This window comes from Triticum aestivum, chromosome 5A, assembly GCF_018294505.1.
Source record: "Triticum aestivum cultivar Chinese Spring chromosome 5A, IWGSC CS RefSeq v2.1, whole genome shotgun sequence".
NCBI classification, from domain to species: domain Eukaryota; kingdom Viridiplantae; phylum Streptophyta; class Magnoliopsida; order Poales; family Poaceae; genus Triticum; species Triticum aestivum.
Genome location: NC_057806.1, coordinates 672,609,946 through 672,682,034, shown reverse-complemented (window position 1 = coordinate 672,682,034; position 72,089 = coordinate 672,609,946). Strand labels below are relative to the sequence as shown.

The 72,089-nt window shown below is 44.9% G+C and overlaps 1 pseudogene; it reads left to right on the top strand.

Moving 5' to 3' along the window:
- Positions 1 to 54,008: 54,008 nt before the first annotated feature.
- On the top strand, positions 54,009 to 58,351 carry LOC123108333 (uncharacterized acetyltransferase At3g50280-like; annotated as a pseudogene).
- Positions 58,352 to 72,089: the final 13,738 nt, after the last annotated feature.

The window sequence follows — 72,089 nt, the reverse complement described above, 5'->3', positions numbered from 1 at the left end:
CAAGGGTATGTAGATGCACTCCCCTTCCCTCGTTGCTAGATTACTCCATAGATTGATCTTGGTGATGCGTAGAAAATTTTAAATTTCTGCTACGATCCCCAACAGTGGCATCATGAGCTAGGTCTATGCGTAGTTTCTATGCACGAGTAGAACACAAGTTGTTGTGGGCGTCGATTTTGTCAATTTACTTGCCGTTACTAGTCTTATCTTGATTCGGCGGCATCGTGGGATGAAGCGGCCCGGACCGACCTTACACGTACTCTTACGTGAGACTGGTTCCACCGACTGACATGCACTAGTTGCATAAGGTGGCTAGCGGGTGTCTGTCTCTCCCACTTTAGTCGGATCGGATTCGATGAAAAGGGTCCTTATGAAGGGTAAATAGAAATTGGCATATCACGTTGTGGTTTTGGCGTAGGTAAGAAACGTTCTTGCTAGAAACCTATAGCAGCCACGTAAAAACTTGCAACAACAATTAGAGGACGTCTAACTTGTTTTTGCAGCATATGCCTTGTGATGTGATATGGCCAAAAGGATGTGATGAATGATATATGTGATGTATGAGATTGATCATGTTCTTGTAATAGGAATCACGACTTGCATGTCGATGAGTATGACAACCGGCAGGAGCCATAGGAGTTGTCTTAATTTATTTATGACCTGCGTGTCAACATAAACGTCATGTAATTACTTTACTTTATTGCTAAAGCGTTAGCCATAGTAGTAGAAGTAATAGATGACGAGACAACTTCAAGAAGACACGATGATGGAGATCATGATGATGGAGATCATGGTGTCATGCCGGTGACAACGATGATCATGGAGCCCCGAAGATGGAGATCAAAAGGAGCAAAATGATATTGGCCATATCATGTCACTATTTGATTGCATGTGATGTTTATCATGTTTTACATCTTATTTGCTTAGAACGACGGTAGCTTAAATAAGATGATCCCTCACTAAAATTTCAAGAAAAGTGTTCCCCCTAACTGTGCACCGTTGCGAAGGTTCGTTGTTTCGAAGCACCACGTGATGATCGGGTGTGATAGATTCTAACGTTCGAATACAACGGGTGTTGACGAGCCTAGCATGTACAGACATGGCCTCGGACACATGCAAACACTTAGGTTGACTTGACGAGCCTAGCATGTACAGACATGGCCTCGGAACACGGAAGACCGAAAGGTCGAGCATGAGTCGTATAGAAGATACGATCAACATGAAGATGTTCACCGATGTTGACTAGTCCGTCTCACGTGATGATCGGACACGGCCTAGTTGACTCGGATCATGTTTCACTTAGATGACTAGAGGGATGTCTATCTGAGTGGGAGTTCATTAAATAATTTGATTAGATGAACTTAATTATCATGAACATAGTCTAAATTGTCTTTGCAAATATGTTGTAGATAAATAGCTCACGTTGTAGCTCCCTGTTTCAATACGTTCCTAGAGAAAGACCAAGTTGAAAGATATTGTAAGCAATGATGCGGACTGGGTCCGTAGTCCGAGGAGTGTCCTCACTGCTACACAGAAGGCTTACGTCTTTGATGCACCGCTCGATGTGCAAACCCCTACAACGTCGTCTGTGGATGTTGTGAACACCTGACAGACACATCCTGATGACTACTTGATAGTTTAGTGCACCATACTTTACGGCTTAGAATCGGGATTCCAATGACGTTTTGAACGCCATAAGACATATGAGATGTTCCAAGAGCTGAAATTGGGATTTCAGGCTCATGCCCGTGTTGAGAGGTATGAGACCTCTGACAAGTTCTTTTGCCAACAAGATGGAGGAGAATAGCTCAGCTAGTGAGCATGTGCTCAGAATGTCTGGGTGCTACAATCACTTAAATCAAGTGGGAGTTAAACTTCCAGATAAGATAGTGATTGATAGAGTTCTCTAGCCACTATCACTAAGCTACTAGATCTTCGTGATGAACTATGACATGCAAGGGATGGAGTTGATCCCGGAGCTGTTCGCGGTGCTTAAGACCGCAAAAGGTAGAAATCAAGAAGGAGCATCAAGTGTTGATGGTTTAACAAGACCACTGGTTTCAAGAAGGGCAAGGGCTAGAAGGGAAACTTCATGGATGGCAAACCAGTTGCCGCTCCAGTGAAGGAACCCAAGGTTGAACCCAAACCCGAGACTAAGTGCTTCTATTGTAAGGGGAACGGTCACTGGTAGCGGAATTACCCCAAATGCATGGTAGATAAGAAGGCTGGCAACTTCAACAAAGTATATACGTGTTATTAATGTGTACCTCACTAGTACTCCTGGTAGCACCTGGGTATTGGATACCGGTTCAGTTGCTATTATTGGTGACTTGAAGCAAAAGCTACGGACTAAACGGAGACTGGCTAAGGGCGAGGTGACGATGTGTGTTGGAAGTGTTTCCAAAGTTGATGAGATCACCATCGCACGCTCCATCTGCCTTCGGGATTAGTATTGAACCTAGATAAATGTTATCAGGTGTCTACGTTGAGCATGAATATGATTAGATCATGTTCATTGCAATACGGTTATTCATTTAAGTTAGAGAATAATGGTTATTCTGTTTACATGAATAATACCTTTCATGGTCATGCACCCTATGTGAATGGTTCATTGAATCTCGGTCGTGGTAATACACATGTTCACGCCAAAAGATGTAGAGTTAATAATGATAGTACCACTTTCTTGTGGCACTGCCGCTTAGGTCATATTGGCGTAAGATGCATGAAGAAACTCCATGTCGATGGATGTTTGGAGTCACTTGATTTTGAATCGCTTGACACATGCGAGCCATGCCTCATGGGCAGGATGACTAAGACCCCGTTTTCAGGTACAATGAAACGGGCAAGTGACTTGTTGGAAATCATACATGCTGATGCGTGTGATCCAATGAGAATTGAAGCGTGCGGTGGATATCGCTATTTTCTCATCTTCACTGACGATTTGAGTAGATATAGGTATATTTACTTAATGAAGCACAAGTCTGAAACGTTTGAAAAGTTCAAGCGATTTCAGAGTGAAGTTAAGAACCATCATAACAAGAAGATCAAATTCCTACGATCTGATCGATGAGAATTTCTGAGTTATGAGTTTGGCAATCACTTAAGACATTGTGGAATTGTTTCACAGTTGAAGCCACCTGGAACACCACAGGTAATGGTGTGTCCGGACGTCGTAATCGAACCTTATGAGATATGGTGCGATCTATGATGTCTCTTACCGATCTACCGTTTTCATTTTGAGGTTATGCATTAGAGACAGCTGCATTCACTTTAGATAGGACACCATCTAAGTCCGTTGAGACGACGTCGTATGAACATTGGTTTGGCAAGAAACCAAAGTTGTCGTTTCTTAATGTTTGGGGCTGCGATGTTTAAGGCTTCATCCAGAGAAGCTCGAACCCAAAAGCGGACAAACACATCTTCATAGGATACCCAAAGTGACAGTTGGGTATACCTTCTATCTCAGATCCGAGGGCAAATTGTTTGTCGCTAAGAACGGGTCCTTTCTCGAGAAGGAGTTTCTCTCGAAAGAATTGAGTGGGAGGAAGATAGAACTTGATGAGGTTGTCGAACCTTTACTTCAACCAGAGAGTGATGCAACACAGAAAGATGTTTTCTGTGGCGCCTACGTCTGTTGAATAGGAAGTTAATGATAGTGATCATGAAGCTTCAGATCAAGTTGCTATCGAACCTCGTAGGTCGACAAGGATATGTACTACTCCTGAGTGGTACGGTAATCCTGTCTTAGATATCATGTTGTTAGACAACAATGAACCTACGAGCTATGGAGAAGCGATGGTGGGCCCGTATTCCGACAAATGGTTAGAAGCCATGAAATCCGAGATAGGATCCATGTATCAGAACAAAGTATGGACTTTGGTGGACTTGCCCGATGATCGGCAAGCCATTGAGATAAATGGATCTTTAAGAAGAAGACGGACGTGGGCGGTAATGTTACCGTCTATGAAGCTCGACTTGTGGGAAAGAGTCTTTTCACAAGTTCAAGGAGTTGACTACGATGAGAATTTCTCACCCGTAGCGATGCTTAAGTCCGTCGGAATCATGTTAGCATTAGCTGTATTTTTCGATTATGAAATCTGACAGATGGATGTCAAAACAAGTTTTCTTACCAGTTTTCGTAAGAAAAAGTTGTATGTGATACAATAAAAGGTTTTGTCGATCCTAAGGATGCTAAAAGGTATGCTGGCTCCAGCAATCCTTCTATGGACTAGAGCAAGCATCTCGGAGTCGGAATATATGCTTTGATGGAGTGATCAAAGCTTTTAGGTTTATACAATGTTTGCTAGAAACTTGTATTTACAAGAAAGTGAGTGGGAGCACTACAACATTTCTGATAAGTATATGTGGATGACATATTGTTGATTCGAAATAATGTAGAATTTCTGGAAAGCATAAACGGTTGTTTGAAGAGTGATTTTCCAAGGAAGACCTGGATAAAGCTGCTTACATATTGGGCATCAAGATCTATAGAGATAGATCAAAACACCTGATGATACTTTCAAAGAACGCACACCTTGACATGTTTTTGAAGGAGTTCATAATAGATCAGTCAAAGAAGGGGTTCTTACCTGAGTTGTAAGGTGTGAAGTTGAGTAAGACTCAAAGCTTGACCACGGCAGAAGAAAGAGGAAGGACGAAGGTCGTCCCCTATGCTTTTGTCATAGGCTCTATACGGTATGCCATGCTGAAGTACCGCACCTGATGTGTGCCTTGCCACATGTCTGGCAAGAGGGTACAAAGGTGATCTAGGAGAGGATCACCAGATAGCGGTCGAAATTATCCTTAGAGGAATAAGGAAATGTTTCTCGGTTATGGAGATGATAAAGAGTTCGACGTAAAGAGTTACGTCGATGCAAGCTTAACACCTATCCGGATAGCTCTGAGTAGAGATACCGGATACGTATAATGGAGCAACAATTTGGAATAGCTCCAAGTGGAACGTGGTAGCAGCATCTACGATATGACATAAAGTTTTGCGAAATACATAGGGATCTGAATATGGCAAGACCCGTTGACTACAACCTCTCTCACAAGCATAACATGATCAAACCCAGAACTCTTTGAGTGTTTATCACATAGTGATGTGAACTAGATCATTGAGTCTAGTAGACTCTTGGATGTTGGTCACATGGCGATGTGACCTGTGAGTGTTAATCACATGGCGATGTGAACTAGATTATTGACTCTAGTGCAAGTGGGAGACTGTTGGAAATATGCCCTAGAGGCAATAATAAATTGGTTATTATTATATTTCCTTGTTCATGATAATCGTTTATTATCCATGCTAGAATTGTATTGATAGGAAACTCAGATACATGTGTGGATACATAGACAACACCATGTCCCTAGTAAGCCTCTAGTTGACTAGCTCGTTGATCAATAGATGGTTACGGTTTCCTGACCATGGACATTGGATGTCGTTGATAACGGGATCACATCATTAGGAGAATGATGTGATGGACAAGACCCAATCCTAAGCCTAGCACAAGATCGTGTAGTTCGTATGCTAAAGCTTTTCTAATGTCAAGTATCATTTCCTTAGACCATGAGATTGTGCAACTCCCGGATACCGTAGGAGTGCTTTGGGTGTGCCAAACGTCACAACGTAACTGGGTGGCTATAAAGGTACACTACGGGTATCTCCGAAAGTGTCTGTTGGGTTGGCACGAATCGAGACTGGGATTTGTCACTCCGTGTAACGGAGAGGTATCTCTGGGCCCACTCGGTAGGACATCATCATAATGTGCACAATGTGACCAAGGAGTTGATCACGGGATGATGTGTTACGGAACGAGTAAAGAGACTTGCCGGTAACGAGATTGAACAAGGTATCGGGATACCGACGATCGAATCTCGGGCAAGTATCGTACCGATAGACAAAGGGAATTGTATATATACGTGATTGATTGAATCCTTGACATCGTGGTTCATCCGACGAGATCATCGTGGAGCATGTGGGAACCAACATGGGTATCCAGATCCCGCTGTTGGTTATTGACCGGAGAGTTGTCTCGGCCATGTCTGCATGACTCCCGAACCCGTAGGGTCTACACACTTAAGGTTCGATGACGCTAGGGTTATAGGGAAAGTATGTACGCGGTTACCGAATGTTGTTCGGAGTCCCGGATGAGATCCCGGACATCACGAGGAGTTCCGGAATGGTCCGGAGGTAAAGATTGATATATAGGAAGTATGGTTTTGGCCACCGGAAGTGTTCCGGGCATCACCGGTAGTGTACCGGGACCACCGGAGGGGTCCGGGGGTCCACCAGGTGGGGCCACCAGCCCCGGAGGCCTACATGGGCCAATAGTGGGAAGGGACCAGCCCCTAGGTGGGCTGGGGCGCCTCCCACCAAGGCCCAAGGCGCCTCCAAGAGGGGAAGGGGCAAACCCTAGGGCAGATGGGCCCTAAGGCCCACCCCAGGTGCGCCTCCCCCTCTCCCCCTTGTGGCCGCCACCCTAGATGGGATCTAGGGCTGCCGCACCCCTTGGGGTGGAAACCCTAGGTGGGGGCGCAGCCCTCCCTCTCCCCCTATATATAGTGGAGGCAAAGGGGCAGCCCAACACACGAAGTTCTTCTCCTGTTGGCGCAGCCCTACCCCTCTCCCTCCTCGTCTCTCGTAGTGCTTGGCGAAGCCCTGCTGGAGTCCCGCGCTCCTCCACCACCACCACGCCGTCGTGCTGCTGCTGGACAGAGTCTTCCCCAACCTCTCCTTCTCCCCTTGCTGGATCAAGGCGTAGGAGACGTCACCGGGCTGCACGTGTGTTGAACGCGGAGGCGCCGTTGTTCGGTGCTTAGATCGGAATCAACCGCGATCTGAATCGCTACGAGTACGACTCCTTCATCCGCGTTCTTGCAACGCTTCCGCTTAGCGATCTACAAGGGTATGTAGATGCACTCCCCTTCCCTCCGTTGCTAGATTACTCCATAGATTGATCTTGGTGATGCGTAGAAAATTTTAAATTTCTGCTACGATCCCCAACAATCGGAACCAACCCGAAGAAGCAACATCGAAAGAAGCACACAACATAGTAAACAACCAACACACGAACATGGTATGATATGCGGGATGCGGTATATGGTGCATATGCATGATTTGGAAAGGAATGACTGAACCTGGCCTCAACTTGGAAATCCAAGAGTTCCACTTGAAAGGGGAGTTGATTTCGGTTGAAATCGATATAAAGATCACTGGAATCGGAAGCACAGTTTGGAAATGGCAAGCAAAACAAATATGGCACCAGTCTGCGATTAACAGCAAGTAGCCATCTAAATGCATCAAGATAAATATGCTACAACACTCAAACATGGCAACAAAATACATGGTAGGGATCCAATCATGATGCTTTACAAAAGATGAACACTGAGCTATGGCTAATTCATCCATTAACAGGATCAAACAAGCATGGCAAAAGAGCAAATGATAACAGGTTTTAGACTTAGTGAAATTAACACAAGTCTGGAATTTATCAGCAGGAAGCAATCTTTAGAGCATGAAAACTACATGCTACAGGAACATATCATGGAAATGCAAGGAATGACATGAAGCTACTCTAAGCACATAACAAAAGTCCCTTAGTGACCATGAGCCAAAAGGGATCAGAAAATACAATTGCAAGCATGTGAACATAGCAAAAACATAAACAGATTCAGACTTAGTGAAAAACTGGAGCATGCAAAACAGTTAACGAGTAGGCATGTTTACGAGCTCGATGCACTCACTACAGAGCATGGCATGACAATCTAAGCATACACCCATCAAGAAGACATGGCATAGAAGCTAGACATGGCAAGAAAAACAACATAGCATGCACGGATAAATAGCAACAACGTCGGCAAAATCGATAAACATGTTAACAATCTGCCAGGAACATTTTATAGCAAAAGTAGAGCTCGATTGACTCAAGCTAGGCTGCTCCATAATTGCAAACAAAGACATGGATGGATAGAGCACCACAATATTAACAAAAAATCCTTACTAATCATCCTCAAAAGAGGCACGGATCACTAGGAAACAACATGAACATATGGCATAAAAACAAAAGCAGGACAAGGACTTAGTGAAATTCCAAGTCCCTGAAATCAGCATCTGCGATTACGCTACTTTGCATGCTTGTGCTAGTCACCACAAAGATCACAAAAATGCATGGCATACACCCCTGTAAATATGGCATGGCATTCTACAAAACACATGTAGAGCTCAGTATCATAGCATGCACACATTAATCATGGCAAAAATGACAAAAGGCCATTTGCTGAAACAGATCTGACATAATCATCACATAGCCCTCTTCCAACAGCATTTCGGGCATCAAGATGAGCTCAAATGAAAATGATGCAATGAGATGAAATGATGTACTCGTCGAGACGAACATTTTGATATGCTATGCGCATGAAACGGAGCAGTATGCAACAAGTTATGGACATGACAAGATGCACACATGATAGTGGAAACTTCGGGGACTTAGTCAAAATTCCACGTCTGCGGGTGAGCGCAACATAGTAACAATCGCCCACGGCGATGGATAAGGGAAATGGCGGGGCCTCACCTGATTGGGCTCGGCCCAGGATGAAGGAGAGGTAGGCCGAGGCTGAGGTCGGCCGGACGGGACTCGCGCGATGCGGTGGGCCGAGGCTGACGTGGAGGCCCACGCGCGGAGGGCAGCGAGCAGGCCGCTGGGTGGCTTCGTCCCGATCTCTCGATCGAGACAGGGGCCTGGCGGCGGCGTACGGCGGCGATGTACGGCACCGGCGGCGATCGCCGGAGTTTGCGAGGAGCGGGGACGAGGCTAGATGAGGTCGGGGCGGAGTGGATCTGGTCCGCGGCGGCGAGATCCGGGCGGGGAGTCGCCGGATCTGGGGCAACGACGCGCCGGACGGAGCCTGCGGCGACACTGCACAAAGGGCGGCCATGGCGGGGCGGCGGCGTCGCGGTTTCCCGGTGAGGAACCACGGCGGAGGATGAACGGCAGCTTGGGCGCGAGGCTGCGGGTGCGGGCAGGCGCCTGCGGGCGGCGGCAGCAGCGACCGGGCCTGCGCGGGCCCGCGATGGGCTCGGCGGGCCGCGCGATGGAGGGGGAGTGGCAGCAACAAGTGGCGCGAGGGGAGTGGTCGAGTGAGGCAGCGGAGCTGACGTGGCCTCTCCTGATTGGACGGAGTGAGGTGGCGACGGGATTTCGTCCGGCGGGCGCGGACATGTCCGGCGGTGGAGTGGGAAGTTTAGCTAGGGTTTCATCTGCGCAGAAATTTCGGAGGAGAGCACATATTTATAGATAGAGGGATCTAGGAGGCTCCAAATTGAGCACGGTTTTCGTCCACGCGATCGTGATCGAACGACTGAGAGGATGGAGGAGGTTTAGGTCGGTTTTTGGGGCACTTTGGAGGGGTGTTGGGCTGCAACACACACGAGGCCTTTTCGGTCCCTCGATTAACCGTTGGAGTATCAAAAGAAGTCCAAATGGCACGAAACCTGACAGGCGGTCTACCGGTAGTAAACCGAGGCCGCATGACAAGTCTCGGTCCAATCCAAAAACGTTTAATGCCTGCACACGAAAGAGGTAGAAAGGGACGCCGGGTGACATAGGAGCGCCGGATTGCAAAATGGACAACAGGGAAAATGCTCGGATGCATGAGACGAACATGTATGCAAATGAAATGCCCATGATGACATGATATGAGATGCAAGACACGCAAGCAATGACAAGGCAACAACAACGAATAACTGGACGACACCTGGCACATCGGTCTCGGGGCGTTACAACACTCCATCACTACGAGAGGATCTCGTCCCGAGATCAAGAATGGCACCGGAGGGACAACGGAAGAGAAAAAGAGAAGAGGTAAAACTAAGTTGCTCCTTTGACAAATGAGTGAAACCAAAGAACCTTGCAAAGGTTAAGCCATTCCGAGAAAAGAATACGACGGAGATGAACGAAGTTGAAAACACTCCGTTTGAAAAGAGGAACAAGGAAGAACAACTTCGGGCATCACTCCGATTGAAAAGAAAAGGAATTGAATAAGAACTTGATAAGATGAGAAGATACTTGATGAAATCACAACACACTGCCTCCAGAACTATTGAATGAATGTAACAAGGGGTAAGAAAAATCTCAGACAGCACTCCGGTTGAAAAGAGATGCAAGGCTTGATAAGGCGAAAAGAACTTGATCAGAATGGCGCCACACTCCGGTTAAATGGAATATGCGAGGAAAAGAATATAAACTTGGCAAAATGAGTTGATGGGACGAAGACAACAACATCACAATGCCTCCGGAAGAAAGAAATAGAAGATAGATAATTGGAGGGGAAGGAATTGAGAAGAAAATGACAACTTCTGCCACAATTGAACTTGAAAAGGCATCCTTAGGAGAAGGGTCAAACGTAGTTGTTGAAAAACCCACAACGAAAAGAGTAAGCTTGTTGTGGGCTTATGGAAAACATCTCGAAAAAACTTGAGGTGAAAACCGCCACTAACGAAAACAATAGATTGGATTGATATGAACAAGAAGACGAGGAACTTGTTCACCGGAAGGATAAAAGAAGAACTTGGGTCCTTTAAGAGCACCATAAATAGTAACAATCCTTAGGGAAGGTTTTAGGTGAAATATAACCCAAGATAACTCCAACGAAGAGGTTGATGGATTTAAAATATCTCATTCTTAACAACATGTGAATCATGGAACATGAACTCAAATTATCAAGAATGACATAATACCACCTCAAATGATGAGATATGAAAGAATAGCACTCCGGATTGCAAGATGAAGAAACTTGAGCTCCTTTGAAAAGAATGTTGATGAACACTTCGAGAAGGAATTAAATCCTTGATGAACCACCATGTAGAACCTTCATGAAGAACTCCGTTAAACAAAAGAATGATCAAACGGAAGGAAAAAGAAGTTGAAAACACAAGGTGAAATCTTGTAATGATTTAGATGTATCTCCGTGATGATAAAATTGCGAGAGCTTGGAACTCCGGAAAAGAAAGATGAGATATTGAAACCAAGAATTTTGATGAACCTCTGGAATACGGAATTAAACACTTGGATGGAACAAGAATAAGGATTACATTATGCTTATCCTTCATCAATTAAATTGATGATAATCAACGGAATTGGCATACTACTTATTCTCGTAGAAAGGATTAAGATAGATATGGCACAAACTTGAGAAGATCTTCAACGAACCACCGATAGGATTGAAACAACGAATAAATTGATAAAGAAGAGAAGTCTTGAACGAACCACCGTAAGAATTGAAAATGAACGAAGTAAAGAAAAGAATCATCGGGAAGAATTAGCAAATGAATGAAGATGCTTGAGAGAATTTATATATGAGAGAACGAAGAGATCATGCACTAATTAGAGGATATTTGATCGATGCACCGGTAAAATTAGGAGGATGAGAGCTGAAAGCTAGAATGAATAATCCCGAAATGATGGTCTTTGGAGAATCAAACTGAAAATACTCTGAATTACTCTGAATGGGTGAAAAGAATTCTCATAATCAAAACACTTATGAGAGGATGGCAAACAAGCTAGAGCTATGAATCTTCAAGAGAATGGACCAAGATTTAGAGGAAACACTTCTTCGGTCTTCAAATGCAGAGAATGACGACGAGAAACACCACCAAATTGTTGAGATACTCCGGGATGAAAATTAGAAAGGTTGAACCAATGATGAAAAGAAAAGAAATATCTTGGAGAAAAGCATTTGACTGATGATGAATCATTCTTACGTCAAACTTGGAAGAGAATTTGAGAATAACTCCGGGAAAATAAGAAGAGTCAGGTAAGATCCTGGGAAAAGACCTATGGGTTAGGGCCCACTCAAAATAAAAAATCGTTGAAAATGATTTAAAATAGAGGTTGCATCGGTTGAATTAAATGGCTTGAATGAGATAACATCCTCAAAAGAGCTTGAACGAAAGCAGAGTGTAAGCACGAATCTTCGGGATATCTTGAGCACTCCGGAACAATTGAATAGCAAGCGGGGAATGATTAAGAATTGCACCGGCATGAGAAAGCATTGAAATACAGAAAAGAATGTGATCAACACCGAAAACTTGAATTGAAACCACCGGAGAAGAAAAAGAATGGGAAAAGATGTACTTGAGGTTCCGTTAGGATCTTCATGAAAACCACCGGGTAAGAGCATTGACGGAAAAGAATGGAGCGACTTCATAATCATAAGATAGATACTTGATAAATAAAACTTAGTCCTTGAAGAAAAAGGGTGGGTGGGCGGGAAAAACAAAGGCAACTTGGAGACAGATGAAACAAACACCGTTGAGAAGAACTGATAGTTGATCTTGCGGATGTTGAAATGATCGGATCCACTTGAAGAGAGACACGCCGGTTGAAAAGGTTTGACATGACAATCTCGATTATCAAGAAGGATAAGTATTCGCATAGGAGTATGAGAACACCGCTTAAAAAAAGTATGGAATCAACTCTTGACATTGAAGCAACTCGAATACCACAACTCAAAACAAAACCAAGGATTGGCTTGCAGAATATGCCGGAACAAACATATGATAGAGATTTTGTCTGAAGTTTTTGTGGTGGGGCCTACACGGGCTCGATCGTACAACACCATCATGTACAAGGTAGTGCACATGACATACGAAGCATCCCCGAGTCGGCATAGCCAAGGACTCTTTAAGACACAACGAGACCACTATAAAACCAACCGTGGATAGGCGGACCACTAGACGTCGAACCCCAATTTCATATCATATATCCGTCGGAAAGATACCCTAAGAGCTACTTGAATTCCCACTTATAAACTCCCGAAATTTTCCGGTTATGCAATCAGGTGTTGGGGATACAGGGGAAGCATAATATCTCACCCAAAACTAGCAAATCCTACATCCAGCTGTATCCATCCTTCAACACATAACCAAGAAACATTCGGAAATCGTTTACCTCAACCTTCGAAAAGCATCCGTTATACGAGTTATGGCAATACTCCCGAACTCCCACCCCAGTACTGGGTGGCGTCGAGGTTATCTCATCAACAACTGCATAAAAGAGATTTTCGATGTCGGCGAAACTCAGGTATTCCAGAACTACAACGATGAAATTGTGACGACAACACCTCGGAGCTCAACTCCCCGGGACACTGCCACAACCCCTAAATGTCAGCAGGCACCAAGAACAATGTTCTCGTCACAAAACCATCGGAACGATTCCAAGATACCCACGTGATCCTAATTGTTTAGTGAAATTTGAGAAGAGAAGAGTCAAAACTCTACGTCAAGATGCCTCACCAGAGCGACGAACGGACTGAGGAGTAAAAAGAAGTCCTACTCTCCGATATATATAATCCTAAAAGACTCAAAATATTTTTCTAGACTCAACAACACCAGCGATTCGATCAAGCAGGGGGCTCCTAAGTCGGGGAAGGCTCTGATACCAACTTGTAACGCCCTCGATGCGGCTATATATCCCACGTGTCGAAGCACGACTTAGAGGCATAACCGCATTGAAAGCAATGTCGCAAGTGAGGTAATCTTCACACAACCCATGTAATACATAAGAGAAAGAGATACATAGTTGGCTTACAATCGCCACTTCACACAATTACATGAATAAAGCATTACATCAACCAGATACAATCAAGGTCCGACTACGGAACCAAAATAAAAGAAGACTACCCCAAATGCTACACAAATCCCCGATCTACCCCAACTGGGCTCCACTACTGATCAACTGGAACGAAACAACACAAAGAACGAGATCTTCATCGAGCTCCTCCTTGAGCTTGGTTGCGTCCCCTGTATGGTATCATCGGCACCTGCAAACTGGTTTTGGAAGTATCTGTGAGTCACGAGGACTCAGAAATCTCACACCCTCGCGATCAAGACTATTTAAGCTTATAGGTAGGGAAAAGGTATGAGGTGGAGCTGCAGCAAGCACTAGCATATATGGTGGCTAACATACGCAAATGAGAGCGAGAAGAGAAGGCAAAGCACATTCAAGAAACTATGATCAAGAAGTGATCCTAGAACAACCTACGTCAAGCATAACTCCAACACCGTGTTCACTTCCCGGACTCCGCCGGAAAGAGCCCATCACGGTTACACACGCGGTTGATGTGTTTTAATTAAGATCAACTTCAAGTTTTCTACAACCAGACATTAAAAAATTCCCATCTACCCATAACCGCGGGCACGGCTTTCGAAAGTTCAAATCCCCGCAGGGGTGTCCCAACTTAGCCCATCACAAGCTCTCACGGTCAACGAAGGATATTCCTTCTCCCAAGACAATCCGATCAGACTCGACATCCCGGTTACAAGACATCCTCGACAATGGTAAAACAAGTCCAGCAACACCGCCCGAATGTGCCGACAAATCCCGATAGGAGCTGCACATATCTCGTTCTCAGGGCACACTCAGATGAGACGTCCTACGAGTAAAATCAACCCTCAAGTTGCCCCGAGGTGGCCCCGCAGTCTACTCGGTCGGACCAACACTCAGAGGAGCATTGGCCCAGGGGGGTTTAAATAAAGATGACCCTTGAGTTTGCAGAACCCAAGGGAAAAAACGCTAGGTGGCGAATGGTAAAACCAATGTTGGGCATTGCTGGAGGAGTTTTATTCAAGGCGAACTGTCAAGGAGTTCCCATTATAACCCAACCGTGTAAGGAACGCAAAATCCAGGAACATAACACTGATATGACGGAAACTAGGGCGGCAAGAGTGGAACAAAACACCAGGCATAAGGCCGAGCCTTCCACCCTTTACCAAGTATATAGATGCATTAATTAAATAAGAGATATTGTGATATCCCAACAAAAATATCCATGTTCCAACATGGAACAAACTCCAATCTTCACCTGCAACTAACAACGCTATAAGAGGGGCTGAGCAAAGCACTAACATAGCCAAACAATGGTTTGCTAGGACAAGGTGGGTTAGAGGCTTGGCTTAACAATATGGGAGGCATGATAAGCAAGTGGTAGGTATCGCGACACAGGCATAGCAAAAGAGCGAGCAACTAGCAAGCAAAGATAGAAGTGATTTCGAGGGTATGGTCATCTTGCCTGAGATCCCGCAAGGAAGAAGAACGAGTCCATGAAGAAGGCAAACGGACGTAGTCGAACGGGTCCTCACAAACACGACATTATCGTAACCAACCCGAAGAAGCAACACCGGAAAGAAGCACACAACATACTAAACAACCAACACACGAACATGGTATGATATGCGGGATGCGGTATGTGGTGCATATGCATCATTTGGAAAGGAATGACTGAACCTGGCCTCAACTTGGAAATCCAAGAGTGCCACTGGAAAGGGGAGTTGATTTCAGTTGAAATTGATATAAAGATCACCGGAATCGGATGCACGGTTTGGAAATGGCAAGCAAAACAAATATGGCACCGGTCTGTGATTAACAGCAAATAGCCATCTAAATGCATCAAGATAAATATGCTACAACACTCAAACATGGCAACAAAATACATGGCAGGGAACCACTCATGATGCTTGACAAAAGATGAACACTGAGCTACGGCTAATTCATCCATTAACAAGATCAAACAAGCATGGCAAAAGAGCAAATTATAACAGGTTTCAGACCTAGTGAAATTAACACAAGTCTGGAATTTATCAGCAGGAAGCAAGCTTTAGAGCATGAAAACTACATGCTACATTAACACATCATGGCAAATCAAGGCATGACATGAAGCTACTCTAAGCACATAACAGAAGTCCCTTAGTGACCATGAGCCAAAAGGGACCAGAAAATACAATTGCAAGCATGTGAACATAGCAAAAACATAAACAGATTCAGACTTACTGAAAAACTGGAGCATGCAAAACAGTTAACGAGTAGGCATGTTTACGAGCTCGATGCACTCACTACAGAGCATGGCATGACAATCTAAGCATACACCCATCAAGAAGACATGGCATAGAAGCTAGACATGGCAAGAAAAACAACATAGCATGCACGGATAAATAGCAACAACCTCGACAAAATCGCTAAACATGTTAACAATCTGCTAGGAACATTTTATAGCAAAAGTAGAGCTCGATTGACTCAAGCTAGGGTGCTCCATAATTGCAAACAAAGACATGGATGGATAGAGCACCACAATATTAACAAAACATCCTTACTGATCATCCTCAAAAGAGGCACGGATCACTAGGAAACAACATGAACATATGGCATAAAAACAAAAACAGGACAAGGACTTAGTGAAATTCCAAGTCCCTGAAATCAGCATCAACGATTACGCTACTTTGCATGCTTGTGCTAGTCACCACAAAGATCACAAAAATGCATGGCATACACCCCTGTAAATATGGCATGGCATTCTACAAAACACATGTAGAGCTCAGTATCATAACATGCACACATTAATCATGGCAAAAATGACAAAAGGCCATTTGCTGAAACAGATCTGACATAATCATCACATAGCCCTCTTCCAACAGCATTTCGGGCATCAAGATGAGCTCAAATGAAAATGATGCAATGAGATGAAATGATGTACTCGTCGAGATGAACATTTTGATATGCTATGCGCATGAAACGGAGCAGTATGCAACAAGTTATGGACATGACAAGATGCACACATGATACTGGAAACTTCGGGGACTTGGTCAAAATTCCACGTCTGCGGGTGAGCGCAACATAGTAACAATCGCCCACGGCGATGGATAAGCGAAATGGCAGGGCCTCACCTGATTGGGCTCGGCCCAGGATGAAGGAGAGGTAGGCCGAGGCTGAGGTCGGCCGGACGGGACCGGCGCGGTGCGGTGGGCCGAGGCTGACGTGGAGGCCCACGCGCGGAGGGCAGCGAGCAGGCCGCTGGGTGGCTTCGTCCCGATCTCTCGATCGAGACAGGGGCCTGGCGGCGGCGTACGGCACCGGCGGCGATCGCCGGAGTTTGCGAGGAGCGGGGACGAGGCCAGATGAGGTCGGGGCGGAGTGGATCTGGTCCGCGGCGGCGAGATCCAGGCGCGGAGTCACCGGATCTGGGGCAACGGCGTGCCAGACGGAGCCTGCGGTGGCACTGCACAAAGGGCGGCCATGGCGGGGCGGCGGTGTCGCGGTTTCCCAGCGAGGAACCACGGTGGAGGACGAACAACGGCTTGGGCGCGAGGCTGCGGGTGCGGGCAGGCGCCTGCGGGCGGCGGCGGCGACCGGGCCTGCGCAGGCCCGCGATGGGCTCGGCGGGCCGCGCGATGGAGGGGGAGTGGCGGCGACAGGTGGCACGAGGGGAGTGGTCGAGCAAGGCGGTGGAGCTGACGTGGCCTCTCTTGATTGGACGGAGTGAGCTGGCGGCAGGATTTCGTCCGGCGGGCGCGGACATGTCCGGCGGCGGAGTGGGAAGTTTAGCTAGGGTTTCATCTGCGCGGAAATTTCGGAGGAGAGCACATATTTATAGATAGAGGGAGCTAGGAGGCTCCAAATTGAGCACGGTTTTCGGCCACGCGATCGTGATCGAACGACCGAGAGGATGGAGGAGGTTTAGGTGGGTTTTGGGCCACTTTGGAGGGGTGTTGGGCTGCAACACACACGAGGCCTTTTCGGTCCCTCGGTTAACCGTTGGAGTATCAAACGAAGTCCAAATGGCACGAAACTTGACAGGCGGTCTACGGGTAGTAAACCAAGGCCGCATGACAAGTCTCGGTCCGATCCGAAAATGTTTAATGCTCGCACACGAAAGTGGTAGAAAGGGACACCGGGTGACATAGGAGCGCCGGATTGCAAAACAGACAATGGGGAAAATGCTCGGATGCATGAGACGAGCATGTATGCAAATGAAATGCACATGATGACATGATATGATATGCAAGACACACAAGCAATGATAAGGCAACAACAACGAATAACTGGACGACACCTGGCACATCGGTCTCGGGGTGTTACACTTGACCTAGTGTTTTCATTTAGTGTGTTGAGCACCATCCTTCATATTAACCTATAAAAATCAAATATTCATGGCTAAGGTTAATTATGAGAATGGATGTACCATACAACCAAAGAGGTTCTTCCGTGGTCTCTCATGGTGTTGGTGGTTCTCCTAAACTCCTTTATGCTGGTTGAGGGGTGTGACCGATTGGGGTTTCTAGGCTTGAACAATTGGGGCCCTAGGAAACGTTTTTCGTTGTTCTATTCGAGCCTTCCTCTTCTTATAATTGGGCAACCAATATTTTCTGGATTAATCTATGTTATTCAAGGCACGAAGTGACGAAATACTGCATGCGGCAATGCCCATGGCCTTCTGGCCTATTTTGGAGGGGTAGCCCTTGGCGCATTTTCGCATGGGTTCAAGTTCTTGGGAAGAGCTTAGCATTATGATCGTTTAGTTTTATTGCTATTACTTTCTGCATGACTTATACATGTTCCTTTGACTATGAGATTGTGCAAGTCCCGAATACCGGAGGAACACCTTGTGTGCTATCAAACGTCACAACGTTGTTGGGTGATTGTAAAGATGCTCTATAGGTGTCTCCGATGGTGTTTGTTGAGTTGGCATAGATCGAGATTAGGATTTGTCACTCCGTGTATCGGAGAGGTATCTCTGGGCCCTCTCGGTAATGCACATCACTATAAGCCTTGCAAGCAATGTGACTAATGAGTTAGTTACAGGATGATGCATTACGGAACGAGTAAAGAGGCTTGCCGGTAACGAGATTGAACTAGGTATGAGGATACCGACGATCGAATCTCGGGAAAGTAACATACCGATGACAAAGGGAATAACGTATGTTGTTATGCGGTTTGACCGATAAAGATCTTCGTAGAATATGTAGGCACCAATATGCGCATCCAGGTTCCTCTATTGCACTAGTAGAAAACAGGGCTTTGGTCCAGGTCGGGTCATCCCATTAGTCTCGGTTCAGTCAAGAACCGGGACTAATGTGAGCATTTATCCCGGTTCGTGCGGCTAAGGCATTAGTCCCGGTTCACCTGGGCCCTTTAGTCCCGGTTCATGCCAACAACTGGGACTAAAGGGTGCGATGCCCATTAGTCCCGGTTGGTGGCACCAACCGGGACTAAAGGTTAGACCTTTAGTACCGGTTGGTGCCACCAACCGGTACTAATGGGTTTTGAGGCATTAGTACCGGTTCATGGCACGAACCGGTACTAAAGGTCCCATTTTCAACACCCCCCCCCCCCCGTGGACCGCCTTTTCAGTTTTAGAAAAAACAAAAGAAAATGATGGAAATGTCAAAAAAATAAAATAAAATAAGTTTCCCATGTGATATGTGGTCTACTTGTTGAGAAAATTTACAAATATTAATTTCGACTTTATTTGCAAAATCTCTCTGGAATTTGTAAAATGGGCATAACTTTTGCATACGAACTCGAATTAAAAAAAATTATATGAAAAATCATCTACTCGAAAACCGGGACTAAAGGGCCTTACCAACCGGGACAAAAGCCCCTTTTTCTACTAGTGTTGGTTATTGACCGAAGATGTGTCTCAGTCATGTCTACATAGTTCTCAAACCCGTAGGATTCTCATGCTTAACGTTCGATGACAATTTGTATTATGAGTTATGTGATTTGATGACCGAAGTTTGTTCGGAGTCCCGGATGAGATCATGGACATGACGAGGAGTCTCGAAATGGTCAAGAGGTAAAGATCGATATATTGGAAGGTTATATTCAGACACCGAACGGTTCAGAAATGATTCGGGTATTTTTCGGAGTACTGGGAGGTTACCGGAACCCCCCGGGGAAGTATTGGGACTTAGTGGGCTTTAGTGGTAAGGAGAGAAGGGCCACAAGGGGTGCCCCCCCATGGCAAGTCCGAATTGGACCAGGGAGGGGGCGACGCCCCCCTCTTTCCTTCTCCCTCTCCTCCTCCTTCCCTCTCCCCCCTCTTGGAAAAGGAAGGGGACTCCAACTAGGATTGGGAATCCTAGTTGGACTCCCCTATGGCGCCCCCCTTGGCTGGCCTTCTCCTCCCCCTCCTTTATATACGTGGGCAGGGGCAACCCAAAGCACAATAGACAATCTCTTAGCCGTGTGCGGTGCCCCCTCCACAGTTTAACACCTCGGTCATATCGCCGTAGTGCTTAGGCGAAGCCCTGCGTCGGTAACTTCATCATCACTATCACCACGCCGTCGTGCTAATGTAACTCTCCCTCATCCTCACTGGATCAAGAGATCGAGTGACGTCGTCGTGCTGAATGTGTGCTGCACACGGAGGTGTCGTATGTTCGGTACTTGGATAAGTTGGATCGTGAAGACGTTTGACTACATCAACCGCGTTACTAAACGCTTCCGCTTTTGGTCTAGAGGGTACGTGGACACTCTCTCCCATCTTGTTGCTATGCATCTCCTAGATAGATCTTGCGTGATCATAGGAATTTTTTTGAAAACCAATAGTGGTATCAGAGCCAGGTCTATGCGTAGATGTTATATGCACGAGTAGAACACAAAGAGTTATGGGCGATAATAGTCATACTGCTTACCACCAATGTCTTACTTTGATTTGACGGTATTGTTGGATGAAGCGGCCCGGACCAACATTACATGACCGCGTTCATGAGACTGATTCTACCGACGTGCTTCGCACACAGGTGGTTGTCGGGTGTCTGTTTCTCCAACTTTAGTTGAATCGAGTTTGACTACGTCCGGTCCTTGTTGAAAGTTAAAACATCACACTTGACAAAAAATCATTGTGATTTTGATGCGTAGGTAAGAACGGTTCTTGCTAGAAGCCCGTAGCAGCCACGTAAAACTTGCAACAACAAAGTAGAGGACGTCTAACTTGTTTTTGCAGGGCATGTTGTGATGTGATATGTCAAGACGTGATGAGATATAGATTGTTGTATGAGATGATCATGTTTTGTAGAAGTTATCGGCAACTGGCAGGAGCCTTATGGTTGTCGCTTTATTGTATGAAATGCAATCGCCATGTAATTGATTTACTTTATCACTAAGCGGTAGCGATAGTGGTAGAAGCAATAGTTGGCGAGACGACAACGATGCTATGATGGAGATCAAGGTGTCAAGCTGGTGACGATGGAGATCATGACGGTGCTTTAGAGATGGAGATCAAAGGCACAAGATGATGATGGCCATATCATGTCACATATTTTGATTGCATGTGATGTTTATCCTTTATGCATCTTATTTTGCTTAGTACGGCGGTAGCATTATAAGATGATCCCTCACTAAATTTCAAGGTACAAGTGTTCTTCCTGAGTATGCACCGTTGCTACAGTTCGTTGTGCCGAGACACCACGTGATGATCGGGTGTGATAAGCTCTACGTCCACATACAACGAGTGTAAGCTAGTTTTGCATGTGCAGAATACTCGGGTTAAACTTGTTGAGCCTAGCACATGTAGATATGGCCTCGGAACACTGAGACCGAAAGGTCGAACGTGAATCATATAGTAGATATGATCAACATAGTGATGTTCACCATTGAAAACTACTCCATCTCACATGATGATCAGACATGGTTTAGTTGATATGGATCACGTGATCATTTAGATGACTCGAGGGATGTTTATCTAAGTGGGAGTTCTTAAGTAATATGATTAATTGAACTTTAATTTATCATGAACTTAGTACCTTATAGTATTTTGAAGGAAATATGCCCTAGAGGCAATAATAAAGTTATTATTTATTTCCTTATTTCATGATAAATGTTTATTATTCATGCTAGAATTGTATTAACCGGAAACATAATACATGTGTGAATACATAGACAAACATAGTGTCACTAGTATGCCTCTACTTGAGTAGCTCGTTAATCAAAGATGGTTAAGTTTCCTAACCATAGACATGAGTTGTCATTTGATTAACGGGATCACATCATTAGGAGAATGATGTGATTGACTTGACCCATTCCGTTAGCTTAGCATTTGATCGTTTAGTATGTTGCTATTGCTTTCTTCATGACTTATACATGTTCCTATGACTATGAGATTATGCAACTACCGTTTACCGGAGGAACACTTTGTGTGCTACCAAACGTCACAACGTAACTGGGTGATTATAAAGGTGCTCTATAGGTGTCTCTGAAGGTACTTGTTGAGTTGGCGTATTTCGAGATTAGGATTTGTCACTCCGATTGTCGAAGAGGTATCTCTGGGCCCACTCGGTAATGCACATCACTATAAGCCTTGCAAGCATTGTAACTAATGAGTTAGTTACAGGATGATGTATTACGGAACAAGTAAAGAGACTTGCCAGTAATGAGATTGAACTAGGTATTGAGATACCGACGATCGAATCTCGGGCAAGTAACATACCGATGACAAAGGGAACAACGTATGTTGCTATGCGGTTCGACAGATAAAGATCTTCATAGAATATATAGGAGCCAATATGGGCATCCAGGTTCTGCTATTGGTTATTGACCAGAGAAGTGTCTCGGTCATGTCTACATAGTTCTCGAACCCGTAGGGTCCGCATGCTTAACGTTCATATTGACATAAAGTTCATATTGACATAAAAATGATAATACTTCAAGCATACTAACTAAGCAATTATGTCTTCTCAAAATAACATGGCCAAAGAAAGTTCATCCCTACAAAAATCATATGGTTTAGTCATGTTTCATTTTCGTCACACAAGAATGCTATCATCATGCACAACCCCGATGACAAGCCAAGCAATTGTTTCATACTTTAGTAATCTCTAACCTATAAACTTTCACGCAATATATGAGCGCGATCCATGGACATAGCACTATAGGTGGAATAGAATATATTGAGGCGGGTTATGTGGAGAATACAAAAAAGGAGAAAGTCCCACATCAACGAGGCTAATCAATGGGCTATGGAGATGCCCACCGATTGATGTTAATGCAAGGAGTAGGGATTTCCATGCAACGGATGCACTAGAGCTATAAATGTATGAAAGCTCAACAAAAGAAACTAGTGGGTGTGCATCCAACTTGCTTGCTCACGAAGACCTAGGGCACTTGAGGAGGCCCATTGTTGGAATATACAAGCCAAGTTCTATAATGAAAAATTCCCATTAGTATATGAAAGTGATAACATGAGAGACTCACTACTATGAAGATCATGGTGCTACTTTGAAGCACAAGTGTGGCAAAGGATAGTAACATTGTCCCTTCTCTCTTTTTCTCTCATTTTCATTTTTTGGGCCTTCTCTTTTTTATGGCCTTTTCCCTCTTTTTTTGGGCCTTCTCTTTTTTATGGCCTTTCTTTTTTTAATAATTCCTCACTTGGGACAATGCTCTAGAAAATGATGATCATCACACTTCTATTTATTTACAACTCAATGATTACAACTCGATACTAGAACAAAAGATGACTCTATATAAATGCCTCCGGCGGTGTACCGAGATATGCAATGACTTATGAGTGACATGTATGAAAGAATTATGAACGGTGGCTTTGCCACAAATACTATGTCAACTTCATGATCATGCTAAGCAATATGACAATGATGAATGTGTCATGATGAACGGAATGATGGAAAGTTGCATGGCAATATATCTCGGAATGGCTATGGAAATGCCATAATAGGTAGGTATGGTGGCTGTTTTGAGGAAGATATAAGGAGGTTTATGTGTGAAAGAGCGTATCATATCATGGGGTTTGGATGCACCGGAGAATTTTGCACCAACTCTCAATGTGAGAAAGGGCAATGCACGGTACCGAAGAGGCTAGCAAAGATGGAAGGGTGAGAGTGCGTATAATCCATGGACTCAACATTAGTCATAAAGAACTCACATACTTATTGCAAAAATCTACAAGTCATCAAAAACCTCGGTACTATGTGCATGCTCCTAGGGGGATAGATTGGTAGGAAAAGACCATCGCTCGTCCCCGACCGCCACTCATAAGGAAGACAATCAAATAACGCCTCATGTTTCAAATGTGTTGCATAACGTTTACCATACGTGCATGTTACGGGACTTGCAAACTTCAACACAAATATTTCTCAATTTCACAACTACTCAACTAGCACTACTTTGATATTATTACCTCCATGTCTCAAAACAATCATCAAGCATCAAACTTCTCTTAGTATTCGACACACCCATAAGAAAGTTTTATTATTAATCTTGCATACCAAGAATATTAGGATTTTAAGCAAATTACCATGCTATTTAAGACTCTCAAAATAATCTAAGTGACGCATGAGAGATCAATAGTTTCTATAAAACAAATCCACCACCGTGCTCTAAAAGATATAAGTGAAGCACTAGAGCAAAATTATATAACTCAAAAGATATAAGCGAAGCACATAGAGTATTCTAACAAATTCCAAATCATGTATGGCTCTCTCAAAAGGTGTGTAAAGCAAGGATGATTGTGGTAAACTAACAAGCAAAGACTCAAATCATACAAGACGCTCCAAGTAAAACACATATCATGTGGTAAATAAAAATATAGCTCCAAGTAAAGTTACCGATAGAAGTACACGAAAGAGGGGATGCCTTCCGGGGCATCCCCAAGCTTTGGCTTTTAGGTGTCCGTAGATTATCTTGGGGGTGCCATGGGAATCCCCAAGCTTAGGCTCTTTCCACTCCTTGTTCCATAACCCATCAAATCTTTACCCAAAACTTGAAAACTTCACAACACAAAACTTAAAGTAGAAAACTCGTGAGCTCCGTTAGCGAAAGAAAACAAAAGACCACTTCAAGGTACTGTAATGAACTCATTCTTTATTTATATGGGTGTTATACCTAATTTATTCCAACTTCTCTATGGTTCATAAACTATTTTACTAGCCATAGATTCATCAAAATAAGCAAACAACACACGCAAAACAGAATCTGTCAAAAACATAACAGTCTGTAGTAATCTGTAGCTAGAGCAAGATCTGGAACCCCAAAAATTCTAAAATAAATTTCTGGACGGGAGGAATTTATCTATTAATCATCTGCAAAAAGAATTAACTAAATAACACTCTCCAAATAAAAATGGCAGCAGTTCTCGTGAGCGCTAAAGTTTCTGTTTTTTACAGCAAGTTCAACAAGACTTTCCCCAAGTCTTCCCAACGGTTCTACTTGGCACAAACATTAATTAAACACAAAAAACACAACGAAAACAGAGGCTAAATAATTTATTTATTACTAAGCATGGTCAAAAAGCAAGGAATAAAAATAAAATTGGGTTGCCTCCCAACAAGCGCTATCGTTTAACGCCCCTAGCTAGGCATAACAAGAACGAATAGATCTAGGTATTGCCATCTTTGGTAGGCAATTCTTCAATGAGGCATCTACCATATTTAGGAGTTTCTTTATTTTTATTAATTATCAAGCTTTTAGGCACAAGATCGAAAAATTCATTTGTAACAAATGGTTCCTTAATGATAGCAAAAAGATTGGGATGAACACTTATGGATTTAAGATCCGCATTTTCCTTACTAGACGATTCACTCTTATTTTTAGGAACATACATAAGCTTGGCAACTTTAGTGGAGGAACTTGGAGTATTCTTCACGGAAGAAAACGCGGTTCCTAGATTGGTAATAATATTCTCAAGTTTATCAATCCTAATGGAATCGTGATTTATTTTCTCATTAACTATGGGTTCCTTTTCTTTAATATCTTTAAAAGTAACTCCTACTTTAGATCCATATTGAGAGATTCGGCTGTGGATCTTTTTATCCAAATTTTCAATTAACTCTACGGTAGCAACCTTATTTTCAATAATTTCAAGCCTTTGCATTACATGCTCCAAAGTTAATATAGTTCCATTAACCAAAAGAGGGGGGAGCTAAATAAATCTAACATAGCATTATAAGAATCAAAAGTATGGCTACCCAAAAAATTCCCTCCGGTAATAGTATCAAGAACATAACGGTGCCAAGGAGTAATGCCTACATAAAAATTGCGAAGGAGAATGGTAGTAGATTGCTTCCTAGCAGATTTATTTTGAGCATTGCAAATTCTATACCAAGCATCTTTTAGATTTTCACCCTCCCTTTGCTTAAAATTTAGAATTTCATTCTCGGGAGACAATGGAGAATATAGGGGACTAGCCATAACGACAAGCAAGCAAACTAACACACAAGAAAACAAAAAGCAAGCGAACAAAAAGAGCCAAATAGAGAGGGAGGATAGAGAGAGAGGGCGAATAAAACGACAAGGGTGAATTGGGGGGAGAGGAAAACGAGAGGCAAATGGCAAATAATGTAATGCGGGAGATAAGGGTATGTGATGGGTACTTGGTATGTTGACTTTTGCGTAGACCTCCCCGGCAACGGCGCCAGAAATCCTTCTTGCTACCTCTTTTAGCACTGCGTTGGTTTTCCCCAAAGAGGAAGGGATGATGCAGCAAAGTAGCGTAAGTATTTCCCTTAGTTTTTGAGAACCAAGGTATCAATCCAGTAGGAGGCTACACGCAAGTCCCTCATACCTGCACAAAACAAATAAATCCTCGCAACCAACGCAATAGGGGTTGTCAATCCCTATAGGGCCACTTACGAGAGTGAGATCTGATAGATATGATAAGATAATATTTTTGGTATTTTGATGATAAAGATGCAAAGTAAAATAAAGGCAAAGTAAATAACTAAGTAGTAGGAGATTGATATGATAAAGATAGACCTGAGGGCCATAGGTTTCACTAGTGGCTTCTCTTGAGAGCATAAGTATTCTATGGTGGGTGAACAAATTACTGTTGAGCAATTGATAGAATTGAGCATAGTTATGAGAATATCTAGGTATGATCATGTATATAGGCATCACGTCCGAGACAAGTAGACCGACTCCTACCTGCATCTACTACTATTACTCCACTCATCAACCGCTATCCATCATGCATCTAGAGTATTAAGTTAAAAACAGAGTAACGCCTTAAGCAAGATGACATGATGTAGAGGGATAGACTCGTGCAATATGAAGAAAACCCCATCTTGTTATCCTCGATGGCAACAATACAATACGTGCCTTGCTGCCCTTACTGTCACCGGGAAAGGACACTGCAAGATTGAACCCAAAGCTAAGCACTTCTCCCATTGCAAGAAAGATCAATCTAGTAGGCCAAACCAAACTGATAATTCGAAGAGACTTGCAAATATAACCAATCATACATAAAATAATTCAGAGAAGATTCAAATATTATTCATAGATAGACTTGATCATAAACCCACAATTCATCGATCTCAACAAACACACCGCAAAAAGAAGATTACATCGAATAGATGTCCACAAGAGAGGGGGAGAACATTGTATTGAGATCCAAAAAGAGAGAAGAAGCCATCTAGCTACTAACTATGGGCCCGTAGGTCTGAAGTAAACTACTCACACTTCATTGGAGAGGCTATGGTGTTGATGTAGAAGCCCTCCGTGATCGATGCCCCCTCCGGCGGAGCTCCAGAATAGGCCCCAAGATGGGATCTCGTGGATACAGAAAGTTACGACAGTGGAATTAGGGTTTTAGCTCCTCCTCTGATCGTTTGGAGGTACGTGGATATATATAGGAGGAAGAAGTAGGTCGATGGAGCAACAGGGGCCCCACGAGGGTGGAGGGCGCGCCTGGGGGGGGGGGGTAGGCGCGCCCCCTACCTCGTGGGCTCCTGTTAGCTGGCTTGACGTAGGGTCCAAGTCTCCTGAGTTGTATTCGGTGAGAAAATCACGTTTCCGAAGGTTTCATTCCGTTTGGACTCCGTTTGATCTTCCTTTTCTTCGAAACCCTAAAACAGGCAAAAAACAACAATTTTGGGCTGGGCTTCGGTTAATAGGTTAGTCCCAAAAATAATATAAAAGTGGATAATAAAGCCCAATAATGTCCAAAACAGTAGATAATATAGCATGGAGCAATCAAAAATTATAGATACGTTGGAGACGTATCACCAGGGTCCCTGGCGTCTGGGTCCAGACGCCACGAACCCTGGCGTCTGGCCCTGGAGTCCGAGAAGAACTCTTGCCTTTCGGGTGAAACCGACTTTGTGGAGGCTTTTACTCCAAGTTTCGACCCCAAGGCTCAACATATAAATAGAGGGGTAGGTCTAGCACCCAAGACACATCAAGAAACACCAAGCCGTGTGCCGGCAAACCCGTCCCCTCTAGTTTATCATCCGTCATAGTCTTCATAGTGCTTAGGCGAAGCCCTACGAAGATTGTTCTTCACCAACACCGTCACCACGCCATCGTGCTGCCGGAACTCATCTACTACTTCGCCCCTCTTGCTGGATCGAGAAGGCGAGGACGTCATTGAGCTAAACGTGTGCTGAACGCGGAGGTGCCGTACGTTTGATACTTGATCGGGATGGATCATGAAGGTGTACGACTACATCAACCGCGTTGATAAACGCTTCCGCTTACGGTCTACGAGGGTACGTAGACAACACTCTCCCCTCTTGTTGCTACGCATCACCATGATCCTGCGTGGGCGTAGGAATTTTTTTGAAATTACTACGTTCCCCAACATATTTGCATGTCTATGTTGTTGTAGATCAATGGCCCGTGCTACCGTTCCTTTGAATTTTAATGCGTTCCTAGAGAAGTTAAGTTGAAAGATGATGGTAGCAACTACACGGACTGGGTCCGTAACTTGAGGATTATCATCATTGCTGCACAGAAAGAATTACGTCCTGGAAGCACCACTAGGTGCAAGACCCGCTGTAGGAGCAACTCCAGACATTATGAATGTCTGGCGGAGCAAAGTTGATGACTACTCGATAATTCAGTGTGCCATGCTTTACGGCTTAGAATCGGGACTTCAAAGATGTATTCAACGTCATGGAGCATATGAGATGTTTCAGGAGTTAACATGGAGTATATGAGATGTTCCAGGAGTTGAAGTTAATATTTCAAGAAAATGCCCGAGTTGAGAGATATGAAGTCTCCAACAAGTTTTATAGCTGCAAAATGGAGGAGAATAGTTATGTCAGTGAACACATACTCAGAATGTCTGGGTACCACAACCACTTGACTCAGCTAGGAGTTAATCTTCCTGATGATAGTGTCATTGACAGAGTTCTTCAATCATTGCCACCAAGCTATAAAGGCTTCATGATGAACTATAATATGCAAGGGATGGAAAAGACAATTCCCGAGCTCTCCGTAATGCTAAAGGATGCGGAGGTAGAAATCAAGAAGGAGCATCAAGTGTTGATGGTTAACAAGACCACTAGTTTCAAGAAAAAAGGCAAAGGGAAGAAGAGGAACTTTGGGAAGAACAGCAAGCCAGTTCCTGCTCAAGGGAAGAAGCCCAAGTTTGGACCTAAGCCTGAGACTGAGTGCTTCTACTATAAAGGGACTGGTCACTGGAAACGGAACTGACCCAAGTATTTGTCAGATAAGAAGGATGGCAAAGTGAAAGGTATATTTGATATACATGTTATTGATGTGTACCTTACTAATGCTCGTAGTAGCGCTTGGGTATTTGATACTGGTTCTGTTGCTCATATTTGCAACTCGAAACAGGGGCTACGGATTAAATGAAGATTGGCTAAGGATGAGGTGATAATGCGCGTGGGAAATGGTTCCAAAGTCGATGTGATCGCCGTCGGCACGCTACCTCTACATCTACTGCCGGGATTAGTTTTAGACCTAAATAATTGTTATTTGGTGCCAGTGTTGAGCATGAACATTATATATGGATCTTGTTTGATGCGAGACGGTTATTCATTTAAATCAAAGAATAATGGTTGTTCTATTTATATGAGTTATATCTTTTATAGGCATGCACCCTTGATGAGTGGTATATTTTTGTTGAATCTCGATTGTAGTGATACACATATTCATAATATTGAAGCCAAAAGATGCAAGGTTAATAATGATAGTGCAACTTATTTGTGGCACTGCCGTTTAGGTCATATTGGTGTAAAGCGCATGAAGAAACTCCATGCTGATGGGCTTTTGGAATCACTTGATGCTTGCGAACCATGCCTCATGGGCAAGATGACTAAAACTCCATTCTCCGGAACAATGGAGTGAGCAGCTGACTTATTGGAAATAATACATAGTGATGTATGCGGTCCGATGAGTGTTGAGGCTCGCGGCGGGTATCATTATTTTCTGACCTTCACAGATGATTTGAGCAGATATGGGTATATCTACTTGATGAAACATAAGTCTGAAACAATTTAAAAGTTCAGAGAATTTCAGAGTAAAGTGGAAAATCATCGTAACAAGAAAATAAAGTTTCTACGATCTGATCATGGAGGTGAATATTTGAGTTATGAGTTTGCTCTTCATTTGAAACAATGTGGAATAGTTTCGCAACTCATGCCACCTGGAACACTACAGTGTAATGGTGTGTCTGAACGTCGTAACCATACTTTATTAGATATGGTGTGATCTATGATGTCTCTTACTGATTTATCGCTATCGTTTTGGGGTTATGCTTTAGAGACAGTGATACGTCTCCAACGTATCTATAATTTTTGATTGCTCCATGCTATATTATCTACTGTTTTGGACATTATTGGGCTTTGTTATCCACTTTTATATTATTTTTGGGACTAACCTATTAACTGGAGGCCCAGCCTAGAATTGCTGTTTTTTTGCCTATTTTAGGGTTTCGAAGAACAGGAATATCAAACGGACTCCAAACGGAATGAAACCCTCGGGAACGTGATTTTCTCACCGAACATGATCTAGGAGACTTGGACCCTACGTCAAGAAACAAAGGAGGAGGCCACGAGGTAGGGGGCGCGCCTACCCCCCAGACGCGCCCTCCACCCTCGTGGGCCACCTGTTTCTCCACCGACGTACTCCTTCCTCCTATATATACCTACGTACCCCCAAACAATCAGAGACGGAGCCAAAACCCTAATTCCACCTCTGCAACTTTCTGTATCGACGAGATCCCATCTTGGGGCTTGTTCCGGAGCTCCGCCGGAGGGGGCATCCATCACGGAGGGCTTCTACATCAACACCATAGCCCTTCCGATGTAGTGTGAGTAGTTTACCCCAGACCTTCGGGTCCATAGTTATTAGCTAGATGGCTTCTTCTCTCTTTTTGGATCTCAATACAATGTTCTCCCCCTCTCTTGTGGAGATCTATTCGATATAATCTTGTTTTTGCAGTGTGTTTGTTGAGACCGATGAATTGTGGGTTTATGATCAAGATTATCTATGAACAATATTTAAATCTTCTCTGAATTCTTTTATGTATGATTGGTTATCTTTGCAAGTCTCTTTGAATTATCAGTTTGGTTTGGCCTACTAGATTGATCTTTCTTGCAATGGTAGAAGTGCTTAGCTTTGGGTTCAATCTTGCGGTGTCCTTTTCAAGTGACAGTAGGGGCAGCAAGGCACGTATTGTATTGTTGCCATCGAGGATAACAAGATGGTTTTTTTATCATATTGCATGAATTTATCCCTCTACAACATGTCATCTTGCTTAAGGCATTACTCTGTTTTCATGAACTTAATACTCTAGATGCATGCTGGATAGCGGTCGATGAGTGGAGTAATAGTGGTAGATGTAGGCAGGAGTCGGTCTACTTGTCTTGGACGTGATGCCTATATACATGATCATACCTAGATATTCTCGTAACTATGCTCAATTCTGTCAATTGCTCAACAGTAATTCGTTCACCCACCGTAAAATACCTATGCCCTTGAGAGAAGCCACTAGTGAAACCTATGGCCCCCGGGTCCAGGGACCTTGGCGGTAGGCTGTTAGACCCTACCGCCATGGACCTTGGTGGTAGCAAAAGGGTCAGATCTCAAAATTTTATTAGAATAGGGTCAAATCTCCACTACTAGGGAAAAGGCTAGCAGCAGCGCGGGTTTTAGACCTATCAGTAGCGCGGGGTTGTGCGCTACTGATAAGGTGCTACAGCTAACGAATAGCAGTAGCGTGCCTCCACCCATGCTACTACTAAATCGACTTAGTAGTAGCGAGTTCCAGGAGGAGCGCTGCTGGTAATTAGTAGTAGCGCTTCTCTTTGCCCGCGCTGCTACTATTATTTCGTATTTTATTTCTTTTTTATTTCATGTTGTATTCATACACCTTTACACAAGTTTTCATACAACAGGAATTTACAAATTGTTTTTACATCATAATGAGTTATTACATCACGGTGTGAAAGAACCGTGTGAACTAGTTTCAAGTGGACGGACATCCACTTGAAACTAATCTGTGGTTCTTTCACCCAGTGATATAATAAATATCATCATCATCATCATCATCATATCATTAACAACTTGTCATCATCATCATCATATCATTGGTCACTAGTCGTAATCACAAGTACTCCTCACATCTTCAACTCTAACACATTGTATCACATAATAAACATATTGTACCTCATAGGACCTACTACGTTCTCTTAGGACCTACTATATTCTCTAAGGTAAAATAGCAAAAAACAAGATAGCCCCAGGCTCTCCATTATGGAGAATGCAGATTATCCTATCTCCAATTCTTGCCTTTCGCTTAATGTTGCTTCCAAGAACCTCCTTACGAATGTCCAAACATTTTTCCACTCTTTGATTAGCATGTGTTCACCGGTTTCAGAAATTCGATATGCACAGGTGAGATCCGTAGGATGACCTGGCTGTAGGTTCAGAACTTCAAGGCGACCATTGTAATACATCAGATGAGGCACACAATCCATCGGGATTTTCTGTTGAAAAACATAGTAATAACTTCGTAGTTAGCAATGATGTACTAGTTTTAGAAGTATGCAAAAGATGCACGGATGTCGTAATAGTAAAATATCTTACCAGGGTATCTCCATAGAAGTTATCGTGGTTCAACACGTGCACTAGTGGCACGTATTCACCATAATTTGGAGGAGTTCGATAATAGGTATTGTAATTATCAAAAAAAGTACAATAAGCAATCAGATGATTTTTCTCCTTATAAGTTAATTCGGAGCCATCAGTGTAGTGGGTTTTGTCTACCATCTTCTGCACATTCTTTGAAGATTCAAAATAAGCTGTCAATGGAAATAAGCTGTCAACTATTTTGAAATAAACAATATAAATTAGTTAATAACTATGTTTGAGAAACTCACATTGCGGTAGAATCGGAAGCGTATCAACAAGGACCCAAATGTCCATATTGTCTTGCTCGATGTTAGGATCACCAAGATCCATGGTGACAATCATACCCTCATAAAAACCATACATTTTGCAAAGTGCTTCCCAATTTTGGCAACCAAAATGGGTTACGCTCTGAGAATTGTACAGATTTACTTCAAAATCGATATCATGATGGGTCCTTAGGTGTATTTTCTTTGTTTGAAAATTTTCATGGTCTTCAAAACCCATCCTCTCCAAGACATAGCGTCTTGCATGGCATGGGATAAGCTAGTCGAATTGTAAAAGATGAAAATTAGACGTTGAAATAGTTGAAGTCATGCTTAATTACGAAAAAACACTTGTTGTTGTTGCGTACCGTTTCAACATCGAAGGTCTCCTCGAGCTTAATGCTGAAGCGCCGATCTTCATCCAACTGAATGAACCTGTCGCACATACCTCGATCATCGTGGCACCAGCTGCACTCCCCCAGGAGACTGTCGTCATCCGAGTACGACATTTCCTACTTTCATAATTCAAAGATTAGACTTGTACATATTCTAGCACAAGTCATGCCAGAATTCACGGAAAAATCCGGCATGACCTTTGCTAAAAAAAGGACATATCGAGCGCCTGAAATTTGCCGGAACGGAAATTAATCAACACTCCGGCAAAACATAGGCCACTTGTCATGAAATAATTGCACAAGTCATGCCAGAATTCACGAAAAAATCCGGCATGACCTTTGCTAAAAAAGGACATATCAAGCGCCTGAAATTTGCCGGAATGGAAATTAATCAACACTCCGGAAAAACATAGGCCACTCGAAGGTGTAACCAAAACATGATAATTGCTTAAACTAAAAAATAACACCAAATATGGCATGTTCAACTAGTTCTATTAATTGAACTAGTTCTTACTAAATATAAACTTAGTATAAAAAGAAAAAAACTAGTTCTTTCTAAAAATAAAGTAGTTCAACTAGTTATTAATTTACTTACTATACTAGTTCAACTAAAACTTAACTAGTTCAACTAAAACTAAACTAGTTCTATTAATTCAACTAGTTCTTACTAAATATAAACTTACTATAAATAGAAAGAAACTATCACATCTACTACTACTAATTAACATCTAACTACTACATCTACTACTAATTAACATGTACTACTGCTAATTATACAACTAGTTTACCATCACTACTAGTAATTAATATCCACTACTTCTAAAAATCATTATCTATGAACCCTAAATTAACATCTACTACTACTAAAATCATCTACTAACTAAGCAAAGAGAGAGGGGGTGGGGGAGGGGTGGGGGCTTATAGAGGGAGAGACGGTGGCAGGGAGGTGCTCGGCGACGGAGGGGCGGTGAGGGCGGGCTCGGGATCGGGAGGGCGGCGGTCCTGGGCGACGGGCTCGGTCGAGGGCGGCAGGCTCGGTCGAGGGTGGCGGCGGTGAGGTCGAGGGCGACAGGCTCGGTCGAGGGCGGCGGCGGTGAGGTCGAGGGTGGCGACAGTGTGGTCGAGAGCGGCAGCGGTGAGGTTGAGGGCGGGCGGCGGCGGCGGTGAGGACAGGCGCGCTCGGGCTCGGGCGGCGGCGACAGGGAGTAGGGGAACAGGCCGGTGGGGGGAAAAGGAGGACTTAGCGAAATTTTGATGCGGGGGGAGGGCGGGTGGTTAACTCGAACTAGCAGTAGCGGACGTACAGAAAACGCGTTATAGCTAACTTATCTACAGCGCGTTTTAGAGAAAACCGCTACTGCTAATGGAAGCAGTTATTTCTTTTGTTTAGTAAAAACATCAAAAATATACATTGGTCATCATTGATCTTTTTGTGTATAATCTAAATAGTCAACATGAATCCTCACTGTACCTGTATAGGTACAGGCGAGGATTCATATTGCAACCACAAATCATACACATATAGTTCAATGAAGACCAAGTGCTCGAGATAGGTTGAGAAGCAACATATTTAAGGTGGTAAACACCTTGTTCGCTTAGCAGTATGGGACTAAACTTAATTAGTTCCGGTCATACTTAGCAGTAGCGAGTTTTGAGCAAAACCGCCGCTACTAAGTTCTTTAGCAGTAGCGCGTCCACGGGAAGGGCGCTACTACTATATCTAGCCTGGAGGCAACACCGTGGAAATTATAGTAGTAGCACTCTTTTCACCTAGAGCACTACTGCTACTCAGTCATTAGCAGCGCTCTTTTCTAAAGCTCGTTGCTGCTAATTAGCAGTAGCGCCTGTTTTTAGACCGCGCTGCTGCTAAGATTCTGTGTATAAGGTTTTCCCTAGTAGTGCTCGAATAGATACTCCCTCCATTTCTTTTTAGTACGCATATAAGGTTTGGTCAAATTCAAGCTTTATAGAGTTTGACTAACTTTATATTAAAAAATATGAACATTCATGAGGGAGTCCCCGCTGTAAACGCCGCACTATGGGAGTTTCTGTGCGAGAATTGGGACATATTCGCCTGGCATCCTTCAGACATGCCAGGAATCCCATGCAGATTGGCCGAGTATAGCCTTAATATTCTAAAAGGATTCAAGCTGGCCAAGCTGACTCTTCGGTGTTTCTCTGAACCTAAGCGACAAGCCATGGGAGAGGAGCTGGCCAAGCTATTGGAAGCCGGATTCATTAAAGAAATAAAATATCCGGATTGGCTAGCAAACCTGGTGATGGTACCAAAAAAGGACAAATCCTGGCGCCTATGTGTCGATTTCAAAGACTTTAACAAGGCTCCCGACTTCGTAGCCGAATGGACAAAAGCCGAACTCCCTAAAGAGTATGGCGCATACTCCAATTGGATCATGCAATTCGACGGCTCTAAAATGCTGGCTGGTCTAGGGGCTGGCGTCGTCCTGACGTCCCCCACCGGAGACACGGTGCAATACGTGCTCCAAATACTATATATGGACTCCAATAACGCAGCCGAATATGAGGCCCTACTACACGGCCTCCGGATGACAGTCTCCATGGGCATCCAACGCCTAGAGGTGCGTGGGGACTCGAACCTTGCAATATCCCAAATAAATGGAGACTTTGATGCCAAGGATCCGAAAATGGCGGCATATCGCAACGCCATCCTCAAAATGTCAGCTCGGTTCGAGGGGCTGGAATTCCACCATGTGGCTCGGGAAAACAACCAGGCAGCGGACATCCTAGCTCGTATCGGCGCTAAACGCGACCCTGTCCCACCAAACATCTTCCTGGAAAGACTATTTAAACCATCCGTGGTATGGGAAGGGGACACCGGCAAAATTAGTCCGGACCTGGCCACAACCCCAGATGCCGAATACTCTGACACAATCGGAGGCTCTGCCATCGAAATAACACCTTCAACCCACGTGATAATGGCCGTCATCGCCCCGTGGACAGAACCATTCCTGGCCTACCTAACTAGACAGGAATTACCCGAGGACCAAAATGAGGCTCGCTGCATAGTGCAGCGATCTAAAGCCTACAAGGTCCATGAGGGAGAGCTATATAAGAAAAGCACAACCGGAGTCCTTCAAAGGTGCATCTCCGAAGAGGAATGGCGGAAGCTGTTGGCAAAAATCCATGCCGGACTCGGCGTCCACCACGCAGCAGCCCGGTCTCTTGTAAGTAAGGCCTTCCGTACAGGTTTTTATTGGCCGACGGCCCGGGCAGATGCTCAGCATCTGGTTCAACATTGTGTTGGTTGCCAGCTTTTTGCAAACCAAAGCCACATGCCACCTACCACCCTCCAAACCATCCCCATTACTTGGCCCTTTGCGGTCTAGGGGCTCGATATGGTCGGACCCCTCAAAGAGGGAACCCATAAGAGAAAATACTTACTGGTCATGGTGGACAAATTCACCAAATGTATAGAAGCCAAACCTGTCAAAACGGCTGAATCTGGACCGGTGATAGACTTCATATCCGGGGTTATTCACAGTTATGGCGTTCCCCACAGCATCATCACTGACAGTGGCACAAACTTTACAGCCGACGAGGTGAAACTTTGGTGCAGCAACATGGGCATCAAGCTCGATTATGCTTCTGTCTATCATCCGCAAACTAACTGTCAAGTCAAACACGCGAATGGTCTTATCATGAGTGGTATTAAACCCAGATTAGTCCGGTCCTTAAAGGAATCAGACACCCATTGGGTAGAGGAGCTCGACTCCGTACTATGGGGGCTGCGGACCACGCCGAATCACACTACCGGATACACACCGTTTTTAATGGTGTACGGCGCTGAGGCGGTACTACCTTGCGACATAATCCATGACTCACCTCGAGTGCGCATCTACGAAGAAAGAGAGGCCGAGCTCGATCGGCAGGACAGTTTGGATGCCCTGGAGGAGGAGCGCGACGTGGCAAAAGCCCGTTTCGCATTCTATCAACAACAGGCTCGAAGGTATCAAAGCAGAGAAGTGCGGGCCAAAATCTATAACGTTGGTGAACTAGTTCTGCGCCTGCCGGAGAAGAAAAAGAACAAGCTCAAGCCCAAATGGGAAGGTCTCTTTATTATCGACCAGGTTCTGACCGGTGGAGCGTACCGTCTGCGGGATGCATCGAATAATCGACTCGAGCCAAACCCATGGAACACAGCCAGACTACGAAGATTCTACGCCTAGCGCCGGGCTCGATGTTCGTCTCCTTACCTCCATGAATTTTTTGCACATATGTTTTTTCCTCTTTCTTTATCTCTTTTCTTTTCAAAGCCCTAAAGGGCTAAACCTGTGTCTCGGTTACACAATCTTGACGCGCTAACCGCGCTCAATATACCTGGGGGTTTCCTATACAAAAGCTTAATCTAATTATTTTTCCGGGCTTCATGCCCCGCACATGTGTCATCCTTCCGCATGTACCTTTTTTCTCCATTATGTGCATCGATATGACTTAAGTTTTGGCCAAGCTGGGTTGCGTGGCTCTTGTGTTTATGCCCTACGTTCCCGTTAATTCGGCTAGGGCATAAGGGGAGCACCTCTGTGATTGTTACTGTCAGGTCAGCCGGATGTGTACCTCAAACTGGGTGAAGCCGAAAGCTAGCGTTCTTAAGGGAATATTTAGTAGGTGAATAAAAGATGACTTTCATTTAAATTACTACACGCCCCCAGATGTTTTTAACCTACGACTTGCAGCCCGGACATGCACATTAGGGCATGCGTACCCAGGGAAAGGAACCCTTAACGGAACTATTCTCCCTGGAAGATGACATTACATGATTTACAATCTGGCTAGGGACATTACATATGTCACTTGAAGTACACAGTCACTAAGACTGATTAAATTCTTCTTCTATAGCATCCAACAGGCTGTCTAGCCTACAATCCTATTGGGAATACTTTGTGGCTAACTCTACTTGATCATACACTAAACTGACAGAGATTTCTTTCCCATCGGGCCCCACAGGTCCGACCTCGGCCATGTGGTTTGGGTCAGCCTTGGTGTATCGTGTCTTCACCATAGCCCAGGCTTCCCGTGCACCCTGTCGACAGGCCAATATCTTCCATAACCGGAAGCGCCACCGTGCTCCCTTCAGCTTCTCTATAAGCTCCCCCATGCCTCCTGGCGGGGACGCGGACGGCCACAAAGCTTGGGCAATACTCTGCATCACCTGCCGAACTTGTTTGTGTAGTTGGGAGAGCTCTAACAGAAGATCATCCGATGACCCAGGCATCTCCTCCGCGGGACGACCCGTCAGCATACCTGCAGATATAACGCTATTAGCAGGCTTCTTCGCAAAACTCCTTTAAAAAGTTTGTTCAAGCACTTACTAAAAATTCCACGCTGAAGCCGTTTATTCTCCTTCACGGAGTCCGCAAGCTGGGCTCGGACATCCTTCAGTTCCATGCCTAGCCGGATATTGGCATCCTGGAGATCGTTTTTCTCCTGCCTAACTCGCGTCAGCACGCGCTCGCCAGCGTTTCGCTGTTGATCATCACGTGCCGTATCCGCCTCCACGGCCTCCAGATTCAATCCGGGGCCACCTGCAACATCTATTGTTAGGTGTGCATGTACGCCGTATACTACCTGGTACTGATATTCTTTGCAATAGACAAAAGAGTTACCAGGGGGACCCTTTTTGGACTCCTTCAATGCGGCAACAGTGGCTTCCAGCTGGGCCTTGCACTCGTCCAGCTCTTGAGACAGTTGAGAATCTTCTTGGTAAGAACCTACACAAATATTGATCCTTAAATCAGTTGCGTCAACTGTTTCAAGTCTCAGAGGCTACTGATACATATAATTGTCAGATTAACTTATCCGTACATCCCTTACATACTGGTCCGTGGCTCTGGCTAGACCATTTTGAGCAGCACGGAGGTACGCGTCTCCAGAATTGAAGGCATCAAATGCCTCTGGTGAGAAGCAAGCGTCACGGAGTACGGCCCGGCGACGCCTATGATTCATGGCGCTCTCCACTTCTGAATTTGTAGCGGACAGTCTATCCGCATCCTCTGTAGGAGGAGTATCCGGCGTCCGCCCCATGTCGGCTTCCGCCTCTATGTTCGGCCCTGGAGCCCGACTGGTGGAAGCATGATCGGCAGCCTCTTCGGACATATTCCGGCGAGTGTTTTTCTATTAAAGAAACATGGACGTCATTACATTTTGAGAAAGACGACAACCATGGAGCGGGGTTTTTTTTTCATACCTCTGCGCCGGCGTCTCTGTCCTGACCGCCTTCTGATACGTCCATTTTGCATCATACTTTTATATCGATATTTATTGCATAATGGACTATTATCTCACTTTATGTCACAATACTATGGCTATTCTCTCTTATTTTACAAGGTTTACATAAGGAGGGAGAATGCCGGCAGCTGGAATTCTGGTCTGGAAAAGGAGCAAATATTAGAGACCTATTCTGCGCAACTCCAAAAGTCCTGAAACTCCACGGAGCATTTTAAAAGAAATAAAGAAAAATCCACGCCAAAGATGAAGGCCAGGGGGCCCACACCCTGCTCACGAGGGTGGGGGGCGCGCCCCCTACCTCGTGGGCCCCCTGGTGGCTCTCCGACGTCCTGTAGCGACCCGACCCGAATGGATCACGTCTCTGTGCTTATGTGTCATCCCTGGATCAGTATGCTGACAAACACAATACTCGAAGGATTTATAGCAGAGGTAAATCACATGTATAAAGTAACGTAAGTACTATTACCCCAATCCTTAAAACGGAAGCAACAAGGTTGTGGATTCCCATCAACACCAACGGCAAAGTTGAGTATAGGAAATCGTAACCCTAACGTACCACTTACTCGTCGTAAGACATCCTGCAACATGAGACGTTGCAGCCCAAAAGGGGTCAGTACATTGAATGTACTGGCAAATTCACACCATAGAGAGAATAATGAACAATGGCTATCACTATATGCATATTTGGCTGGTGGAAAGCTCTATGGTTACAGTTTTGCATAAAGCCAGTTTTTTTCCTACTGCAAAGGAATAAATTTGTTTAACTATCATGGTGGTTGTTAAACATTGAGAATGGTTGACAGCATTCTCAATCCCAATTAAAAGTACTCATTAAAACCCAACAACATTAATTAGAAGTAACATGTTGAGATTCACTCGATATTCAAGTACTAGATACTCAAGTTGTCCATAACCGGGGACACGGCTAATCATGATTAGTTTGTTACTCTGCAGAGGTTTGCGCACTTTTCCCCACAAGACTCGATCGCCTCCGTTTGGTTTCTCGCACTACATGGTGTTTGAGAAGACGGATGACCGAGACATAGTCTTTCAGAAGCGCTAGCACCTTACATGTGGGTAGACCGTACCAACCTACATCCCCTACATCAGCTACCCTACCCGTAAGAGTTCGCACAACTTAATCAACTACGCCAGAGCCCATAATTGGCTTGTGGCTGCACACGGAAGTTTCCAGTTTGAAATATCTTATGATCCCTTAGAGCCTGGGTGGCGGTCCGAAAAAAACAGGCAAGTCCTGATAGACATCAGGTGCCTCAATCCACCCAGATGTGTGTTTAGGTTGCCACCTTAGATAAACCATTAATTAACAATCTCACATCTGTCATGGATATTCACTCACCCAATCCACGTCTACTAGCATAGCATAGCATAATAAGCAACGTAGAAGTAACTCCCAAGGTTTCATAAGTAACAGGTAATAGGTACTACCTCAATTCTACTTCCCAATCCCACAATTTAATTTAGATCCTAAACAATGCAAGTGTTTGAGGGTTTGATCTAATGCAATAAAACTGGGTAGTAGGAAAGATATGATCAAAGTGTGAACTTGCCTTGCTGATGATCCGCGAGACCTAGAGATTCGAAGTAACAAGCGGCGCACTCCGGGTGATCTAACGCAGACAAACAACAAGCATACAATAAGCACTCATCTAATGCACGGGGAAATCTCGAATAAAAGATCTAACCAGATAGTTCAACTTAAGAACCCTGGTTGCAAAAGAAAGAACGAACCGAACAAACTACGAAAAACAAACGGCGGAAGAAAACAACTCGGTTCTAGCAAGTTGAAACTAGGTCAAATTTTACTGTAGCAAAAGCTTGTTCAAGTTGATTAGATGGAACGGCGGTTTTGAGACGAAACTCCAGGCGCTTGAATCACCTGATTCCGATAAACGGGCGAGAAGATAAACTAGAACGAAGATCGGATCTGAGATCGCGATCGCGGAATAAATCCGACGAGAAAGAAAATGAAGAACGGTTATACGAACAGACGTCGTTAACCGGGAAATAATCGGTGATCACGTTCGTTGAGACGAACGGTCCGAAAGAAGAACGAAAACCGATCTAGAAAACCGGAATGGTTTGGCGAAGAATCGAAGAGAAAACGAATCGGTAGAGAAGAAAAGAATCGGAACGGTTTATAAGAAAAACCGAACCGAGGGAAAGAAGAGACGCGGCGCGGTACCTCCGGCGAACGGCGGCGACGGCGGCGTTGACGCAGGGCGGCGGTGGCGCGGTGACGCATGGCGGCGGTGGTGCACAAGGGCGGCGGCGCGGCGTGGGGCGGCGGAGAGGAGAGGAGAGGTGTTGGTTTGATGTGTTTAGAGGGGGGGTGCTTGGGTATTTATATTAGGGAGGGGAGGGTTTTGCTTGGGGTAGGGGACAAGAAATAGATTAGGATTAGGAAACAAGAGGAAAAGATCTAGAAATAGATACGGAATAAACGAACATAGGACAAGAGTCCTACTAGGACTAGGCAAAAGAAGGAAGCGGCGGCTCCCTGGTGCACGCGCGCTATGGCCTCTTGGCCGGCCGGCGGCTAGTGGCTTGGGCCTTTGGCCCAAGGCGCTGCGGATTTTTTTTTAAACGGTCTCGCGCGCAAAAATAAATAAATAAAAGAAAATCTAAACGAACTCCAAAATTAATAAAGTAAATTTTTCCCGACTCCTAAAAATGAGCTGAACAAAATGAACTTTACTCGGGACCTAAAAAGCAATTTTTGAAAACGCGCATTTTTCCCTATCCAAATAAAATGCGAATAAACACCGGAAAACAAAGTTTGATCTATTTATTAAATCTTCATTTTTCCTATATTTTGGGAAAGTCATATTATTCCCTCTCTTATATTTTTTTTGATAACGGAAAAATTATTGAAGATAAAATAAATAAATCAAATGACCCTCTTTTCAATTCGAGAAAACTCTCAAATATGAAAATAACGAAATCTCCAACTCTCTCCAAGGGTCCTTGAGTTGCGTGAAATTTCTAGGATCGACCAAAAAGCAAGAAAATAAAATATGCATGATGATCTATTCCAAATTGAAAATAAATTCAAAGGGGCTTTGAATTTAATTCTTTGAAACTCCCAACTCATATTTCATATAATTTGAAGAAGTCATTTTATCTTCTCTCGTGAAAATCATTGAGTCGCATAAAGTTTCAGAATTGGAATATTTCCAAATGAAATTCAAATATTCTCAACACCCCTTGTCATTTAAATAAATGGAAGAAGTCATGTCATCTTCTCTCCGGGGTTTTGTGTTGAAAAGAATTTGAATTCACGAAGATCAGAAAACCAATATGAAAGTTTGGGAAAGTCCTTTTATTCCCTCTCATTTAACTTTCAAAAAGAATTCGAATCTCACTCAATTCACGCAATCAATCAAACAATCAGTTAAATCTATCTATTTATTATAACATTTCAAAATTTAGAATTTTGGGATGTTACAAACCTACCACCCTTAAAAGGAATCTCGTCCTCGAGATTCGGAGAGGCTAGAAAGAAATAGGTTAGGGTTTGGGGGTCTCCTCAAAATCCATCAATCATCAAAGGGGTCTGGGGTGCTACCACCCTTAGAAACATCGTTACAGCTCCATCAATACTCATATATTCCATCCTTATTCTTGACAGTGTCGGTCTTGTCAAATCCTCGAGAAAATTCCTTCTCTGAGCTCTTCCGGTAGTGGCATAACCTTTTCCTCAATTCTTCTGTCCTTTCATCTTGGTAAGGTTATTCTGAAACTGGGTCTTCTTTAGCTGACGGATCTGGCGCCAAAACTAAACAACTATCGATATCTCATGGCGGTCAACAATTTATGGTTTCTCCTGCAGGAAAGGGTCTGGGTTGAACCTCACCGTATAACCTACGGTTGGCAACAACTACTGTGTACAAGGGAAAAAAATACCTATACCTTTCTAAGGTTCAAACAAGGTTTTGATCGTCGTCTCTCCACTATAGGTAAGTCACTCAGATTTACCATCCCATATAGCAAAGCGAATAATAAGAGTAAGTCGGTATGGTGATCAATCCATCCCGCACCCAAATCATTTCCTTGTACATGGTTTAGCGAATCTCGCATTCTAAACTTGGTCATCCTCACAAGCATTGCAGAATTCTTCTTGTCGACGAACCAAGTTCGGAAAATCCATTGATTCTGCAAGCCAAACAAACATCTATCGTTACTTAACAACTCTCAGGTTTTGCGTAAACTCCTATAGAATCGTTGGTTGATACAAGTCGTAACTTCTTCCAGGGTTTTCCTTCAGCAAGAGTGTGCTTGCTTCTTGGCAGGTCCTGGTGCCTGTGGGTTATGGCCCATCTCATCACTTGTAGTCCTTGAACTTATCTTCGGGGCAACTGATCATTATTCCAACTTCCAACTTCCTAGTATTCTTAAATCCATCCAATTGTACTGTCTCTTTTCCTTATATTTGCACCAAACGGGGACATGATTACTCAGACTCTTCATGGAATTTCCATTGATCCATATTTCCAACATCATACCTCCTTTATATCCAATAACACTTCATCTCTTCATCCTCGTGGGATGTCCCACATACCGTGATAAAACTTATACTTATGAAATCCATACTCCACTTCGTGGAACATCATTATCCTTTCCAGGGTCAAGCGTCCTTATAGGGGAATATTGGCCATCTCTGCATGGCACTTCTTCAACTGGGAAACGTAAAACACATCTTGAACTCCTGACAGTCCTTCGGGTGACTCCAACTTGTTGGTAACTTCTCCCATACGCTCCAATACTTGGTATGGTCCTACAAATCTCGGGGCTAACTTTCCCTTAACTCCAAATCGTTTAACTCCTCGCAGAGCTGGCACACAAAGATATGCTCTGTCTCCGATTTCATAGACTACCTCCTTGCGTTTTTTAGTCTGCATAACTCTTCTGCCTGGACTGAGCTACCTTCAGTCTATCTCGAAGCAACTTAACATTCTCTTCTCACTCCTTGATCACATTTGGTCCAAACAACTGACGGTCTCCAACTTCATCCCACATCAACGGTGTCTGGCTTTTTCTCCCATACAAAGCTTCAAAAAGGGGCCATCTTCAAACTGACTTGGTAGCTATTCTTGAATGAGAAACTCCGCGTGATGTAAATTATCATCACTACTAGATCCATAATCTAGCGCACACGCTCTCAACATGTCCTCCAAAATCTGATTGACTCTCTTGATTTATCCATCTGTCTGCGGATGAAAGGCTGTACTGAACTCTAGCCTAGTACCCAAAGTCTGGTGCAGCTGATTCCAAAACTTGGAGGTAAACTGCGTTCCTCTACGATGGTCCTCGGAACTCCATGCAGACATACGATCCTTTCTCAAATATATATCTTGGCCAACTTCGCACTTGTATAGGTGGTTTTCTCTGGGATAAAGCGAGCCACTTTGATCAAGCGAATAAACTATTACCCAGATAGAATCATATCCCGTTCGGGTTCTGGGAAATCTGGTAATGAAATCCATGCCAAGCTTATCCTGCTTCCATTCAGGTATTAGCATAGGCTGCAATAATCCTGCTGACTTCTGATGCTCTGCTTTTACTTTCTCTGACATACATCACTTACGACTACATACTCCGTAATATCCTCCTTCATACCAGTCCACCAGAAACACTCCTTCAAATCCAAATACATCTTGGTGTTTCCAGGGCGAATCAAGTATGGTGAGTCATGAGCCTCCTGAAGTATTAACTTCCTGATCTTTGCATTATTGGCACATATACACTATTCTCAAACCATAAGGTGTCGTGTTCATCCTTATGAAAACCTTTGGCCTTTCCTTTGCTCATCCTCTCTTTTACCTCAGCAATCTCTTTGTCATCCTTCTGAGCTTCACGGATCTTTTCCAACAATGTAAACTGAACTTCCATTGCTGCAACAAAACCTTTGGGAACAATCTCCAATCGAAGTTCCCTGAAAATCCTCGGCTAACTCCTTTGATAATCCTCTACTTATGAGGGTATTCGTCCTTCTTTTCTTTATGGTTGTGTCCTATTTCTCCACAGAGCTTGTACGCACAAGGTTTCTTCATATCCTTTCCATAAGGCTTCAACTTCTGGGACACAAACTGAGACTTTAGCAAAGTCAACTTAAATTCTTTCCAAGTGGTTACTCCTTGCCATCCATTGATGGTTTGGTACATCCTCCACCAAGTAGCAGCACCTCTTTCAAAGCATTGAAGAGCATGCTGGGCCATATCCTTTCCGGCTATAGGGTTATTCTCCATGTGATCCTCATGTTCTGAATCCATCGGTCCATCTCCCATTGACTCATCGGTCCAGAGAGTACAAGCTCATCTCCATTCATCCTTTATTGGGTCCATGGGTTTGGGGTGGGATAAGAGAGATCGAGAGGGATGCACTCAATACAATTTTTTTTTTTGAAAAGACAGATTTTATTGTGGCTGTCGGAAAAAAACATCAAACAAATGACAGCTCACAAACGTCGCATCTAACGTAGGTATATAATAGGGGTTTGGTCTTCTAAAGGTCAATGAATCTTCAACGTCTCCAAACTCTTCAAGTCTTTGTTCATGCCTCCAATGGCTTCTTCCGATCATGCTTGTCTTCTCAAGTTCTTTTGCCAGATCAATCTCTATTGATGCGAAGTCTTTCGTGACATCCTTGAATATTCTGGAATTGCATTCCAACTTTTGGGTTTCAACATCCGTGGCTGAGCCGTGGTTCTACTTTCCTTCAGTTCATGACAATCTCTGGTACCTCGGGGTTTTGCTTCTCCAGCTTGGCTACTTCAGCTTCTGGTTCCTGAGTTTCTTCACGAAATACTTCTTTGCCGAATACTGCTTCTGCAGGTCCCTCCTAAACTTCCTGATGTAATATTCCAGATCCTGGTGATGTACCAGCTATGTTAAAACTGCATCCTTCGCTGACAGATGCTCCTTCAGCGTTCTACCATTCAATTCTTCCATGCATCTGCACGCTTAACTCCGCATGGTGACAATAGAATAGGCGGGCAATAACACCATCGTTAGCCATGTCTATGCCCATGTTACTGCCATGAGCTTTCATTTCATGATTGATATCTCCTGTCTTAGAGTTTTCTTGACAAAACTTTGAGTTCTAATGCTCCATGTTCCGGTCCTTCTCCGATACCCCTTGATCCCGGGTATTGACAGGTTTCATAGTCTGCCAAGTTCCATAAGGGGTGCCTTCCTAAGTCATACAAATCCGGAAATTCTTCAAAGCCTTCAAATTCTCCTAGTCTTCGGAGTCTTCAACCGTTGTAGTTTCCATTAGCATATTGTATGGTAAAATCCTCTTCATTCCGAATGGTCTTACTGGTCTGATATCCTGTACTTCTTGGAGTGGTCTCATCAGTCGAATCTTCGAGTGGTCAATAGGGGAAAAGGGTATGGTCTCACTAAAGAGAATTTTGAATAAGCTCAGAAGAGAAGAGAGGTAAAAGATCTTTTGAAAGGGAAAGTTGTAGAGAAAAATCTTTGCTATTGGCTTGCCAGTTTCTAGGGTCACGTCCTACAGTCAACATGTGCTCTGATACCATCTTGTAGCGACCCGACCCGAATGGATCACGTCTCTGTGCTTATGTGTCATCCCTGGATCAGTATGCTGACACACACAGTACTCGAAGGATTTATAGCAGAGGTAAATCACATGTATAAAGTAACGTAAGTACTATTACCTCAATCCTTAAAACGGAAGCAACAAGGTTGTGGATTCCCATCAACACCAACGGCAAAGTTGAGTATAGGAAATCGTAACCCTAACGTACCACTTACTCGTCGTAAGACATCCTGCAACATGAGACGTTGCAGCCCAAAAGGGGTCAGTACATTGAATGTACTGGCAAATTCACACCATAGAGAGAATAATGAACAATGGCTATCACTATATGCATATTTGGCTGGTGGAAAGCTCTATGGTTACAGTTTTGCATAAAGCCAGTTTTTTTCCTACTGCAAAGGAATAAATTTGTTTAACTATCATGGTGGTTGTTAAACATTGAGAATGGTTGACAGCATTCTCAATCCCAATTAAAAGTACTCATTAAAACCCAACAACATTAATTAGAAGTAACATGTTGAGATTCACTCGATATTCAAGTACTAGATACTCAAGTTGTCCATAACCGGGGACACGGCTAATCATGATTAGTTTGTTACTCTGCAGAGGTTTGCGCACTTTTCCCCACAAGACTCGATCGCCTCCGTTTGGTTTCTCGCACTACATGGTGTTTGAGAAGACGGATGACCGAGACATAGTCTTTCAGAAGCGCTAGCACCTTACATGTGGGTAGACCGTACCAACCTACATCCCCTACATCAGCTAGCCTACCCGTAAGAGTTCGCACAACTTAATCAACTACGCCAGAGCCCATAATTGGCTTGTGGCTGCACACGGAAGTTTCCAGTTTGAAATATCTTATGATCCCTTAGAGCCTGGGTGGCGGTCCGAAAAAAACAGGCAAGTCCTGATAGACATCAGGTGCCTCAATCCACCCAGATGTGTGTTTAGGTTGCCACCTTAGATAAACCATTAATTAACAATCTCACATCTGTCATGGATATTCACTCACCCAATCCACGTCTACTAGCATAGCATAGCATAATAAGCAACGTAGAAGTAACTCCCAAGGTTTCATAAGTAACAGGTAATAGGTACTACCTCAATTCTACTTCCCAATCCCACAATTTAATTTAGATCCTAAACAATGCAAGTGTTTGGGGTTTGATCTAATGCAATAAAACTGGGTAGTAGGAAAGATATGATCAAAGTGTGAACTTGCCTTGCTGATGATCCGCGAGACCTAGAGATTCGAAGTAACAAGCGGCGCACTCCGGGTGATCTAACGCAAACAAACAACAAGCATACAATAAGCACTCATCTAATGCACGGGGAAATCTCGAATAAAAGATCTAACCAGATAGTTCAACTTAAGAACCCTGGTTGCAAAAGAAAGAACGAACCGAACAAACTACGAAAAACAAACGGCGGAAGAAAACAACTCGGTTCTAGCAAGTTGAAACTAGGTCAAATTTTACTGTAGCAAAAGCTTGTTCAAGTTGATTAGATGGAACGGCGGTTTTGAGACGAAACTCCAGGCGCTTGAATCACCTGATTCCGATAAACGGGCGAGAAGATAAACTAGAACGAAGATCGGATCTGAGATCGCGATCGCGGAATAAATCCGACGAGAAAGAAAATGAAGAACGGTTATACGAACAGACGTCGTTAACCGGGAAATAATCGGTGATCACGTTCGTTGAGACGAACGGTCCGAAAGAAGAACGAAAACCGATCTAGAAAACCGAAATGGTTTGGCGAAGAATCGAAGAGAAAACGAATCGGTAGAGAAGAAAAGAATCGGAACGGTTTATAAGAAAAACCGAACCGAGGGAAAGAAGAGACGCGGCGCGGTACCTCCGGCGAACGGCGGCGACGGCGGCGTTGACGCAGGGCGGCGGCGCGGTGACGCATGGCGGCGGTGGTGCACAAGGGCGGCGGCGCGGCGTGGGGCGGCGGAGAGGAGAGGAGAGGTGTTGGTTTGATGTGTTTAGAGGGGGGGTGCTTGGGTATTTATATTGGGGAGGGGAGGGTTTTGCTTGGGGTAGGGGACAAGAAATAGATTAGGATTAGGAAACAAGAGGAAAAGATCTAGAAATAGATACGGAATAAACGAACATAGGACAAGAGTCCTACTAGGACTAGGCAAAAGAAGGAAGCGGCGGCTCCCTGGTGCACGCGCGCTATGGCCTCTTGGCCGGCCGGCGGCTAGTGGCTTGGGCCTTTGGCCCAAGGCGCTGCGGATTTTTTTTTTAAACGGTCTCGCGCGCAAAAAAAAATAAATAAAAGAAAATCTAAACGAACTCCAAAATTAATAAAGTAAATTTTCCCCGACTCCTAAAAATGAGCTGAACAAAATGAACTTTACTCGGGACCTAAAAAGCAATTTTTGAAAACGCGCATTTTTCCCTATCCAAATAAAATGCGAATAAACACCGGAAAACAAAGTTTGATCTATTTATTAAATCTTCATTTTTCCTATATTTTGGGAAAGTCATATTATTCCCTCTCTTATATTTTTTTTTGATAACGGAAAAATTATTGAAGATAAAATAAATAAATCAAATGACCCTCTTTTCAATTCGAGAAAACTCTCAAATATGAAAATAACGAAATCTCCAACTCTCTCCAAGGGTCCTTGAGTTGCGTGAAATTTCTAGGATCGACCAAAAAGCAAGAAAATAAAATATGCATGATGATCTATTCCAAATTGAAAATAAATTCAAAGGGGCTTTGAATTTAATTCTTTGAAACTCCCAACTCATATTTCATATAATTTGAAGAAGTCATTTTATCTTCTCTCGTGAAAATCATTGAGTCGCATAAAGTTTCAGAATTGGAATATTTCCAAATGAAATTCAAATATTCTCAACACCCCTTGTCATTTAAATAAATGGAAGAAGTCATGTCATCTTCTCTCCGGGGTTTTGTGTTGAAAAGAATTTGAATTCACGAAGATCAGAAAACCAATATGAAAGTTTGGGAAAGTCCTTTTATTCCCTCTCATTTAACTTTCAAAAAGAATTCGAATCTCACTCAATTCACGCAATCAATCAAACAATCAGTCAAATCTATCTATTTATTATAACATTCCAAAATTTAGAATTTTGGGATGTTACACGTCCATCTTCTCCTATACGAGGTCTTTCGATGAGAAAAAAATAAAAATGAACTTTTCGGGACGAGACTCCGCCGCCACGAGGCGGAACCTTGGCGAATCCAATCTAGAGCTCCGGTAGAGCTGTTCTACCGGGGAAACTTCCCTCCGGGAGGGGGAAATCATCACCATCATCATCACCAAAGCTCCTCTCATCGGGAGAGGGCAATCTCCATCAACATCTTCACCAGCACCATCTCATCTCCAAACCCTAGTTCATCTCTTGTATCCAATTCTTGTCTCAAAGTCTGGGATTGGTGCTAGTAGGTTGCTAGTAGTGTTGATTACTCCTTGTAGTTGATGCTAGTTGGTTTATTTGGTGGAAGATCATATGTTCAGATCCTATATGCATATTATTACCCCTCTGATTATGAACATGAATATGCTTTGTGAGTAATTACGTTCGTTCCTGAGGACAAGGGAGAAGTCTTGCTATGAGTAGTCATGTGAATTTGGTATTCGTTTGATATTTTGATAAGATGTATGTTGTCTAGCCTCTGGTGATGTTATGTGAACGTCGACTACATAGCACTTCACCATTATTTGGGCCTAGAGGAAGGCATTGGGAAGTAATAAGTAGACGATGGGTTGCTAGAGTGACAGAAGCTTAAACCCTAGTTTATGCGTTGCTTCGTAAGGGGCTGATTTGGATCCATATGTTTCATGCTATGGTTAGGTTTACCTTAATACTTTTGTTGTAGTTGCGGATGCTTGCAATAGAGGTTAATCATAAGTGGGATGCTTGTTCAAGTAAGAACAGCACCCAAGCACCGGTCCACCCACATATCAAATTATCAAAGTATCTAACGCGAATCATATGAACGTGATGAAAACTAGCTTGAGGATATTCCCATGTGTCCTCGGGAGCGCTTTTCCTATTATAAGAGTTTGTTCCGGCTTGTACTTTGCTACAAAAGGATTGGGCCATCTTGCTGCACTTTATTTACTTTTGTTACTCGTTGCTCGTTACAATTTATCCCGTCACAAAACTATCTGTTACCACTTATTTCAGTACTTGCAGAGAATACCTTACTGAAAACCGCTTATCATTTCCTTCTGCTCCTCGTTGGGTTCGACACTCTTACATATCGAAAGGACTACGATAGATCCCCTATACTTGTGGGTCATCACCTTCCTTTTTGGCCTACCCGGCCTCGGTGCCTCTTGTTGGCGAGTTGCTGCGGGTTCGGCACGGCGTCCTGAATGCCTTCCCTGTAAAACACCATAGGTATATGGTAGGTGAATGTCTAAAAGGGGATCCTAGTTTTTGGAGTTGGGATTTTGGTCTTTCTTACGTGCGATGCAGGGAGCAGTCCGGGATAGTCGGCTGTAATGGCCACCATGGCGTCATCACCGCTCAATTGATAGAACTGCCTGTCTATCAGCTCCACGAATATGTCCGGATCTTCTTCGAGTCCGGGACCGAGGGCCCGGTCAGGGTCCTCTGGTTGTGGAGATGGGCTGTTGACCTCCCTTACAGCTTTTCACAGTTCCTGCCGAAAAATGGCAAGGTATGTACCTACGACAAAAAATGTGGGAAGAATGGGAGTAAGGAGATATAACTCACCCAGCTTGGAGGGTTGTACATGGAGAATCCATCCCGTGGCTTGATGCGGATGAACTCCTCTTCCTATCCCTTGAACAACTCGGACAGAATTTTTACTAAAGCAGCAGTGGAGTCCAGTCACTTACGTCTGCAACGGGTGGCATCATCTTCCTCGTTAAAACACCACAGGGGGTGCCCTCGATATTGAAGCGGCTGCACCCCCCGCATTATGCATTAACATAACTTCAATTACTGTCAATCCTGATTGAGCCAGCGCTTTAATCCGGTTCATCAGGTAAAGGACTTCTCCGTTGTCTTCCTCCTGGGGGCTCCGTGGGGGCCAGCTTTGGCATTTCTTCAGAGGAGTATTGTTGAACTCAGGAAGACCCCGCCGAACAGGGTCCGAAAGAGGGATGTCCTCCATATAAAACCATTCCGAAGGCCAGTCTTCGGACGTCTTCTTCGGAGTACCGGATAGGTATCCGGTTTCGGCGATGCGCCATATTTCGGCTCTGCCCACTTGATAAAGTGACTCCTTCTGTGTGCGAGGGACGAGGCAAAATAACCTCTTCCACAGCTCGAAATGAGCCTCACAGCTTAGGAATAACTCGCAAAGGGCAACATAGCCGGCGATGTGTAATATGGAAGCAGGGGTGAAATTATGCAGTTGGAGCCCGTAAAACACCTGGAGCCCGCGAAGGAAAGGTTGAATTGGAAATCCGAATCCCCTTAATAAGTAGGGAACAAGGCACACCCGCTCCCCTACAGAGGGGCTGGGGAAGCTCTCCGCTTGCTCCCCGCCATTGTAGGTGGCGAGCCCGGCTCGGACGGGAACCATATACGCTGGAGGGAGGAAGCCCTGAGTTTGCAGTTCGACTAATCGACTGTGTGGGATGGAACATCTCTCACAATCACCAGGCTTAGGGCTACGGGGGCGGGAGGAGGAGCTGCGGTGGTCGGCCATATTGGAATGGATTTTTCTGAAGTGCGCTCCGATGGATTCTCGCTGTGGGAGGATGGTATGGATTGGATCTAAGAATCCCCATCCCTTTAATAGACGATTTATTTATCTGGCTAGGGGGGTGAATATAAAAACTCCCTGGCTCCTCGTATTCATTCGACGCGTGGGAGAAAGCCCTTATTGGGCACATAAGCCAAGAGGTCCAAACATTTATGGGACCGGACACTGCTTCACAGACGTTCGACAGATGGAGAAGAACCCGCCTTGCAATGCCGAAGACAATACTGCGCGCCGGACTCGTCGTCATTGAAGCCTGGTTCGGGGGCTACTGAGGGAGTCCTGGATTAGGGGGTATTCGGACAGTCGGACTATATCCTTTGGCCGGAATGTTGGACTATGAAGATACAAGATTGAAGACTTCGTCTCGTGTCCGGATGGGACTCTACTTGGCGTGGAAGGCAAGCTAGCCAATACGGATATGTATATCTCCTCCTTTGTAACCGACCTTGTGTAACCCTAGCCCCCTCCGGTGTCTATATAAACCGGAGGGTTTTAGTCCGTAGGACAAGATACAATCATACCATAGGCTAACTTCTAGGGTTTTAGCCTCTCTAATCTCATGGTAGATCAACTCTTGTAATACTCATATCATCAAGAACAATCAAGCATGACGTAGGGTTTTACCTCTATCAAGAGGTCCCGAACCTGGGTAAAACATCGTGTCCCCTACCTCCTGTTACCATCCGCCTTAAACGCACAGTTCGGGACCTCCTACCCGAGATCCGCCGGTTTTGACACCGACAATTCACAATATGAAATCAATATTATCAGATGCACCATGAAATGTATTTTCATACTATATAGTTTTAGTATTGTAGATGTTCATATTTTTTATATAAATTTGGTCAAATCTTATGTAGTTTGACTTTGATAAAATCTTATATGCGAAGTAAAAAGAAATGAAGGGAGTATCAGAAAATGGTCAAAACACGAAATTTGGCCCCCTCTACACCCGTAGGTGCACCAAAAGCTTTGCCCCCCCCTGGCAAAGGAACAAAACAAAAGGCCGCTCAATTGCAAACCTAAAAGGCCACGGTACAACCACCCTCCTCCTCCTCTGAACTTCGAGCACCGAGCGAGATTTCGACTGGGGCGTGGGCAACCAAGCTTAAGCTAGGATGGGCGATGTCCGGATCATGTCCAGGCGCATGGTCCGCCCGAAATCAAGCACCTTCCGGTCGCCGGAGCGCCAGCCGGGGACCATCCACCTAACGCCGTGGGATCTCCGGATGCTGATCGTGGACTACAACCAGAAGGGCGTCCTCCTGCCCAAGCCCCCCGCCGCCGTCGCCCAAGGAGTCGTGGACCGCCTCGCCTCGTCCTTGGCGCGCGCCCTGGGCCGGTTCTTCCCCCTCGCCGGCCGCCTCGCTGTCAACGACCACGGGGACAGCGCCGGCCAAACCATCTCGCTCTGCTACAGCGACGAAGGCGCCGAGTTCGTCCACGCCGTGGCGCCGGGTGTCACCGTCGCGGACGTCACCGCCCTGCTATGCATCCCGCGGGTGGTCTGGCCCTTCTTGTTAGAATAAATCCGAGGCATACCGTCGATCATACGAGGACCAAGCAATCACACGAGCACGACACCAGGATTTGTTAACGAGGTCCACCGATATGGCTACATCCCCGGGGCCTGACTACGGACGCTCCTCCCCGTGACACCGTCACAATACCGCACCCGGTCGCACTGAACACCGGCACATGCCGCTGGCTTCCCCTGCGTTCCGGTGCTATTATGTTGGCATAGGTTACATCATGTGTCTAGCCCCGCTATATATGAGAGGCCTAGGATACGAGTGTCCTACTAGGACACGACTCCATATCCTATCTAAACACAATACAACTACAAGTCCAACTGTAACCTACCTTGTACACAATATTCGACACAACTCTAACAAACTCCACCTTGGCGAATATTCTCCACCACCCTGAATTCGTCAATACGTCAAACTTCTATGTACATTGGACTTGAGTTTCTCTCATGAGTATCGCTGCTACTCCAAAGACTCCATGTGACTCCACCTGCAACTTGTAGTCTCTTCTTTTTTTGACCACAGTCAATACTCGAGCAAAGTTAAGTTCCACTTTACTCTAGTTTGCACTCCCAACTTCCAGAGTATCCGTCCAAAGCCATCACACACTGATCACTGACCCGCATCAAAGTGAACAACTCACATATTGGGTGTCACACATAAGAGTTACCTGAACTCAACATCACCGCTCCTTTCTTGACCGCCTGCTTGAAACTTGAAGGAATTTCACCATTGCTTGTAGTCATCCTGAGTCAAATTCACAGTTGTCTCACCACATGTATGACCACCAGATCCCTGGTCCGTCTCCATGCACCGTGCGCACCGCACGCCTCGTCACTATTACCGCGTCGAGCCTCCGCTGTCCCTGTCGAGTCTCAAGGGTCGCGAACCCGTACCACTCAACCCCCACTGCAGAGTACCACCGATCATCACCGACCGATGACGAGTTTCACGCTTCCATCGGACCACTGGGCTCCAGTCTGAATTGCATGTCACTCGCTTTTCCCCATTTCTTAATAGGCTTCGATTCTCTGGATCCTTACACCGTAGCTCCTCAATCCAGCTCCACCTTCAACATGACTCCATGATAGATGATCAGTCCACCCTCGCGCCTCGTCGACTTCAAGCTCCGTGTGTACATCACCTTGAATCAACCCTGCGCCATAGTCTTGTTGAAGCCACACAAGCCCTCGGGGCATGTGCCACGTGTTTCCACGCCCCAGAAGTCGGTCACCATCAGCATCACGCTCATATGTCGCTGTCGCCGATCCCACCATCGTCTTCTGTTCCAACCGACTCACGTCGATCCGTCAGACTATCTAGTCTGACCCAGCCGAACTTGTCCGGCTACATGACACGCTCGAGGTTCTCAAATCATCTTCCAAGAATTCTCATCCATCACATGATAATCCCATCTTAGCTGAATTGACTTCCCACAACGTCTTCAAGCATCTCTATTGTGCCAACAAATCTTTCATCCGTGTCTGTCATAACCCAAGGTTTTCAGTTCTGTAAACTTCTCTACCTCAAACCTGTTACCCATTGGCGCCATGGTTCTTCGTATGACTGACCGTGTGAAAAACTATCCGAGCTATCCCCGGGACGCCAAAGTACACGACCAAAACCCAGCGTGGTCTCGCCTCCATGTACTAGTAGCAATCCACCAATTTTTTTGCCTTTAGGTGATCTGCTCCCTTGGCTCAACTCCCGATGCTAGTGCAACTTGCTTTGCCAAAACCTGATGCTAATCCCCGATGGATGTATCAATGGATTTTTCTTCCGCTGAATCGATCTGCCTCTTGTCTCCCTGTGTCACACATAGAGACTCGGTCTCCTTCCTTTTTTTTTGGTCCAAAACAAATCTCGCACGTAGTAACTTCCAAACAGCTGGCACGGGCCTTCTTCGGACACGCACGGCCCCGCCTGGCCTGCCCACCAAGCAAGGCGCTGCTGCTAGACTGCGCTGCACGATCACTGCGCCAACGCGCACCTAACCAGGTCGCTTCCAGGCGCTGCGTCAATTGATAAGCCTGCTACTTCCGCTATACCACGCCGGCGCTGTTGTCCGATTACCACCATAACTCGCTGACATTGCTGTTCGCTTAATTTCTTCCGATCGATCTCAACCGTGCCAACACGTATTTGCGGAAACTTCCATATACACGATACCGATGTAAACATCAAGCCTTCCTCTCGATCAACATCCCGTAGCCTCCGAACAACCTAGCTCATGATACCACTTGTTAAAATAAATCCAAAGCATATCGTCGATCATTCGAGAACCAAGCAATCACATGAGCACGACACCAAGATTTGTTAACGAGGTTCACCGATATGGCTACATCCCCAGGGCCTGACTACGGGCGCTCCTCCCCGTGACATCGTCACAATACCGCACCCGGTCGCCCGGAACACCGGCACATGCCGCCGGCTTTCCCTGCGTTCCGGTGCTATTATATTGGCATAGGTTACATCGTGTGTCTTGTCCCGCTATATATGAGAGGCCTAGGATACGAGTGTCCTACTAGGACACGGCTCCATATCCTATCTAAACACAATACAACTATGAGTCCAACTGTAACCTACCTTGTACACAATATTCAACACAACTCTAACACTTCTTCCCGCTCAACGGGGTGATTGGCGCGGACGCCGCCGCGGGCTCTCGCCCGATCCTGGCCGCGCAGGTCACCGAGCTCGACGACGGCGTCTTTGTTGCCATGTCGCTCAACCACGGGGGGGCCGACGGGACCACCTTCTGGCACCTGTTCAACACTTGGTCGGAGATCAGCCGGCGTAGTGTCGACGGCGGCTACGACTGCGAGATCTCCTCGCCGCTGCCGGTGTTCGACAGGTGGTTCCCGGACGGCTGCGCCGTCCCCATCCCTGTACCCTTGGGCAAGCTGGACGACATCGTGGGGCTGCGTCGACGTGCTTACGCTCAGCGCCCACCGGGGCAGGAATGCTTCTTGCGTTTCTCCGGGGAGAGCGTCAAGGAGCTCGTGTCAAAGGCGAACGCCGAGATGTCTGGCTCCGGCGCCACCATCTCCTCGCTGCAGGCCGTGCTCGCGCACCTGTGGCGCGCGGTGTGCCGCGCCTGGAGGCTGGCGCCTGAGGAGGGGACGCGGTACGTCATCCAGGTCGGATGCCGGGGCCGCGTGGACGGCGTGACGGCGGCCTACTCTGGCAACGCGGTGTCGCTCGCCGCGGCCGATTCCACCGCCGGCGAGGTCCTGGAGAAAGGGCTGGGCCGGGCGGCGTGGCTGCTGAACCGGGCCGTGGCGTCGTTCGACGGGGCGCGCGAGAGGGAGGAGCTCGCGACCTGGGCCCGGGAGCCAGCTTCGGGATGCCGCCGGCGCTCGCGCGGGGCGCAGGCGCTCGCGCGCTGCTGGTCACGGGGAACTGTCCGCGGTTCAACGTGTACGGCAACGACTTTGGATGGGGAGCGCCGGTGGCCGTGCGGAGCGGCGCGGGGAACAAGGTGAGCCACAAGGCGACGGCGTACGAGGGCGGGTGCGGCGCGGGGAGCATTGCGCTGGAGGTGTGCCTCGCCCCGGACGCGCTGGCCAGGCTCGTCGCCGACCATGAATTCATGAGCGCCACCGTGCCGTGATCTCCGTCTCCCAGGCAGGCCGGCCGACCGACCGACCGATGTGACTGTGTAGCTTTAATTCTTGTATATCTTGTACTGGTCATGTAATTGATGTCACAGCAGCAGGCCGACCGATTTGCACGTGTGTCATGTCAAAAAAAAATTGAACTATGTGTGTCATGTAATTGATGCGGACCGCATCACCCGTATTTGATTTGTTTTTTTCATGATAATATGTGTCTCATTTATATAGAATAAAGACCAAGTTACAAAGCACGTAAGCACTGACCATACGTAACTGAAAAAATAGGAAAATTCTGTGCAAAATACCAGCGCCTGTCCCTTTACTTTGACACCGCCGAAGCGGCCACCAAAGGGTAAAAAGACAGATCACCTCTTCACCCAAGCTCGACACGGCTCCATCGTTGATCAGCAGCTTTACGGACCTCCAAAATAGTTTACCAGAAGCAAAACCATAGCCGCTGAAAGAATCAGACCGGGGCAACATATCCCCGGACATGCCTTCAAACTTTAGAACTGACACCCCCGCATGACGTTGACGTTGGAGAAGGAAACCAGAACTGTTAGCCTTCGCCCACAGACCCAACACAAGATACTCCATCTTCCAACTGTCACTTGCGTAGACAACCGCCTGCGCGTACTCCTGAACGACAAAACCTCCTTGCTCCATCATGACGTCGGAGACAACGCCACAACAACAGGGACAGAGCAGAAGGAGAGACACACCTAATGGAGTCGCCGCCACCGCCTCGTGAACACCATCCATGAACCCTAACGCTGCTGGTCTGAGGGATCGACAGAGACACGATGCCATCAACTCCGAGACGCCGCCATAAAGGGAACCGCCAGTGTGGGAGTGGAGTTGAGGAAGATTTATTCGTCCGGGTGCCGCTCCCACCACCCGAACGACGCACCATGACCTACAAAACGAAAACCTAACTGCAGAGCGAAGGACCGGGGTCACTGTTTGATTATTAATAAATCCCTTCGGTTGGGGCTCATACGGGTTTCCCTACACCTACGTAAACATCTAACGTAATTTTACGTGCAGGCTGGCTTGGCGCAATTTAATGAAGAAAAACTCGCCCGACCCCACCCATTGAAATCAGTGGGAGGGTGATTGGTCGAGGGAGGATAGAACGTAAGTTTACGTTAATAACTTATTACGTAGATGTAGCATGACACACATAGTAACAGAAGATACGGATTGAGAGCGTGCAGTTGATGGATTTGGGGAGGGGCGGGGGGGGGGGGGGTCGGATATGGAGGCCTAATGGACGCTTCGAGATGCAACCAGAGAGGTGACTCGGGCGATGATCCCATCGCCAATGGGATGCCCCTTGACTGCGGAGACCTGGACGGCGGGAGACTAGGAGATGTGCGATGGCCGACCCTCTACATCCCCGGCCTCCTAGCGGCGGGGCTTCTCTGCTATCAAAGGGGTTCACTTCTAGTACAAGGTATGATCCGCAGGCTTTTGCTGATTGATGGCGAGGGAAGGGTGGTGGACAACCGAGGGTTGCACGCCGGCGAGCTGATTTCATGGCGATCGGTAGTTTGGTTCCCATGCCACGTCATGCACGTTGGGTACAGGTGTCTCGCAAAGCCGTGGAGTACGATCGGGATTCCGAGGCGAACGTCCGCCATGAATGCGAGGGGGAGGGGATAATAAATCCCCCCCCCTCGGTGGGGAGAAGACGTGCTCCAAATCAATTTGCCCCAACCACCACACCGCTTAGCGACCCAGTCCCGTGAGAGAAGGGAGTGGCTCCGGCGGAGATGGCCGACTGGAGGATGAGGATGGAACGAGCCATGGTGGAGCTCGTGAGTGGAGATGATGCGAAGATGGAGAGGGCGCGTGAGATCGTCTCCTGGTTCTCAACCAGGAAGGAGATGCGCCGCACGGTGAAAGCTATCTTCCAAAATCTGACGGTGGAGGAGGACGAGAGGCTCACTCCAAATGGGATGACCACCCCGTCGGGTGCGCCGGTGAGTTCCCTAGCTGCTCTGGTGTGGGCTATGGAGGAGACAAAAGGCGGAGATCCATCTCAGAGGGCGAAGTGGTGGGCCTTCCGTTCCGCCGCCGCTTCCCGGCGGGACCGGAGGAGTTTGTGGTGGGAGCGGTGATGCCTATACCCACCCCGGGGACACGTGATGTCTACTAGGCAACTTTATTCTTGTAGACTTGTGTTGGGCCTCCAAGCGTAGAGTTTTGTAGGATAGTAGCAATTTTCCCTCAAGTGGATGACCTAAGGTTTATCAATCTATGGGAGGCGTAGCATGAAGATGGTCTCTCTCAAACAACCCTGCAACCAAATAACAAAAAGTCTTTTGTGTCCCCAACACACTAAATACAAGGGTGAATTGTATACGTGCACTAGTTCGACGAAGAGATGGTGATACAAGTGTACTAACGATAGTAGATATTGATTTCTGTAATAGGAACAATAAAAAACAGCGAGGTGACAATTGATAAAACAGAGCGCAAACGACATTGCAATGCTTGAAAACAAGGCCTAGGGTCGCTAGTGCAATCTCTCAACAATGCTAATCTAATTGGATCATATAACCATCCCTCAATGTGTGATGAAGAATCACTCCAAAGTTCTTATCTAGCGGAGAACATAAGAAGAAATTATTTGTAGGGTACAAAACCACCTTAAAGTTATTTTTTCCGTTTGATTTATTCAAGAGTTCGTACTAAAATAACACAAAGTCATTCTTTCCAGTCGATCTATCCAAGAGTTTGTACTAAAATAACACCATATGATACACATCAACCAACTCTAATGTCACCTAGATACTCCAATGTCGCCACAAGTATCCATGAGTTAATTATACGATACGCATCAAACAATTTCATATTCATAATACTCGATCCATCACAAAGAACCTTAAAGAGTGCCCCAAGATTTCTACCAGAGAAACAAAGACGAGAACATGCGTCAACCCCTATGCATAGGTTACCCCAATGTCACCTTGGGTATCCGCGGGTTGAGTGCCAAAACACATATCAAGTGAATCAATATGATACCCCATTGTCACCATGTGTATTCATAGCAAGACATACATCAAGTGCTCTCAAATCCATAAAAGTATTCAATCTGATAAAACGAAATCTCAAAGGGAAAACTCAATTCATAACAAGATAGAGAGGGGAAACACCATATGATCCAACTATATTAACAAAGTCCGCAATACATCAAGATCATGACATCTCAAGAACACAAGAGAGAGAGAGATAGAGATTAAACACATATTACTGGTACAAACACTCAGCCCCGAGGATGGACTACTCCCTCCTCATCATGGTGGTCGCCGAGATGATGAAGATGGCCACCGAGATGATGAAGATGGCCACCGATGATGATTCCCCCCTCCGGCAGGGTGCTAGAACAGGGTCTAGATTGGTTTTTCATGGCTACAGAGGCTTGCGGCGGCGGAATTTCTGACCTATCGACTCCCCTAGGGTTTTTGGAATATTTGCGAATTTATAGGGTGAAGAGGCGGTGCGGAAGTCCACCGAGGTGGGCACAACCCACCTAGGCACGCCTGGGCCCCCATGCACACCTTGGTGGGTTGTGCCCCCCTTGGGGCTCCCCTCTAGCACTTCTTTGGCCCACTAGATGTCTTCTGGTCCAAACAAAATCTCCAAAAAGTTTCGCGGCGTTTGGACTCCGTTTGGTATTGATTTTCAGCGAAGTAAAAAACAACAACTGTCACTTGGCACTATGTCAATAGGTTAGTCCCACATAATGATATAAAGATGCTATAAAATGATTGTAAAAAATCCAAGAATGATAATATAACAGCATGAATACTTCATAAATTATATATACGTTGGATACGTATCAACACGCTGTGTTCCGATTCTGGTCGAAGACAACGAGGAGGAGATGGAGTCAGACAAAGTGGATCTGGAGGAAACGTCGGATCTGATGAAGGAAGGGGTGAAAGAGAAGGGGAAGAAGATGGAGAAGATCCATACCCCTTGCCACTCCCCATGCTTCCTTTGTCGGTCGTCGTGCCTCCTTGGTCTCGCTCGATCCACGGCGGCAGAATAGGCCTCTCCCCTGCCGGCAACCGCTTTTGGTTGCTGGCTGGGGATGAGGCTGACGAGGAGACTGGGGACTCATCAGACTCAGCGGGTACTACTTCCAAACCTACAAAAAATATTGATTATCAGAACTCTAGACTCGAATTTGGGATTGGTAGGGGGAATAATGACAGAAATATGTTGAACTTAGATAAGAAGAAGATCAAAAAAAGAGACAATAAGCACCCAAAATGTTTGAGAGAATAGCTCATCCTTGTTCTTCAATCACCCCTCGAGGGACTAAAAGTAACGAAGGTGGAAAATGTTAGTAGAAAGGTGTTCAAAAATTGATTGTCTGGATGGTCAACTAGTTAAAAAAGGATGGAAATGATCCCAAAAATACCTGATTATTGGTCAGGGATTGGACAAGATGAACAGATTCTCACCATCTCTGAATATGGTGTGAGTCCTGTCGATGATAGACAAAACACTACAGACGGGAGGCTAAATCAAATTTCTGGCGATGAGGTTTTAGAAAGTTGGGTTGCTGACTTGGATGGGTGGATGGGCTCAAGGCCCAGTCCAACTACAGAGGACACACGTGGAAGAAATATGCTTTCAGGAGCTTTTGATTATATAAATCCTCCCCGTCTCCCGCATTAGGGTTTCTTGAGGGGCGGGGTGACAAACTAGGGTTTCCTACCTCGCTGTCGTCTGAGGTGAGAGAGATGGATAGGTTTGGAGGTCGATTTGGAGGAGGGGGAAGATTCAACAGGGGGGAAGAGAGGGATGGAAGCACAGAAAAAGAGAGGAAGAGGTGATGGATTCAGAAATCACAACACGAGAGAGAATAAGAATGGTCAGGGGTAAGGCTGAGGCAGCAACAATGCACAACCTCGACAAGATCTGGAATAAGAACATAAGCGCCAAAGGGACCCCGGGGGATGTGGTGTTACCAGACAAATAAAAAGAAGCTCATGATGCTTCTAAAATAGGTATGACTAGTGTGGTGGGTAAAGATAATATCAGCTCTGTAGGTGGTAGTGCGATCTTTTAGCAGCAACAACTGTTATCTGCTCTTCTGACCCAACTGACCCAAGGAAACCCCTTGCTGGGGGAGGAAATGTGAATTTACATGGAGGATCCAGTGCGCTACATCAGAATATGATGAGAGATGTGTCCAGGGGAGATAACAGTTATATACAGGGGAGAGAAATTCAAAAAAGAGCCTGGAACAACAACCTTATAACATCACCAGAGGGAGATGGGGCCATAATGGAGGGAACACAAGAAAGGGAGAGTGGAAAGGTAGGAAAAGTGAAAGAGGGGAGTGTGATGGTCATGGGAGGGAACAACATAATGATGTGTAACAAATGCAAAGATACTAGACATGCTACAAAAGACTGCAAGCTGGATCACTATGCAGTTTGTGGGAAAAGAAATCACATCACTGATGATTGCACTTGGCTAAGGCAAATGAAACATGTTCCCAAATTTGTGGGATATGCTGCAAGAGGTTTGGGGGTGTTGCTTGTGCAAAGCTCTAAGGATAACATGGATATTAAGAATCCCAACCCCATGGCGTTGGTGACTGTCAAATCTAGGGTGTTGGATGAGACTCAACCGCTTGAAGGATTCAATTACATGTTCAATTAGAACTGGCAGTGGAGGTGTAAGAAACAAGGAAGCAATACATTCCTAGTCAGATTCCCAAATAAAGGCAGATTGATGGAATTAAATAAATCTGATGACTTCACTCTTTTAGGCACTAGAGTGTGGTGATTGTCAAGAACTGGGCCTTTGATTCTTAGGCAGTAGGGAAATTGCATACAACTTGGGTCACATTTGGAAAAGTACCTAAATGCTTTAGTCATTTCTTTGGGATGTGAGAGGTGGAAACATCCTTAGGACCTGTGTTGGAAATTGACATGGATACCATCACACATGAAAGAGTGAGAGCTAAATAGGAATTTTGAGAAATTACCAAGCTACACTGAGATTACTGACAAAGATCTAAACATATACAAAATTATGCCAACTCTGGAAAAGGTTGTGGAGATGGGCTGGTATGGTGAGCTCAAAAGACAACACATGGAAGAGACAGGTATGGACTATGTGGGTGATGAGGTGAGAAAAAGACAAAAGAACTCCACTAATGCAGAAGGATACAACGGAGATACAATATCCATGTGGAGCTTGAGCTTGAGTCAATATGAGGAAATCAAAAAAAGAAGTGAAGCTATCCTTGCTGCTCAACAAGAACATGACAAAGAAATGGATGCCAAGAAAAAGGTGGAAGCGGATTTGGAAATGGTCATGATGAAGATGCAGGAGATAGAAGAAGAAAAAGCTAGACAAATAGCCCTAGAGCCCAAGAAGAAAAAATAATCTTAGACCTGGAGAAAGAGGAGAGCAGATTGCTAGATGTGTTGAGAAGATTGAGACGTGGGAAGAAAGAGAGAAAGAGATGGAGGAAATCACTGACAATGAACTTAAAAAACTGGAAGAGGAAAATAAAATTGAGGAAAACAATACATATGTGGAGCCTGTGGACTATGGTGCTAGTCAAGAATCCGTTGACTCTTTTGGAACAAGATTAGGGATGAAACCTGGAGAAAGAGGAGAGGAGAAAGACATTGACAACACTACAGAAGACAATTTGAGAAGATGTGGTAGATTGGTGGACAAACATGATGCAAAAATAGAGGAGCTTGCTAAACAGAGGGCTGCCTAGGAAGATAATTATGGTAAGACTCTTGTTTTTTATGATGATAATTCATCTATATTTTTCATGGCTGACAAAATTGGTATAGAATTAGGATGCTCAATTGACATAATTAGTTAGAATTTTAGATATTATTGAAAAAATGGAACAAAGTACAAAAGTTTTTTTATCATGCTCATCTTGTGTAGAAAGAAAAAGAACCAGTACAAAATGATATGACCCTCATTGATACTGGTGATGCCTCTATTAGAGATCTATGCTCTCAAGATGATCACTCAGATGATGAATTAAAGATGGATTACCATTCCTATTTGAAAAATATTTTTGCAAGTGGGAAAAGAAGCAGTACTAGCTCTCCTAATATCACTAGTGTGAAGCCAGTTGTTTACATTGTGGGAAAAAGAGGAAGGAAAAAGAAAAAAATGATAGGCAAGATTTGGAATGTAAGGGGAATAGGCCCTGATATTAGAAAGACCTTTATTAGAGAGACCATTTGTAAAAAAGTTGATTTCACAGGTCTTCAAGAGACCATCAAAAATGATTTCACAAAAAATGAACTACATAATCTATGTGGGGGAAGAAATTTTTGTTGGAATTGGGCCCAACCTAGAGGAAACCTGGGGTCATATTAGTTGTCATCAATAATGATACTTTTGATGTCCTCAATGTGGAAGTGGGTGTGTACTTTATTAGAACACTTCTTTCAGACAAAAAGGGTAAAATTGAATGGAATATTATCATCGTATATGGGGATGCCCAGAGTGCTGGTAAAGCTGCCTATTTGGCAGAAATATCCAGAGTATATCAAGACAATGCTTCTGTCCCATGCCTCATGGGGGGATTCCAATATAATTAGAAAATTGAGGACAAAAACAAACCTAGTGGATATGACCACTTGAGCTTTGTGTTAAATGCTATTATTTAACAAGCAGGATTAAGAGAACTACCTTTGAATGGTAGAAAATTTACTTGGGCCAACAACCATGAGGAGCCTACTTATGAGAAACTTGACAGGATTTTAATGTGCCCAGATTGGGAAGACCATTACCCTTTGACTAAAGTATATGCTTCGGAGAAGGAGTTATCTGATCATACCCCATTGATACTTGATACAGGATAAAATATCTATATCCCTCCTATTTTTAGATTTGAAAATTCATCGATGATGAGAGAGGGGTTTAGAGATTTTGTTCATAAATTTTGGTCTGCTCACTATCCTGAAAACACTATTGAACAGTGATAGATAAGGATGAGAGTGTTTAGACAAAAAGTGAGAGGGTTGATTTTAAATTCTGATGCTTGGTATAGGAAGCTAAAAAAAGAGATTCTAGTGAAACTAGATTCCATTGATAAAAATGATGAGAGAATGGGACTTTCTGCTCATGACAGAAATGAACAGAAAGAACTCAAAGCTCAATTACATAGATTACTTAGGTAAGAAGAAATGAAGTGGTCGCAAAGATACAAGGATAGAGAAATTAAATATGGAGATTGTAACACAAAATATTGTCATGCTAAGGCGAATGGCTGGAGAAGCAAAAACAAAATCTTATCATTAAATCAGGATGAGGGGGTGATTGAAGGAGAGGATAACTTGATCAAATATATCACTGGTTTTTATAAAAAACTATTTGGTCAGCCGAACACTTCTACTATCAATTTGAACATCCAAGATGCCCATGGGATCACCAGAGATCAGGCTGCCTCTTTGACTAAACCTTTTACTATGGAAGAACTGCAATCAGTTGTGTTTGGGATGGAAAGGAATAAAAGTCATGGTCCTGATGGACTCCCTATAGAATTTTATCAACATTTTGGGGAATTGGTTAAGTGGGACCTAATGAAACTTCTAAATGACTTTCATGCTAGAAAATTAGATATTTCTAGACTTAACTATGGGATCATCACTCTGGTGCCGAAAGTTTCTGATGCAAAAAATACAAAAATTCAGGCCTATTTGCCTACTCAATGTTAGTTTTAAAATCATTACTAAAGTACTAATGAACACATTGAGCACACTCATTAAACCTATAATCTCCCCTGCACAAACTGCCTTTATAAAGGGTAGGTATATAATGTAGGGGGTTGTAGTTCTACATGAAGCTTTGAACACCATTCATCATAAAAAACTAAGTGTTGTTTTGTTTAAAGTGAATGTTGATAAAGCTTACGATAAAACTAAGTGTCATTTGTATACAAAATGTTGAAACTGAAACAATTCCCTAACAAGTGGTGTGACTTGTTAATGCACACTATGCTAGGTGGTCATGTTGGGATTAAAGTAAATGATGGAATAGGACCATATTTTAAAACCTACAAAGGGCTGAGGCAGGGGGATGCCATGTCCCCTCTTTTGTTTGATATAGTTGTAGATGTTTTAGCCATAATCTTAGATAAAGCCAAACATGCAGGATATGTCAAAGGATTTTTAGCTGAGTTTGGAAATAATGGGGTGAACATGGTGCAATATGTAGATGACACAATCTCCCTAATGCAGGGTGATGAAGAGAGTGCTAGGAATTTAAAATTCATTCTTAACGTTTTTGAACAAATGTCTGGGCAGACTATTAACTTCCATAAAAGTGAGGTGTTCTTGTTTGGCAAGGCTAGCAATAAAAGTGAGGTATATCAAGAGATTTTCACTTGTAAAAAAGGAGAAGTCCCATTCAAATATTTGGGATTACCTATTTCTGACATTAAAATGGGGAATAAATTCTGGAAAGGTGTTACTGAGAAAATAGAAAAGAGATGTGCTTGCTGGCAAGGGGGGAATGCTCAGTATGGCACAGAGAGTTACTTTGCTACAATCCTGCCTGAAAACATGCCAATTTACATGATATCATTTTACCCCTTGCTAGTAGGGGTTAGAAAGAAAGCTGATTTTTTCAGAGCCAGATTAGTGTGGCATGAAAATGAGGACAAGAAAAAAAATTACCATTTGGCAAATTGGAAAACTTGCTGCCTCCAAAAAAGTCTAGGAGGACTAGGGATTATTAATTTGTACCTAATGAATAAAGCCCTTTTGCTAAATGGCTATGGAAACTAGAAACAGAAGAAGGGATGTGGATAAAAATTCTTCTTAACAAATATGTAAAAGGAAGGTGTATTTCTGGGCTCAAAAAGAAACCCGGGGACTCTCAATTCTGGGGGAGTCTTATGAATGTTAAGGATTTATATTACCAACATGTTAAGAAAAAACTAGGAGATGGCAGAAACACACGATTTTGGGAAGATTGGTGGGTGGGGTCCAAACCCTTGAAGGAGGCATATCCTAGCTGAAAGGATCGATATAGTTGACTATAGGGGGGTGTCGGTGTCAAAACCGGCGGATCTCGGATAGGGGGTCCCGAACTGTGCGTCTAAGGCGGATGGTAACAGGACGCAGGGGACACGATGTTTTACCCAGGTTCAGGCCCTCTTGATGGAGGTAAAACCCTACGTCCTGCTTGATTTATTCTTGATGATATGGGTATTAGAAGAGTTGATCTACCATGAGATCAGAGAGGCTAAACCCTAGAAGCTAGCCTATGGTATGATTGTTGTATATGATCTATCGACTAGCCTGGCCTCGATTTATATAATGCACCAGAGGCCTAGGATAACAAGAGTCCTTGCCGAATACGCCGGTGGGGAGGAGTCCTTGTCTTGATCACCAACTCTTGTGGAATCTTCCATGTATGCGGCAGCTGTCCGAACTGGCCCATGAGTATACGACCATGGGGGTCCTCAGCCCAATCTAACAGATTGGGAGATGACGTGTTGAGAACCCCCTAGTCCAGGACACCGTCAGTAGCCCCCTGAACCAGTCTTCAAGTTAGGGATGCTCCTTGATTCTTCCGAACTGTTCTTCATCTTCGGTTGTTGGTCTTGAAAACTGGTTCAACAAATCTTCTCATCTTCGATCTTGAGGATCGCCGAAATGCATTCAACGAGTTTATACGTCGGGTATCCGAGGAGCCCCTTTAAGTTTCTGGCCTTTATCAATGCCTTGTTATTTTTATGCCACACCTCGGGTTTGAAGTTGTTCCCGGGAGGCAGTGTCCTCTTGCTGTTGGAAATATGCCCTAGAGGCAATAATAAAAGCATTATTATTATATTTCCTTGTTCATGATAATTGTCTTTATTCATGCTATAATTGTGTTATCCGGAAATCGTAATACATGTGTTAATAATAGACACCAACATGTCCCTAGTAAGCCTCTAGTTGACTAGCTCGTTGATCAACAGATAGTCATGGTTTCCTGACTATGGACATTGGATGTCATTGATAACGAGATCACATCATTAGGAGAATGATGTGATGGACAAGATCCAATCCTAAACATAGCACAAGATCGTATAGTTCGTTTGCTAGAGTTTTCCAATGTCAAGTATCTTTTCCTTAGACCATGAGATCGTGTAACTCCCGGATACCGTAGGAGTGCTTTGGGTGTACCAAACGTCACAACGTAACTGGGTGACTATAAAGGTATACTACGGGTATCTCCGAAAATGTCTGTTGGGTTGACACGGATCAAGACTGGGATTTGTCACTCCGTATGACGGAGAGGTATCATTGGGCCCACTCGGTAATGCATCATCATTATGAGCTCAAAGTGACCAAGTGTCTGGTCACGGGATCATGCATTACGGTACGAGTAAAGTGACTTGCCGGTAACGAGATTGAACGAGGTATCGGGATACCGACGATGGAATCTCGGGCAAGTAGCATACCGATTGACGAAGGGAATTGTATACGGGTTGCTTGAATCCTCGACATCGTGGTTCATCCGATGAGATCATCGAGGAGCATGTGGGAGCCAACATGGGTATCCAGATCCCGCTGTTGGTTATTGGCCGGAGAGCGATCTCGGTCATGTCTACATGTCTCCCGAACCCGTAGGGTCTACACACTTAAGGTTCGGTGACGCTAGGGTTGTAGGGATATGTATATGCAGTAACCCGAATGTTGTTCGGAGTCCCGGATGAGATCCCGGACGTCACGAGGAGTTTCAGAATGGTCCGGAGGTAAAGAATTATATATAGTAAGTGCTATTTCGGCCATCGGGACAAGTTTCGGGGTCACCGGTATTGTACCGGGACCACCGGAAGGGCCACGGGGGTCCACCGGGTGGGGCCACCTATCCCGGAGGGCCCCATGGGCTGAAGTGGGAAGGGATCCAGCCCAAATGGGCTGGGGCGCCACTTCCCCTAGGGCCCATGCGCCTAGGGTGGGGGAAACCCTAAAAGGGGGGCGCCCCCTTGCTTGGGGGGCAAGCCTTCCACCCCTTGGCCGCCGCCCCCTAGGAGATTGCATCTCCTAGGGCCGGCGCCCCCCCTAGGCCCCCCTATATATAGTGGGGGGGATGGAGGACCTCTTACTTTTGCCTTTGGTGCCTCCCTCTCCCTCTCCAACACCTCCTCCTCCTCCATAGAGCTTGGCGAAGCCCTGCCGGAGTACTGCAGCTCCATCACCACCACGCCGTCGTGCTGCTGCTGGAGCCATCTTCCTCAACCTCTCCTTTCCCCTTGCTGGATCAAGAAGGAGGAGACGTTACGCTGACCGTACATGTGTTGAACGCGGAGGTGCCGTCCGTTCAGAGCTAGGATCTCCGGTGATTTGGATCACGTCGAGTACGACTTCCTCATCCCCGTTCTTTGAACGCTTCCGCGCGTGATCTACAAAGGTATGTAGATGCAATCCAATCACTCATTGCTAGATGAACTCCTAGATGGATCTTGGTGAAACCGTAGGAATTTTTTTTCTGCAACGTTCCCCAACAGTGGCATCATGAGCTAGGTCTATGCGTAGTTCTTTTGCACGAGTAGAACACAATTTGTTGTGGGCGTAGATGTTGTCAACTTTCTTGCCGCTACTAGTCTTATCTTGCTTCAGCGGTATTGTGGGATGAAGCGGCCCGGACCAACCTTACACGTACGCTTACGTGAGACCGGTTCCACCGACTAACATGCACAAGTTGCATAAGGTGGCTGACGGGTGTCTGTCTCTCCCATTTTAGTTGGAGCGGATTTGATGAAAATGGTCCTTATGAAGGGTAAATAGAAGTTGACAAATCACGTTGTGGCTTTCACGTAGGTAAGAAAACGTTCTTGCTAGAACCCTATTTCAGCCACGTAAAACATGCAACAACAATTAGAGGACGTCTAACTTGTTTTTGCAGCAAGTGTTCTGTGATGTGATATGGCCAAAGTTGTGATGAATGATGAATGATATATATGTGATGTATGAGATGTTCATGCTATTGTAATAGGAATCATGACTTGCATGTCGATGAGTATGACAACCGGCAGGAGCCATAGGAGTTGTCTTTATTTTTTGTATGACCTGCGTGTCATTGAGAAAACACCATGTAATTACTTTATTGCTAAATGCGTTAGCCGTAGTAGTAGAAGTAATAGTTGGCGAGCAACTTCATGAAGACACGATGATGGAGATCATGATGATGGAGATCATGGTGTCATGCCGGTGATAAGATGATCATGGAGCCCCAAGATGGAGATCAAAGGAGCTATGTGATATTGGCCATATCATGTCACTATTATTATTTGATTGCATGTGATGTTTATCATGTTTCTGCATCTTGTTTACTTAGAATGACGGTAGTAAATAAGATGATCCCTCATAATAATTTCAAGAAAGTGTTCCCCCTAACTATGCACCGTTGCGACAGTCCGTTGTTTTGAAGCACCACGTGATGATCGGGTGTTAGATTCCAACGTTCACATATAACGGGTGTCAGACAGATTTACACATGCAAACACTTAGGTTGACTTGACGAGCCTAGCATGTACAGACATGGCCTCGGAACACAAAAGACCAAAAGGTCGAGCATGAGTCGTATAGAAGATACGATCAACATGAAGATGTTCACCGATGTTGACTAGTCCGTCTCACGTGATGATTGGACACGGCCTAGTTAACTCGGATCATGTTATACTTAGATTACTGGAGGGATGTCTATCTAAGTGGGAGTTCATTGAGTAATTTGATTAGATGAACTTAATTATCATGAACTTAGTCTAAATTTTTTTACAATATGTCTTGTAGATCAAATGGCCAACGTAGTCCTCAACTTCAATGCGTTCCTAGAGAAAACCAAGCTGAAAGACGATGGCAGCAACTATACGGACTGGGTCCGGAACCTGAGGATCATCCTCATAGCTGCCAAGAAAGATTATGTCCTACAAGCACCGTTAGGTGACGCACCTGTTCTCCCTGCAGAACAAGACGTTATGAACGCTTGGCAGGCACGTACCGATGACTACTCCCTCGTTCAGTGCGGCATGCTTTACAGC